Source organism: Notolabrus celidotus, chromosome 7, assembly GCF_009762535.1.
Source record: "Notolabrus celidotus isolate fNotCel1 chromosome 7, fNotCel1.pri, whole genome shotgun sequence".
In the NCBI taxonomy this organism is placed as follows: Eukaryota; Metazoa; Chordata; class Actinopteri; order Labriformes; family Labridae; genus Notolabrus; species Notolabrus celidotus.
The window spans coordinates 14,861,062-14,933,150 of NC_048278.1; the positions used below are offsets into that span (position 1 = coordinate 14,861,062).

General features: G+C 40.4%; 1 protein-coding gene across 2 annotated transcripts; it reads right to left on the minus strand.

Annotated features, from left to right (window-relative positions):
- Nucleotides 1-28,764: 28,764 nt before the first annotated feature.
- Nucleotides 28,765-51,495, minus strand: LOC117815362 (protocadherin-10-like). Of its 2 annotated transcripts, XM_034687022.1 has the most exons (5): nt 47,870-51,495; nt 46,635-46,693; nt 45,994-46,100; nt 32,403-32,786; nt 28,765-30,432 (listed from the first exon to the last, which is right to left on the minus strand). In XM_034687022.1, the coding sequence occupies exons 1-5, from the start codon at nt 50,414-50,416 to the stop codon at nt 30,413-30,415; spliced, it is 3,117 nt and encodes a 1,038-aa protein (XP_034542913.1). In that variant the 5' UTR covers nt 50,417-51,495; the 3' UTR covers nt 28,765-30,412. The 2 variants fall into 2 exon arrangements, with proteins under 2 accessions (XP_034542913.1, XP_034542912.1); XM_034687021.1 differs by lacking the exon at nt 28,765-30,432 and having other exon boundaries at nt 32,051-32,786.
- Nucleotides 51,496-72,089: the final 20,594 nt, after the last annotated feature.

Genomic DNA, 72,089 nt, shown 5'->3' on the forward strand with positions numbered 1-72,089 from the left:
TGTGTTAATCCGTAGTGGTAAATTCCGGTCTCAAAATATGAAGCCCATGCGGAAGTGTTATAAACTGTAGTTCATTGAGTGTCTGCTTGAGACAAAACACTGACAATTAGAGCTCAAACCTACATACATCTTGTGATAGTGAGTGAGAGGGCTGACAATTTTGCAACCAAAGTATCAAAGGAACAGGTTGACAAACTGTAAATTCTGAATGACTTGTCATGATGTAGAGGAACATCTCTCCTCTCAGAAAAACCCAGAAGTTTAAATCAAGCGGCAACCTTCGGTCTCAAAATAGGCTGGCTGGCTGCAGAAACACTGGAAACCACATACACACCAACTCAAAAAGACGATATTTAAAGCAATAATAAACATGTAAACAGCCTGGTTAAAAAAGGGCTTCAGTCTGAATAGCTCATTTCTCTATCGGCGCACACTGTACAGGGGTTGAATTTTTTTAGAATGCAAACGTTCAGAAGATATTAAGATTACGAGTTTTGCCCATTTAAGGACATGACTGACTTGACTAACAGGCGGAAACACTGTAGCTGTTGGCTATGAGGCTCAAAGCCCACCTCTTTACCTCACACTACCTTAACAGAAGTTAGGTTGCGTTCAGCATTTCCAAATGGCTCCCGATGACGATTGGCTTCAAAATAGTGCTTCAGAAAAAGATGGGTGACGTCACGGATACTACCGTCCATTAATTATACAGTCTATGGTTTGTACAGGTCAACAAGACAAACAGATTAACAAGATTCGTCATGTAAAAGTGTGATGATCCGATACAGTCAAGTTAACTTCAGGTGTTGGAATCTTTGAGTTAAACCTTCAGAATAATACTTCAGTGCTGAGAGCTGACAAGAAACAAAGTGAATAAAGTATAAACAAAATGGTATTTAGAAATTCCCTCCTTTGCTCAAAGACACTGGTTCCTACACTACCCACAATCCAACTTGATAACATATTTCCTAATCCATTAATCCCAACATTTCCAAGCTCACTAATAAGCCACTAGTAAGCCTTCCAATCTTGGCTATGTTCAAGTTTCCTAAATAATCAGTCATAAGGTGATGGGCATCTTGCCTAACCCGATCTTCCACTCTTCATTTTTTTTTCTACTCTCTTTTGCTCCAAAGTCACTTAAATACAAATTTTACAACAGATCTGGAATCTTTTTTTAGCCGCACTCCTTACCTTGAAACTCAAAATGTTATTTCTTTTCAGGGTCTCTCAAGCTACAATATAACACTAACCAATGAAAGCATATTTTTTTCCTTTGAACATCCTTTTAAGTTAACCTTGACTACAACCTTCAGAGAACACTCTAAACAAGTGCCTTATCTATCTGTAATATAAATATAAATGTTAATCCAACCTACGTGTTGAATATTAACATCAAAAAAACATTCTGAGAGTCATTTTGAAAGAGTAGTAATGGCAATGACATAGGAATGATATTTTCCTCATAACATCAAAAGTATCTTCTTTTAGTCATACAGTATCTTTTGTTATATTTAGTTTTACATTCTCACTCTGTACTCCTGACTTGATATTTCTCCTCATTATTTCCCTTGATAGCTATCAAATGGGTGTTCTCAACCTCTGTGTGGGATATGTGTCCTAAGACCTGGCAACCCAACTAGGTGGCAACAGGCATGTCCAAACCACTCTATCTTGCATACCAGGAGTAAAGTCATGGACACACAGACACTTACTAACCATAGACCTTTCTGAGCTCCCTTGTCTGGTAGGTTCCTGTGAGTTGCTGCCGCAGACATCCTGCTGCCCTGGACGTTCCAGACACCGGCTGCTACGGACATGCCGGACTCCAGCGGCAACCTCTACTACGACTACTTATATCTATCTCATCACTATCATCTCTCTCTCTCTCTTATTCTCCTCTATCCCTCTTCCCAACCCCAACTTAGTCAAGGCAGATGGCTGTCTAACATGAGTCTGGTTCTGCTCAAGGTTTCTGCCTGTTAAAAAGACGTTTTTCCTTGCTGCTTTAACTAGCTAAATACTGCGAGGTGCAATGCTCATGGTGGATTAAGTTGAGATAAGATCAAGTCCTGTCAGCAAGAGGGGACTGGATTGTATCCTGTCTTGATGGTGGGTCTTTGTTCCTAATTTAACATAGAGTACGGTCTAGACCTGCTCTTTTTGTAAAACCGTCTTGAGATAACGCTTGTTGTGATTTGGCGCTATACAAATAAAGATAGATAGATCGATTACTCTTTCTCTCTCTCTGTCTGTCTCTCTTTCTCTCCCCATCTTTGGCTTCGGAAGATTTTGGACTAAGAAATGTCTGTTGGTCTGCAGACTGAATTAGTTCAATTCTTTCACTCAAAAAAACGCATTATAGCAGCTTCTGTTTGTAACCAAAAATGACCACTCTGTTTTTTCTTACTCATGAATTTCCAAGCTTGTTCAGTTATTTGCCTGTAAGCCTGTCTAGATGCTAAAACACTGCAAGAAGGAGTCACAATAGGCCTGTAATTAATTGTGGTGCTTAATAACTGGCCACTCGACAACACATGCACAATTACACACACACACACACACACACACACACACACACACACACACACACACACACACACACACTCACTTGCTCACTCTCATTTTCTTCTTATGCATTAGCTAACAAAGCTACATCAAATAACAAAATGCAGTATTTCATCATATACAAATATGTCCCATATGCAGGACTCCAGGCTAACATTTTGCATTGGTTTCACTAGTGCGCCTAACTTTTTTTTTTAGGCGCACCAGCACAAAATTTAGGTGCACTCAAATTTTTGTATTGGGTCGCCTTTATCACCATGAAGTCACCTTTTTATCGCTCTCCATAACTTTAATCCCAGGGTTTATTTGTGTATTTGATTTATTTGTAAAGTGACCATGTACAATATTTTACATAAATCAGGCACTGACTATTGAAGGGTTGGCCAGGCATGCCAACATTGGGGGCTTACCCTAAACCTAGGATGGTTACTTCCAATCATCACATCTACTTATTTTTATAAAATAATTTAACAAATTTACATTTTTGTAAATTTCTAACGTTAACATTAAAAATGTAACTCAACAGTGTCAACATTTAAATCTACTGAGCTGAACTCTTTAAGGACTCAAAATGAAGATGATTGTCCAAAGTCAAAGCATCAACAAAAACAATATTAAAATTCTCAGAAACTCTCTGCAGCTTGCTGAAACGCGATAGCTGATTTGAATATAAGTAATGCCTCTGACATGGCAAATAGCCAATCATGTTTAAGAATTTTAGGATGGCCAATCAGTTTTCAGAGTTGGTCACAGTAGTACATAATTAAAATAACATAATTAACTATAGAGGTATCTAGATGAAACTTTCCCCCCCCATTTTATACATTTGAGAGGCATCCAGAGGGCATTTTTTTATGATATATTTGAGGGGCACCTGGAGAGCAATTTTTCATGCATTTTCCACTGAAAGGGCACCGAATAAGGCAATTTTTTGATGTTTTATCTACTACAGTGGAATACAAGAGGGCACTTTAGCTCATTTTCTTTTGGACATGTTGAGACCAGGGGGGGCGTTCCCCTGAGTACACCACTGCTGATACCCCAGAGAATCTCTCTCTTTTCCACAGTCAAATGTTGGCAGGTACGAATAAATGTCGGCTTAAAATAATCGTCCAGGGCTTTGTGCTCTCATCCTGACAGCACTAAATACTAGGGATGTAACAGTATTGTAAATATCGTGGTATTTCGGTATCCAAATTTTCACAATAATGACGTGGCTTGTGACGGTATCAAACAGGAACTCGGAGTACTCCCGCTAGTGTAGTTTTTTTCTGGCGCCATTGAGTGGGCCAGTCTGAGAAGCAAACATTATCTCCCATGATCCCCTGCGCAGTGCAGGAAGAGATGGCGGAAAGCATAGAGGGGGAACAGAGCGGAAAACTTAAACTAGTGGAACCTTCTGAGAAGTTTAAATCAGAAGTATGGACGCATTTTGGTTTTGCAGTAAACAAAAACGATGGAGGAAAAAATATGACGGACATGCAAAAACCTGTTTGCAGACACTGCCAGACTGCGATCATCTACAAGTCGGGGAATAAAAGTAATATGAGAAGCTACTTGATGAATCATCATCCTGCAGCCGTTTTTAGTGGTGGACAATGAGGGATTTAAAAGGTTGGTGAACGCGCTTGAGCAAAGGTGCAAAATTCCAGTCAGTTTAAAGACACTCAACTGAAAGTTTTTTTTATTTGCTTGTTACTTGAAATACTGGATGTGCCTGTACTGTTCTTTGCACTTGGAAATACCTGTTGGTAGTAATAAATGTGATTGGAACAATTGAGCATTATGCTTGTGTTCAATTACAGTAAGTGTGTTTATCCTTATCATTCCTGGCACTTAATTTTCTACACTATGACATTTTTTCAAAGTCATCTTATTTTTTTGACAATACCGCAATAATACCGTACCGTGGCCTTAATACCGTGACAATATCGTACCGTGAGATTTTGATATCATTGCATCCCTACTGAAAACTACCCACATATTCGATGAGCTGCATGGAGAGGGGAAGTCCTTAACTGTCTATACTCAGTTGTGCATAGTGGTACAGCCTGCATGTGCAGGGATGAGCCACCAACTGCCCCAGACTGATTTAATCCCTGATAATTATAGTAACAATACTTTCAAAGTAACATTAACAGACTTTATATGCATATTTATTATTTTTAAAGCCATCCAGAGGTGGAAGTGTTGTCATGATCGTTGAAGAGATTAAGAGGATGATGCTTTTTAATACTCCAGTGCAACCCCTAAAAATGTCATGGAACATTTTGTTGTTGTTACAATTTTTGAAATGAATAACAGGTGAGTCAATAATGAAAAGTATTCTCAGTTGCATCCCTTTAATGAACAGTAATCTAAGAATATAAAGCAGATAAATTAGACTTTCATGCACACTTTGGTTCAGCTTTAGCTGAGAGGTGAAAATGAATAGGCAGATATGCAACAATCAGCTGTTTAAATGCTGTCAAATCATCAGTGACTACTCCTGAATGTGTGCAAATATCTTAAATCAACTCTCTCACCAACCATGCACCAACATAAAATAAGCTGCCAACTGCCAAAACTAAAATTAGTTTATTATTGATTTGATGTTATATATGTATATACTTCAGGTTCAGGACTTCTATAGACATTTTTGTATTCTTCAGTGGAAATACACAGCTATCATAATTTGTACCATCTGTATAGCTGCCTCTTTGAAAACTGCATTGCAGATTATACACAATCCTACTCATCTTTCAAGTTCATGGAGAAATATGCTCAACTTCAGACACATACACACATGCAATAAACCCCTTTCCTCTTTCCCTGAGCCTCTCTTTCTTTATCTAATCTGTGTTTTATTGAATATGGTAATTATAATGAAAGGCCTATCTTGCGCTTGGTTTAATTTGTTTTTGTGCCTTTTTACTGCTCTCTTGCTCTCTCCCTTTGGTGTGTGTGCGCTTGTGCTTGAGAGAGAGACACAGCATGTGTGCTAATGAGTGTGTATGCTTGTGTGTGAGATAGTAGTCCCTACTCTGACACACTGCGTTACAGTGGGACCTTTGTAATAAGGAAATAAGACATGGCTGCTAATGTCACTGAGGTTTAACTGTGGCTCGAGGAAAGAAAATCAACACACATATACCCACACAAACACACACACACGAAATGCCAAAACCCAAGACATCAACAAATTATTCCAGAACCAGGCCAATGGGGGGTTCAGAGGATTAAATACAACAAGTAACCTTGGAGACCTGCCTCTGGTTGGCTAAAACATTTTTGCTCTTGGTGATTATGTGGGGTTGTTTGTGCTTTTGCGTTTTGTCGATACAAGCTAGAAAGCTTCATTATGCTCTAAAGGCTCAACCATGCAGCTCCAATTCTGCCACCCAGGTAAGGACAAATTTGACGTAGCTCATTATTTTATTCTCTCTTCTCCTTATTCAATCATCAGGTCCTCAAAAACAGAGTGAGGTTAGATATACTGAGGAAAAATATGATTTATTTTCAACTCAGTGGCAAAATACATCTGTGCCATTCATATCTATATATATAAGATACTCCAAGAGCCCATCTTCCTAGTTTTCAAAGGAAAACTAACAAAATCAATGCCTTCTTTCTGGCTCTTATTTTTGTGCCAACCAAGGATTCATATAAAAAAGAACATATCATCAAAGAGCTTCTTCAAGAACCAGACACTGCCAAGACTGCAGCCTTCTCACCCCATTCATGCTTGTTTTATATTTTTAAGTGGTGTTATAGCGAGATGACACATTGGGGGATGTATAGTTACTGCAACGGAGTTCTTTTGATATGATGACTCCTTCTGAATGGGGTATTGGGAGCCATGTTTAAAGGCATGAACTTTAATACACAAGTTGCTGATACTCACTTCATCAACTCTGATCCTCGTCAGTGTTAGTAAGTAGTAAAAGCAATCGGAGGGGGAGGGTGCAGGGAGTGTGAGTATGTAGCAGTAGATTGTCTTGGCTTTGGTATGAATCACTACTTTCTGTGTAAACGAAAAAATGCAAATTGTGCTCTCAGAGGTAAACTAACCAGTTGAATATATCCATTTTATGCACCCAAATGTTCTTATCTTGGATTTCTTCTTAGCAAAGAACAAAATCTTAGAACACTCCCAATCAGTCATTTGCACACTAGAGTGCTGATTTGTCAGTGGTTATTGTGTTTTCCTTCATTAAGCAACTTCATGTCATTAATGTAATCAGCTTTTATTTCAATCATGCAATGTTGGTCTAAACTGCAAAACGTTAAATTACGAATATCAATTTAGCACTTTGGTAAGAATTTAGAGATAGAAAAATAGAGTCAGATTAAAATAAACTTCAATGGTCAGGTATGTGGGCCGACAAAGGGGTGGACTTGAGGCAGGTTTTTGGCCTCCTCGCTAACAGCAACAGTGTGCTTTCCTGCAAGTCAAGTCTCGGGATGATTGTAGGATCAGACATTTGTAGCCCTTGAAAGATACACTTATGAAATAATTTCATGTGTACAACACAAAATTCAGGAAAAGCATTAAAATATATATTGTGGTCACACCGTTTGCTTAGCTGTCTATGCACGAGCCCCATATACAGAGGCTGTAGCCCTAGTCTCAGAAGTCACAGGTTCAATTCCAGCCTGACCATTTTCTGCATGTCCATCTCCTTTCTCTGCTCCACACGTTTCCTGCTCCCTTCAGCTGTCCTGTCCATTAAAGTAAAAAAATCCCCAAAATATAACTTTAAAAAACAATATACATATATATACATACATATATATAGAGCAGGCGTGTACTGATGCTACAGTCCTCATTGCACTGGTCGTAAGATCAATTCCTCACTGCATGTGTATCGAGTTGGTGCATGTCAAGTCCCCTCTACCTCCCAATTAAAAAAAACAAATAAACTTGTAACCGTAATGTCTTCAAAACCAATGAGTGGTTAAAAAACATCTCCTTATAAAGTGTGTTCTAATAGAAAAACAAACTATTCAGACCAAATTTATTTTTGTTCAAGGCTGTACATGTGTATTTTTGCTGTGAAGATTGGCTTCTTCGGATGGGTGTTGCTTCCAGCCTCAAATGGACACACAAGGATATGCAGTTTTTAACATTTCCACATTGGCTTCATATTTGCTGCTTGGTGTGCACGTGGCCCAGCAGTCTCATGCCCTTATATGGGCATAAAAGGGAGCATAATCTTTGTTAATTGTGAAAATCAAGGAATGTGTTGGTGGATGAGGCCCATAGAATCGAACTTGAATAGATCCATTTAAGAGCTCTGATAAAATGAAACCTTGGGCTTCATTCATTGTTTGCCAATGTCACTGTATAATAGATAGTCAGGTTCAGGTTGGGTATTGTAAGCAAATGCGTGTATTATGCCAGACACCTGCCCACCTCTGCTTATAGAAGCAGTTAGGCTTTTGTTCTTCTATTCAGATTTTTTATTATTTTCCTTTTTTATCAGATGAATCCTACATTAAAGTCAATGAAACAATGTCATGCAACTGACTGGTGTGTGAACTTCTATTTGTACAAAACTAGTTCCATGTATTCTCATGTGTTGTTATTTTCAGTGTCATTTTCTGTTCAGAAAGGCAGCATCACTTTGCCCACTGGGGACAAGCTGCTTCTCTCTGAGGGCAGATGAGTCTTGTTTTCTCTTGTATCCCAGCGTAGTGACACACAAAGGGATTTCCATTGTGACTGATGGTGTTAGATTTCACTGTCTTCCTCCACTCTTTTCGTGTTTACATTTTCAGTAGATGTACCTTCAGGTGGTATACAAGTGTCTGCTTTTTCACACAAATGTATTTCCTGCCATACATGATGCCTAAGTAAACAAAACCCACATATTCTCTTTAAGCCCTCTTTACACACTTTTTTCAAATAATGGCCCGCCGATGACAAACTGGTGACAAAGAGAGTAAAAGCCCTGAGTTAAAAGGAGTAATAATTGGATTCTAACCCCAGACAGAAATTAATTTAACATGGAGTAACATGCTTATTTCACAGTGACATCTATTTCATTTTTTAGTTTAGAGCTTTGCTGAAAGCATTCTTGAGAATGAAATGCCCTTACAAGAGAGAATTTCCTAAAGATAGTGACACTGAGCTTCTCCAGTGGACAGTTGGCAGGGTTATGATGTCAAGACAACACTATGGTATTTTGGGAAATAGATTATTGGCTTTATTGTCTTGTAGCAGGTTAGGGAATGGACACATTATGTCTGCATTAATTATTGTTAAAGTTACTTATTGCTTATTACACAGTTGTGTTGAGTACTTAATTACTATTGATCAAAACTCAGCAACTATGTATTATTTCTCAATAGCTTCACCTTTGATGGACCTAATCTTATCTTATCATTCCACTAAAATAAGTAATTAATCTGATGTCAGTTTGTGGCAAAACAAAGAACAGAGATGGTAACAGTCCAACTCTGTCAAGGCAAATGGTTGTCTAAAATATGTGGACCATATCCTGTCTGATGTTGGGTCTTTGTTAATTTAAAAGAGTATGGTCTAGGCCTGCTATGTTCGTAAAAGCGTCTTGAGACAATGTTTGTTGTGAATTGGTGCTATACAAATAAAGATTGAATGAATGATTGATTGAGAACAGGGGAGATCACGCAGGAGAGGTTTGAGACACAAAAACTATAGGCTAGACTACTTAATCAAAGATTGGCGCTTGAAGTTATCACTGAAAATAAAGGATACAATAATGTTCAAGTACTGACACATGGAAAAGTCAACCAGGTGTTGAGCTGATCCTCCGGTCCTGTACACTCTGTTTTTCTTCACCGTCTTCAGGAATAATTATTTTTAAGTGACAATAGATAAGTTAGCCTCAATGGAAGAAATGCAATTGTTTGGTTTCTCTGGACATAAAGAGGAATGCGCACATGACAAACTGTGGCTTTGTATTCAGTTTTGAGCAAGAACTCATCCCTTGAGAACTGTAGCCTGCAGTCTTTTCTGTATTATCTGACAACCTCACAGTGACAACAAAACATTTTGCTACACAGGAAATCTGTCACTAATTCATCTAAGTGGAATCTGACTTAACAGGGTTCACTTCCTGAATTATCAAACTGAACTCAATAAGATTTCGCTTCATGGCCCCAACTTTAACAATGTAAATGGTAAATTAGCTGTACTTTACTAATGTAGTGCTTATAGAATTCAGACCACTTAAAGCACTTTTACATTTCATGTCACATTCATCCACTCACTCACACACAAACACATTCATACACTAATGGCTAAGGATGCTATCTAAATTGCCCATCAGTATTAACTAATCACATTCACATGCATTCACAAACTGCTGGGTACCACTCAGGAGCAATTCAGTTCAGTGTCTTGCCCAAGGAGACTTCAACATGTGGGGTCAAACTGCCAACCTGCTGACTGGGGACGACTGACTACCACAAAGCCACATCTTCTTGAGGCATATTTGATGCCTACTGTTCTTTTTGTTTTGTGTTTAACTAAACTGACTGTCATTCTCCATGTGGCTCTGAGCACTGCCGAAATAAAAGTGACCTACATGCAGAACTGTGCCTGAACGCATCATGTGTAGACAGTGATCCAGGGCTTAAGTTGCTGCAGCATCACTAGCCTGTGACTCCAGGAAGCAAATGTACTCGGCTGTTGTTAGCCGAAAAAGTAGCTAAAAAAGTAGCTTAAGGAAATAACTCTTCACCAGACTAAGTTTGTTGTGGACAAATGCTAAAAATTGTTCATGAGTGAGCCTTAGAGATGTTGGTATACTGTGTTTAGTAAAACTTACTGACCACAAGGCTAGCTGCGACCTTAACTTCCAGTTTAATGCACATTTATTACAATGGTCTAGATCTGTACTTGTCTAACCTGGCAAGTTATCTGGCAATTGCACACTGCAGGGTTCCCACGCGTCCTGGAAAACCTGGAAAACCTGGAAAACAGTTGACCAGTTTTCCAGTACTGGAAAATACCTGGAAAATGGGAGAATAAGTAAAATGTCCTGGAAAATCACATATAGTCCTGGAAAATTATTCCAACATGGCTGTATGTGACCTGACCCGATATACAAAACACATCCCCATTCATTGAAAGTTGAGTGCACGCAGTGCTGGAAAAGACAGCAACACTGCACAACTTTTTTCACATATTTTCTCCTTCACTTCATAATTGTGTGATTAGGGTTAGGGTTGTGATTAGGGTTAGGGTTAGGGTTGTGATTAGGGTTAGGGTTAAGGTTAGAGTCATGATTAGGGTTAAGGTTAGGGTTAGGGTTATGATTAGTGTTAGGGTTAGGGTTATGATTAGGGTTAGGGTTATGATTAGGGTTAGGGTTGTGATTAGGGTTAGGGTTAGGATTAGGGTTGTGATTAGGGTTAGGGTTAGGGTTGTGATTAGGGTTAGAGTTAGGACAAGGGTTGTGATTAGGGTTAGGGTTGTGGTTAGGGTTACGATTAGGGTTAGGGTTAGGGTTATGATTAAGGTTAGGGTTAGGGTTGTGATTAGGGTTAGGGTTGTGATTAGGGTTAGGGTTGTGGCTAGGGTTAGGGTTGTGGTTAGGGTTAAGATTAGGGTTGTGATTAGGGTTAGGGTTAGGGTTGTGATTAGGGTTAGGGTTAGGGTTGTGATTAGGGTTGGGGTTAGGGTTGTGATTAGGGTTGTGATTAGGGTTAGGGTTAGGGTTGTGATTAGGGTTAGGGTTGTGATTAGGGTTGTGATTAGGGTTAGGGTTAGGGTTAGGATTAGGGTTAGGGTTGTGATTAGGGTTAGGTTTAGGATTAGGGTTGTGATTAGGGTTAGGGTTGTGATAAGGGTTAGGGTTGTGATTAGGGTTGTGATTAGGGTTAGGGTTGTGATTAGGGTTAGGTTTAGGGTTAGGATTAGGATTAGGGTTGTGATTAGGGTTAGGGTTAGGATTAGGATTAGGGTTGTGATTAGGGTTTGGGTCGTGATTAGGATTAGGGTTAGGGTTGTGATTAGGATTAGGGTTGTGATTAGGGTTAGGGTTGTGATTAGGGTTAGGGTTAGGGTTGTGATTAGGGTTAGGGTTTGGGTTGTGATTAGGGTTAGGGTTGTGATTAGGGTTGTGATTAGGGTTTGGGTTAGGGTTGTGATTAGAGTTAGGGTTAGGATTAGGATTAGGGTTGTGATTAGGGTTAGGGTTAGGGTTGTGATTAGGGTTGTGATTAGGGTTAGGGTTAGGGTTAGGGTTAGGGTTGTGATTAGGGTTAGGGTTAGGATTAGGATTAGGGTTGTGATTAGGGTTAGGGTTAGGATAAGAACCAGAATTTAACTTCAGCATACAGAACCAGAACCAAACTCATGCAAACAGAACCAGAATCAAACTCAACCAGAAACGAACCGGAACCGAACCAGAACCCTACCAGAACCGAACCAAACCAGAATCAAACCCGAACCGAACCCGAACTGAACCCGAACCAGACCCGACCCAGAACCGTATCAGAACCGAACCAGAACCGAACTGAAACCGAACCAGAACCGAACCAGAACCGAACCGAACCAGAACCGTACCAGAACCGAACCAGAACCGAACCAGACTTGAACCAGAACCAAACCAGAACCGAACCAGAACTGAACCAGAACCGGAACCAAACCGGAACCATACCAGAACCAACCAGAACCGAACCAGAACCGAACCAGACTTGAACCAGAACAAAACCGAACCAGAACCATACCAGAACCATACCAGAACCATACCAGAACCATACCAGAACAGAACCAGAACAGATCCAGAACCGAACCAGAACCAAAACAGACTTGAACCAGAATCGAACCAGAACCGAACCAGAACCGAACCAGAATCAAACCGGAACAGAACAGAAGCGAACCAGAACCATACCAGAACCGAACCAGAACCAAACCAGAATCGAACTCAAGCAAACTGAACCAGAACCAAACTCGAGCAAACACAACCAGAACCAGAACCAACTCAGGTAAACAGAAACAGAACCAACTTGAGCAAACAGAACCAAAATCGAGCAAACAGAACCAGAAGCAGAACCAAACTCAAGGAACAGAACCAGAACCATACCAGAAACGAACCAGAACCGAACTAGAACCGAACCAGACTTGAGCCAGTATCGAACCTGAACAGAACCGAACCAGAACAGAACCAGAACAGAACCAGACATGAACCAGAATCGAACCAGAACAGAACCGAACCAGAACCATACCAGAACCGAATCAGAACCGAACTCAAGCAAACTGAACCAAAACCAGAACCAAACTCAAGCAAACAGAACCAGAACCAAACTCGAGCAAACAGAACCAGAACCAACTCAGGTAAACAGAAACAGAACCAACTCAAGCAAACAGAACCAAACTCGAGCAAACAGAACCAGAACCAGAACCAAACTGGATCAAACTTTATTAATGTCCTCAGGTTGGCATTGAGAAAAATCCGATCCCTCAGCTTGGATTGGCTGATCCGGTTTCTCCTCTCAGTGAGTATTTGCCCGGTCTTTGAGAAGAACCCTAACCCTAACCCTCTCGGAAGGAACAGATGAAGCCACGATACACAGCCTCCCCCCCATCACCTGTATCCTATATCCTCACATGTGATTGGCGGCATGGCCGCCATGCTGACCAATCAAAACAAAGTTCTGCTGTGAGCAGAGCTGGGGCTGAGCACTGAGAGAGCTAAGCAGGGAAAGGAACAAACTGGGAGCCGGCTCTCTCTGGATGTGAGCCTCCGTGTAAAAATGGCTTCAGGCACAGAGACCAAGGAGCAGGAGGAGCTGGTTCGGATTTAAAAAGTTGGATAGTGAGCAGGAAAACGTCATTTGCAAGATGTGTCGAGTGATAGTGCCTGCAAGCAAAGGTAACACGAGCAATTTGTTCTACCATCTAAAAACAAAACATGTCCTCAAGTATGAGGAGAGCCAGAGGATGCGCTCCACTCAAACGTCCAGTCAGTCTGAACACAGGAGGGAAGAAAAAAGTTTGCCCTACTACTCAACCGCAGACCTCTATTGCGCTAGCTTTTTCAAAGAGTACTCGTGATAAAAACAGTAAGCGTTGGACTGACATTACAAAAGCCATTACGATATACATGTGCAAAGACATGGTCCAATTCCAAACAGTGGAACGCAGCAGGTTTCAAGACATGATATAAACCCTTGATCCACGATACGTAGTGCCGAGCCGCAAGTATTTTAATGAAACAGAAATGCCCAAACTGTACGGCCAGCTCTGAGAGAAAGTTGAAAAAGACCTCCGTGAGTAGTTGTAATGATTTTATTTAAAATATCAGCAATGTTATTTGTACGTTTGCACTATTTTGCACCATAGAGTGCTGAGTTTTAATTTTGAGTTTTGAGATCTGCACAATAAATGTTCTCAAAATTACATTGTCTGGTTTTTTTTGTTTTGTTATTGTTTTGTACATTTTTTTTTATCAATCTTGTTTTGGTAAGGGACTATATAATCCTTTCAGAACTTCCATCATAATTTTTACACTTAAGTGTATATCTCGATATATACTGTTACTGTGAAGGGATTCAATTTATACAGCGATATGACTTTTAGGTCATATCGCACAGCACTAGCTCAAGCTTTGACTAGCTCTTTGTTATGCTGCTTTTGGTGTAGAATGCCAGGGGAACGGGCACACTGACCCCCCTATCACTTAAGCCTGATTTATACTTCTGCGTCGAAGAGGCCTACACACGTAGCTGATGCGCACCTCCTCCAAAATTTAACTACGCATCAAATCGACAATGACCACAAGCCCTGTGAATGGTCCACTCAGCAGCATTGTATTTGCTGCATTTACAGCTCTATTCTCTATTCTTCCCTTTAATCACGTCTGTCTGTATGTATGTATGATAAACATCAACATGTATCAGCTGTAAATTAACATAACACGGTCTGAATCGCTGTGGAAAAGTAAACAGAGATCGTAGCGGGGCCGGAAACAGGCTGTCAGAGAAACCACACTGTCCTCAAGCATTTTGGCGGAGCATTGCTGTGTGACATGGACACATCGACTCATAAGTATGTGGTGCTCACGTCCGCTTCAGCCCCTGCTGCTAGGGGGGACGCTGAAGTATAAACCAGCCTTTACTTTAACTCTCCCTGTCCCATTGAAAGTGACTAACTATAGACCTTTCTGGAGTCCCTGAGCTCTATTGTCTATCCGTCTCATCACTACCATCACTCTTTTTATTATTCTCCTCTATCCCTCTTTCCATGCCCCAATTCGGTGGCTGTCTCACATGAGTCTGGTCCTGCTCGAGGTTTCTGCCTGTTAAAAGGAATTTTTTCTTTGCTGCTGTAACTACCTAAATACTATGAGGTGCAATGCTCCTGGTGGATTAAGATGAGATAAGATAGAGCCCTGTCAGTAAGAGGGGACTAGATATTTTCCTGTCTTGTGGTTGGGTCTTTATTAATAAATACCTGCTATGTTTGTGAAAGCATCTTGTGATAACATTTATTGTGATTTGACGCTATACAATTAAATTGATTGACTGATTGACTGATTGACTGATTGATTGATTGATTGATTGATTGATTGATTGATTGATTGATTCTTATATACAACATTCAGGTAAATATACAGTACACTTTGAGTGCAATGTTGAAAGAATAGTTTGTAGAGTAGGGGGATACAACTTATACCACTCCTCTGTCATTACACTAAAGGTAAAGTTAGGTCGGCAGGGGCAGGTTCGCTTAACATTAAGATCAAAAGGAAGGAAAAGCTATAGCGACTCTCAGTGAAAAGAGAAAGAAATGAAAGATGTATGATAACCAGCTTTCTGAAGCAGTGATTTGCGACAATCCCCTAGAGTTGCATATAGTCCCACCCAGCCAATAAATAGTTCCAGCATGTAACTCCTTCTAAATGCTAAAACTTTGTGCTTTTAAACTTTGTCTTTGAAAATTTTAAACAAACTAGAAAAAATGTCCTAATCTGTAATATTTAAAGATGCTGGTGGGCATATTATTGACTTTTCCCCCCAGTCTTTGAACTAGGCTAATCTAATTTTCTCAAGCCACCACATTTGCTTTTAGAAGCAGAGATGAGAGAAGTGTTGATCTAACCTTTAACATGAAGTAAATAATCATGTCAGTTTAAACTAGATTTCAGTTTTACCTGAAAAAAATATTGAGAAATGAAAACTGGTAAAATGCATTTATTTATTATTTAATTGATATTTATTATTTAATTGATAGGGACCATGCAGATTACATACAGTACAACTTCTGCCTGTCACACACAGCTGTATTAACTGATCTTACAGAGATTATAGCTATTGCAAGTTTCAACTCCTATCCCTAGTTAGGCTTTTAGTAAGATAGAGAAAGGTAGAAAGATATTAAAATTACAAAGAATAGCATGCATACAATAAAAATTGTGGAAAAAATAAAAGAAGACCAGAGGATGAATATTTATAACATGGTTACATAAAATTACAACAAACTATTATAGATCAGAAGAGAAATGCTCACATCTTAGATTTTGCCTTAGCCACATACCCGATCCATATGTGATTAATGCCTCTCAATTGCCTTGTTTGGTGTCTTTGATGAAGCATACAAGACTGTATCATCAGCATAGAGCTGACAACCTGCCCCTGGACAGCCTTCAGGCAAATCATTAATACACAGACTAAAAATCAGTGGGCCTAATAATGAGCCTTGGGGAATACCCATTAATTTGGACTTCCAATAAATGTATGTAGAAATGTCTTTATATAGCATGTTTACTTAAATAAAATGTCTGCTTTTTTGTTTTTTTCATCCAGCAAAAGAATGTCACTGCAGCACAAAGAATTTGGGTGGCAAACTTTCCTCTGATGTTTCGACCTCATCATCCAGTTGTGATTGCAATCAACATAAAATATCTCTGTAGGATGTTTGTTTTTCTAATGTTTTTGTATACATGCAAATGTTGGGCCTCTGTCTGTAGAAAGAAGTGCTGATTGGCTGTCTTGTCTTATCTTTTCCAATTTGGATAATCTACAATTATCAGTTTCATCCTGTTTGGCCTGTTATGATAAATTGTTTTGCCATTAGTATAATGTCAAATATGTCAATGTTATGCAGTAGGTGCTCAGGCCCGTGTGTGAGAGAGTGTGGGCGAGTGTGGATGTGTTGAACGAGCATGTGTGCCTTTATGTGTATCCGCACTGTGTCTTGAGGCCTCTGTCCTCTCTTGCCTGTCTCCCCAGGCATAAGACCCCTGTCTTGCCTGCCATTTCTCAGTCTGACAGATGAGAGCCAGACAGTGTAACAACAATGGAAAGCAGGAGGAAGGAGAGGAGCAAGGGAAGGAGGGAGGAAGAAGAAGAGGGACAGGGGTTGGTTTAGAGGAATCTGGCAAGTATTGGGAGAGAGGAAGCAATGAGGTGGACAAGCAGAGGGAGTGGCTATTTCTAGAGTCTTACCCCCATGTCTCCCCATCATCCTGGACCAGGTGTTCTGTTTCTGAGGGGGCATGACTAGAAAAAAAAAACCCTGGCCTCATGTTTCATTTGGCATCTCTGCACCTGCATCTATGGGGTCTGGAGGTGGGGAGGTGTGGAGGTGAGGTGTTGGGTAGACATGAGGCTTCAGATAAGGTCAGTCTCTAGAGGCTACTACCTTTGTTGTTACACCACCCTAAAGCAGACCTCCATGCCCCCTCCTGTACTCTCTACCTCTGCCTGACACATATCCTCGAAATGAATGCCAGATTTTGAGTCAGCAACTCAAGCACTTTTCTTTCCTTGGACTAAACTGTCTCTCCTCTTTTCACAGATGGTCAGGTATTTAGAATTCCGCCTTTACTGTTAGCGCTTTAACTGTTTTTGTAGCACACAATCATTCTGTACTGTTTTCCGTGGCCTGCACACTTGAACACTTTGTATTGGTTTTGTTTTATGCAATAATGGGGCGGCCGCTGAGTCACAAACCTTCCTTCTTACCTTACTTTAAATTCAGTATTAACAACCATTGAAATTGAGTCCCCCCTACTACTCATCCCCCTGCACTTCAACAAAGGCTGCTTTCTTTTACTTGTTCTGCTAAACCAGCATTAACCTAACCCTCTTTTTGCTTTGCACGCAGGCAGCTTTTGCTCTCAGTGATGTTTGTTCTTTTATAGTAGTCATCCTTGCTCTGTGGTTAGCCTGTTTGTCTCTGTCAGGCATGTTGTGTTAGCCTAGCGCTGGAGGCAGAGGTCTGTCCTCCACTTGAGGTCAGGGCATGAGTCAGAGGCCTGATTCCGTCACCCCAGGTTACCAGCTCACTACTTCCTGTCCAGAATAGAGAATGAGAGGGGGTGGTGGCTGAGGGCAAGATGTTTCAGGCCCTGTGAGTGAGTGTGCATGATTGTGTGTGCGTGTATATGTGTCTTTGTGTGGCACATTTGAAAAGGAACAGTAGTTGTGATCTGTGCATTTTTGCCTTTGTTTTGCCCTGGTTTGATAGAGCCCAGAAGAATAGTATGTCCCTTATTTGAATTCAGGGTTGTCTGTTAGCATACAATATGTTATTGCACTTTCCTCTGGCCTATCAAATCCAAACAACACATACTTTTTGTTGAGCTACCGCAAACCGAAAGGTTTACAAGACACTGAAGGAAGAGTTTGGAATGGCTGTAGTATGAGGCCCTTGACAGAAGTAAGTGGGCTAAATTATACATCACCTAAATCCCTCCTCCTGCTGTCTAGATATTCTGCCTACAGCTTTTTACAAGAAAGTTTTACAAGTCTTGGCATCAGCGACTGTTGAGGAAGAACAATCTAGACTAGATACAGAGGAAAAATTAAAGGGCTATATCAAGTCCACCATTTTTAAGCAACTGTTTTTCAGCAGCTAAATAACTTTCAAACACTGAGTGGCTGTTTTGATGTCTTACAGTCAGATTTCCTACCTCATCACAGCACTGAGACTGCTATGGTTAAGGTGTTTAATGATTTAAACTTAATGCTGGTTTAAATGTTATTCAAAGTACAGAGACAGCATTGTTTCTCTAGGTAACTTCACATTTGAGAAATCAAAAATCACATGTGAATTCCCCAAAGGCTCCAGGGGCCTTTTCTGTTTCACACCTACAGTTGCAAGAAAAAGTATGTGAACCCTTTGGAATGACCTGGTTTTTTTGCATAAATTAGTCATAAAATGTGTTCTGATCTTCATCTAAGCCACAACAATAGACAAACATAGTCTGCTTAAACTAATACCACAAAATATTATAGGTTTTCATTTTTTAATTGACCATACTATGTAAACATTCACAGTGCAGAGTGGAAAAAGTATGTGAACCACTAGGCTAATGACTTCTCTAAGAGCTAATTTGAGTCTGAGGTCTGCCTACCTTGGGCCTGATCTACTAAGATCCCAAATAACAGGCGCTAAATTGCTAAATAAGCCCTTTACCCTTGCGAGGCTCCTGGAGGGAACATAGGAGTTTGCCCATCCAGTCTACATGTGTTTTGTGGACTTGGAGAAGGCCTACCATCGTGTACCACGGGGGCTCTTGTGGGGGGTACTGCGGGAGTATGGGGTTCGGGGGGCCCTACTGCGAGCTATCTGGTCCCTGTACGACCAAAGTGAGAGTTGTGTCCGCATACTTGGCACAAAGTCGGACGCGTTCTCGGTGCGTGTTGGACTCCGCCCCTTGTCACTGATCCTGTTTGTAATCTTTATGGACAGGATCTCAAGGCGTGCATTGGGGCGGTTTGCAGCTGAGTGCGAAGCGGCTGGGATGAGAGTTAGCACCTCCATGTCTGAGGCCATAGTTCTCTGCCGGAAAACAGTGGATTGCTCTCTCTTGGTGGGGAGTGAGACTTTGCTCCAAGTGGGGGTGTTTAAGTATCTCGGGGTCTTGTTCGCGAGTGAGGGTAAAATGGAGCGTGAGATCCACAGGCGGACTGGTGCAGCGTCAGCAGTGATGCGGAAGTTGTATCGGACCATTGTGGGGAAGAGGGAGCTGAGCCGGGGTCAGGAGCTCGGACATCCGGAGGGAGCTTGGAGTAGAGCAGCTGCTCCTCCGCGTCGAAAGGAGTCAGCTGAGGTGGTTCGGGCATCTGATAAGGATGCCTCCTGGACGCCTCCCTTTAGAGGTGTTCCGGGCACATCCAACTGGGAGAAGGCCCCGGGGTAGACCCAGAACGCGGTGGAGGGATTATATCTCCCGCCTGGTCTTGGAATGCCTCGGGATTGCCCAGGAGGAGCTGGAAAGTGTTGCCGGGGAGAGGGATGTCTGGGTCAATTTGCTTGGACTGCTTCCCCCGCGACCCGACCCCGGATAAGCGGAAGAAATTGGATGGATGGATGGAAATTGCATATGCAAACAAAACAATTGCATGTGTTATTTAGGGGCGTGTTGCGGGCGATCTACTATGATTGCGTGCGCAATTGATAACAGGTGCAAAAGTGGTGCGGACTGCCCTTAAATGAGGATTTTGCATATGCTATGGGCTGTCACCAGATAGTTTGAGAGAGCAGAGTGGCCGTAAACGAAAAATTAAGTTTGAAGTCATGGAGTTGGAGGTCTTGGTGGAGTAGGCAAATATACACACTGGTGAACTCCAGCAGAGACATCTCAGCATTGCCAGAAGAAACGCGATTTTGGAGAATGGAAAAAAAAGTGATTTCATTATTTGAACAGTGTTTTTGTAAGTTGTCCGTCATGACCATAAAAAAATAAAAATCCCTTTTTTCTTAAATGGAGAATCTTCATCAGTTGTCTGACAATCACTGCAGCACTCCTCAAATCAGCTCAGACCAGAAAACACCTCAGTAGAACCCTGCACGCGTCCAGATTGTTATGATGACATTGATCGGGAGTTGCTACAGCAACAAAGAAATCAGACGGATGGGTTACAGGCCATTGCACAGGACTCTCGGACAATCGTTGCGCACATGGGGCAGCTGGTCAATGCTGTGTCTGGGCTGACAATGGCCGTCAATGCCCTTGCAACAGTCGGGTGTTCATATAGTGGCAGTGGTCTTTCAACTGAGCCAGCGGCGAATGAAGAGGGACGGGAGAGCACAGGAGATGAAAGTTCAATACACACGGGTGGACACTGGGAGACGCCGGCACTAACTGCGGGGGTGTGCTGGAATGATCCAGACGCAAGAAAATGCAGTGTTGCAAGGAGCTCAAAAATGGCATTGCGTGATAGATGATATGTCTCTACTATTATTATTTCTGACAGTCCAAATATGTTGACACGCGCACAGAAGACTGGCTGTTTTTGAAACGGCCTGCTACATACTACCTACTAATGTAGTAGGCAGTACTACATACTGCGTCTGAATTTAGAATGTAGTATGACTGTTGTGTTCAATCGGTGTTGCAGTATGCTGGGCCAGACTTCCAATAGCTCAGATAATAGAAAACAATAAAAACATGCACGATAACTATGCAGATGACACACAGTTATACATAACAAAGGAGTCCCATACAAGGTTTTCATAAGTAGCTTCTGCATATCAATTAGAGGATGTGCCTTTAATTTTTTTCAGTTGAACAAACAAACATCTGAGGTTTATAAGAGCCAAGGAGGAGAGATTAAAGGTCAATTAGCAGCTTCAGATTTTACAATTGGACACCCTCACCACCCCAGAAATGTGGTAGTTGTAATGTTTGAAACCTAAAATTTTGAAAACCACATTAAGACCATTACAAAGTCAGCCTATTATTACTTAGAGAATATTTCCAGAATTAATTGTCGTATGTGTCAGTAGGCCCTGGAAAACTGATCCATGCATTTATTTTGAAGTCGACTTTATTGCTGCAGTGTCTTTACAGGTCTCCGACCAAACCAACTGCAGCTCATTCAGAACAGAGTTCTGAATCACTCACAACATCACTCACCTCACATCACTCCAGTTCACAGATCTTTACACTGGCTCCCTGTCCGTCAGAAAATTAATTTTATCTACGAAGCATTGAATGGTTTAGGGCCAAGAGACATTTGTGATCTTCTCATACAGAACTAATCATCCAGACGACTCAGGTCCTCTGGTAAAAATCTGTTTTCTGTTCCCAGAGTCAGAACCAAATGTGGTAAATGGCAAATGGCAAATGGTAAATGGTAAAGGGACTGTACTTATATAAAGCTTTCTTAGTCTGTCTAACTACTCAAAATGCTTTTACACTGCTCGTCACATTCACCCATTAATGCCACATTCACTTACTAATGGTAGAGAATGCTATGTAGTAAGGGACCATCAGTATTAGCTAATCTCATTCGTACACATTCACACACTGCTGATCAACAGCGGGAGCAATTTGGGGTTCAGTGTCTTGCCCAAGGACACTTAAGAGAAGTGGTGGAACCGCCAACCTTCCGATTGACGACTGACTCTACCCACTGAGCCAGAGCCGCCCCATGGAGAAGCAGAGTTCAACTTTTATGCTCCAAACAAAGTCCCAGAAAATGTCAGATCTTTGATCAGATTATTATTATTATTTTTTAAAGTTATAATTTGGGGCTTTTACACCTTTATTGATAGAGGAGAGGACAGTGGATGGAGTAGAAACCCACAAGAGAATGGGGGTGTGACATGCGGGAAGGGGGCCGTGGGCTGGAATCGAACCCATGGCCAATTGCCATATTGGTGGGCAACTTAACCATAAGGCTAAAGCTGCAACCTTATTAGATTATTTTACGAGATTATTGTAATACCTATATTTCTTGCACAACACCACTGTAGCTTTAATGCTAACATTTTAAAGCTGTCTTTTTGTATTTTAACATTTTGTTTTTTGCTGTTTTTAGTTTTAAAAAGTCTTCTTTTGATGACTTATTGGCCTTGTGGCCAAAATGTGCATCATAAATAGACTCTTGCCTTTCCTTACCTGACAGGATCATGAACAGCAATTTGTAATTTCCAAAAAAATGAAAAACATGAGATGCAATCTGTTTTTAGAAACAAAAAAAAAACATGAACTTGCCTCAGACAATAGCCAAAGACAATTAAGATTGCACCACTATGCTCCACTATGCACATGCCTTACACATATTATCTTTCCATATGGGCTGTTGTCCTCGAGGCAGCTGAAGTCCACTGACTTGAAATAAAAAAATACTTGGACGAGAAATGGTAAAGAGAATGTTTATAACACCCGAAACATTTGAATTTGCCTTCATTTTCAGCTTGTATGCAAAACTTCTGAATAGAGATTAAGGACAGACATTCTGAACAACTTTGTCTGAATAGTCAGTCATTGCTGCGGGTTGAAAATACAGTATACTTGTTCCTTCCTGCATTGAGGGGAGATAATTGGAAACATCAAAGGCCACGGTGTAATTGAACACATACTGAAGTTGGCTATGAGGTAATGAATGCTAGACAGAAACATAAACACTTTGTTTTAGCAGTGTCAGACAGGTTTTGAATAAATAAGACAAATGTAGTAGTGCGTTCCATAGTGTGGTGTGTTCTTCCTGTTTTTGTCATTGTAATTGTGGTCTTTAAGACAAATTAGCTGCTCTTTTGTTGTTGTTTTTGACAGGGCCTTGTTTGTAGTTGTACATTTTTCTTAGTTTGTGAATAAATAATTTAACTTCGCTTCAACTTACTTCCCTCTTTTATCATCACTCCTCCTCTAGACATCTTTGGGAAAGTAAGACAGCACCTCAGCAGAAGATCATCCTAGGTAACAGAAAAAAAAAAAACCTGACTCCTCTTGGGAGCAGATAAGAAGAGCAGAGATGAAGGTCATTTTGCCCTGCATGGCTCTGGTACAGTCTGCCCACATTATTGTAGAGTTACCAGACTGTGAAAGATGCTTTCAACAGCATTTTTAATAAGACTGTAGGAAAAAAATATCATACATAACATAAAAGACAGTTGAGTACAGATGTGTTCTCCCTTAACCCTTCAATAGAGTCAAAGTGAATATCAGATAGCTTGTGTTGATTTATTTAATTTATATATAAGTTTAATGAATCATGTTTTGTTTCAGGCTTGAATGGAAAAATCCTATTCAGAAGAATAATATCTGGAAATACAAGTGTAGTTTGTCATGAGTTGATGTTTAGTTTTGTTTTTGCCTTTTTCATGCCTTGGAACTCTCTGTGTTTATTCTGTTATAAGTTAACCTATGTCTTCCTTATGTTTAGGGATCCATGTCTCGTGATGTATTCTTTTGTGTATTTTCTTATGGTTCTTAGTCTTGTCTTGTGTTTCCTGTTTTATTTTGTACTTCTTTATCCCTTTAGTTTTACTTCCTGCCCTTGTGTGTTTCCTGCCCTTTTTGATGAACCTGATTAGTTTCACCTGTGTCTTGTGTTCCACACCAGTGTTGATTTACTCTGTGTAATGAGTCTCTCTGTTCCTCCTGTCCTGTGTTGGATCATTGGACATCTCTCCTGTGTTCTCTGTGTTTCCTTCCTTGTGTTCCCTGTGTTTTATTTTGGACTTTTTTTTAAATTTAGTTTCTTGCTCATGTCAGAAGATTTTGTTTGTACCTTTGGTTCTTTTATTTATCAAAACCTTTAATTTCTCTGGACATGGGTCCTCCCTTTGGTTTTCCCATCGTGACTTGGTTGACTTAAAAGTTATCTTTGGTATATGGTAAATGGACAGTGTTTATATAGCGCTTTCTCTCGTTTTCTGACCACTCAAAGCGCTTTATCATTCCATGTCACATTCATCCATTCACACCATATTGATACACTGATGGCAGAAGCTGCTATGTAACGTGGACATCAATATAAACTAATCCCATTTGCCCAGCGATGTCACAACTACTGGGGGCAATTTAGGGTCAAGTGTCTTGCCCAAAGACCCTATGATTGAGAGACGATGGCCCCCAGTGTTGCCAACTTAGCAACTTTGTCGCTATATATAGCAAGTTTTCAGACCCCTCTAGCGACTCTTTTTCAAAAAAGAGACAAATCTAGCGACTTTTTCTTGTGTTAATGGAGAATTTTTGAGACTGACATTAAAGCATGTATCATTCTTACTCTTCTCAATGAGCAGTGGATGCTGCTGTGAGCCCATCCTAGGCGGCATTCAGAGCAGGAGGCGGTAATCTCTCTGCATCCAGACTACAAATGTATCACGCATGTAGGCTGATCTCGCCTACTGTCTCTTTTTAGTCTATTTAGATTGTTAATGTTGATTGTAAACACTAAAAATGTAGGGAACGGTATGGTTGAAAAATGTCACGTTTTACTTTGATTTGTTGTCTAGGCTCCTAAGTGTAGTTATAAACATATTAAGGGTGTTTTTGAACCTCTTTTAGTCTCTCCCTCAATGTTACACATCTCTCCTGCAACGTCCATTATAATTTAAATTATGCAAATTAAGTGATGACATCATTTAGCGACTTCTAGTTACTTTTAGGACAGCCAATAGCTACTTTCCTCACTGAGGAGTTGGCAACAGTGACTGCCTCTAACACTAAGTGTGTCGTATATGTTCACACTGTGGTGCACTGGGTGTTTGAGAGGCAGGGGCAAAAACCTAAAAGAAAGGGCACCATCATTCAAACCCCTGTTTCTCACATCTTACTTCACTTCACTTTTTGTATTTTATACATTTGAGGGCATCTAGAGGGCACTTTTCATGCATTTCCCACAGAGACGGCACCAGAGAGGGCAATTTGTACAGTGGAATCCAAGAGGGCACTTTAGCATGGTAAACCCCTGTGTTCAAATATTCGTCAAGTAATACATTCATATTCATACTTAATACAGATGTGTGATCTTAATAAGCATTCAATATTATCAATGGGCATTACGTGATTCCAACAAAAGGGACTGAAAGGGATTCATGTTGACAGGTCAGCATGTTCTGTAACGTTGCAACATCATGTCACCATCCAGGGCTGCTGGCTGGATTTCGTCAAAGGGATATCAGGCATTCTGTTAAATGGACACAGAGTAATTCCAGGTCATCGGGACAGTGGGGCTATGTCTCAGGTCAATAGTTTGTTTCAGATTTAACCGGCCAGCAGATAAGAAAAGAGATGGGAGGAAAACGGGCATCCAAGCGCACACTGTAATAGCTGTCTAGTCTGGCCTGATGAGGTGGCTGGGGAGTAGAGCCCAAGGATGTGTGTGTGTGTGTGTGTGTGTGTGTGTGTGTGTGTGTGTGTGTGTGTGTGTGTGTGTGTGTTTGTGTGTGTTTGTGTGTGCATGTAAGTGTGCATGTAAGTGTGCATGTAAGTTTCTGTTTGTTGACTGATGCAAGGGATGGGAAGGGAAGGGAGAAAGCCTAGCAGCGACTTCGTACATGTGTGTCTTGCCATGCCATGTAGCGTGTGAATGGAGGGGTGTGTATGTCTGATGAGGTGTCTGTGATGAAAGGTGATAGGGCCAGACTGTGTAAATGATGTCCGATGGGGTCTCTTGGAAGTCTATTTAGCCAGAGTAATGAAGTGCGTCTGCCAGGGAAAGAATATGAACGACAGTCTCAGAGGCTCAGACAGACAGCTAGGTCACCTCACTCAACCTTGTATAAAGAGGAGAGGTGAGATGGACAAGATGATTCAGGTGTAATGGCTCTTTCTCTCTGTCTGCCATGGAGGCGCCTTGAAGTACAACCAGATCAGGTGAAGTTACAGCAATTGACTGAGTGTCAGTCTCCACATGGAGGTGAGCTGGCTCTTTCAGTGAAGCTTTCGCTTTATTCCCTGGTGGCACTAACACCAAACCTTAAATCTGACTCACAGTTAAAACAAAGAGATTCATTTTTACATTTCACAATGTCCCATGCTTGTTAACTGCATTTTACTCAAAATAAGGCAGGCATGATTTTAGCACTTCCATTATCTTGACTGAAATGTAAGTACTGTATAACATTTTAGCAGTAGATTTAGACAAATTAACTTAAATGGACTTTGCCCTTTTTTTTTCCTTTTCTTTTTTTTTCTTCCCCTATTTTTAATGTACTGGTATAAAAACTCTGCTGACCTCTTTTTGTATGAGCTTGTTATCAGAACCCTAGGCCATTCACTAACATCAGACACCACCAGATCAGTCACATGAGTTAGTCATGTGTGCCCCTTCTTGTTAAGGATGAGTATCTTGTGATAGACAAAAACAGATTGTGTCTGTTTTTAGGCTCTCGGGTGAGAGCAGCTGTGTTTCCCAAATGACCGCAGACTTCATTCGCAGAAGCAGATCCAAACTCCAGCATTCTTCATCTTCTCATGCCTGTGATCTCGTGGCCAGGCCAAGTAAAGATCACACTGTGGTGACAGTCTGGGATTGGGATTTTTAAGAAAATAGTCAGAAGTCTGGAGTGACAGGCACCAGAGAAGTTTGTTTTTCTTTTTTGGTGAGCTATCGAGGTCATCAAATGAGGAAAGTAGAGCAAAACCATGGTGATTACATCTTGAAAGATTATATGGGGACAGCTGACTGTCTCTTCATGAAAATTAATGTACTATGAACAACTGTGAAAGATGGTTACATGCTCTGTGATGATTTTAAATAATAAGCAGGTTCTTTGATCAGACAAAGGGTATAAAGCTTTTGCTTCTGATTGATTTTACAACATGTTTTCTCTGACTGACAAAGGAACTGCTTTAGTCCAATATTATTTCAAGCCAAGCTAACAACAAAGTAGTGCAAATGGCATCACTGTATGTCAAATAGTTGGCCTATAGAACTTGGCAAGACTGACATTTAAGTTAAAAACATAAGATATGGTGGTGTTTTTCTCTGGTTCTATAAGCAAGTTATGATTTGTGGGTTTTTTTCAGTCTTAGAATCAATTGGATTGATTTCCTTCAGATTTGCTAAACTTACTAATGGTCCCAGTGGATGAATAACTACTTTTTTTGATTTCTGAAAACTCAGTTTTGTTGTTTTCGTGTGGACAGCAAAAATAAAAAATTTGGGAAATGCTGATGTGCTTACGTGTTTCAATTGTTGTTTTAAGGTTTTGCCTATATGCCAAGATGGCAGGCTACTATTTTACATCTGTTTGCTTTGTAGTGTTGCCAAATTGCAGGTTTAGAGGAAACCTTGCTGTTCTTTATCTGTATACCACAGGCAAAGAACATATCAAGAGTATTTAAAGCCAAGCATGAAAGTGCAATACAAATGGCATCATTGGTCCGTCTGTCAAATAGTTGGCCTAGAACTCAAGAAAGACTGAAATATAAAGTAAAAAAATAGGACACTGTGGTGTTTTTCTCGGGTTCTATCAGCAAGTTGACATTTGTGGGGGGTTTTCAGTCCTCTTGAAAACTATTGGATGATTTCCTTCAGATTTCATATACTTATTCATGGTCAATGAATACTTCTGGCAGACTTATATACAGACATTGTCATTATATAAACAGGGTTCTACACATGATGGTTTTGGATGACGAAAAACGCAGGTTTACGAAAACCCTGTGCAAGCTGAAGGTTTTTGAAAACTCAGCTTTGTTGTTTTTGTGTGGACTGAAAAAATGAAAGTTTTGGGAAATGCTGATGCGCTTACGTGTTTCAATTGTTGTTTTAAGGTCTTGCGTATATGCCAAGATGTCAGGCTACTTTTGCTTATGTTTGCTTTGTACTGTTACGTTAAATCACTGTGTTTCATCTGTATACCACAAGCGAGTGAATATACCATGCTCAATAGTTTTCAATTCGCCACTCCGTACACTGTTTAAAAATTGATGTTTACAATTACTTCTCATTCAAGAGGTTGCTCAATACACATATGCGAACAATGTTCATCCATGGTGTTTGACATAATAGACTGAATACACATTATCCATATGGACAATGCCTTAGTTCTCTTCTAGCACTAGCATATTATCCTTGTTCTTCACACTAAATCATTATTGAACAGAATGTCTTAATCGGTAGAAACTTTTATATCCACCCAGTCTTTATTTAAATGCTTGTTCTTGTGTTTTCGTAGGGCCACAAACAGGTCAAAGTTTTACATTTGCGGAATACTTTGACTAATGACCAAATACCTGTATACCCTTGACATTCCTGTACACCTCTGTATTTGTTTTTTTGTTTTCAGCTAAATAGAAAATGTTAGCCTGCAAATTCTCCAAACTAATATGATAAACATGGTGAGCATTATCCCTGCCTATAAGCTCCTTTTCAGAATAATGACCTTAGTGTTTTTCATGTTAGAAAACCACACAGCTGGTAGGCTGTAGGCTCTTACTTTTGTTTGCTGATCAGTAAAATGATATCATGACCTTGTAAATGCAACAAAAAACACACTAGAAAGCTTCATTGACACTTTTTTATTCATCACCACTTGACCTGTGTGTGTGAGTGCGCATGTGTGCAACAGTTAGTGCCTCACCATGTACTGCCTGATTATGTCCATAATTATCTGTGTTTAGTCCTCTCTTGTATGATTGTATAACCTTTGATAGCTAGCTCAGTTGTGATAGTCCTCCTTCCTGTACATGAACACATTTTCTGCTTTTAATAATACACAAAAGGCCAAAAAAACAAAACAACGCAACTGGTGTCTTTGCTACACACAACAAGGCCCAGCATCTGTAAACAGTGAAAAGTAACAATCAAATAAGAACATCAACTTAATCCTTGGTGTGTTGCTTGTTTTTCTGATGACTCAGCTCCTCCTCATTTAACAATGTCTTGATATTGTAGCACTTGGTATTATTAGTTTGTATGACATAACGAGGTGTAGAAACTAATCAATGATTACACAGTTTTCAGAAAAAAAGTATATTATATATATATATATTGATATATATAGTTATATATAGATTTATATTTAAACGCTTTAAACGCTTTTAAAATAGCACAGTAAACACTTTGCACACATGATAAAACCACTGAGTGTGTCTGATTGTTTATGTATAGGCCAATGGCGAGAACTACATCCTAGTAAAGGGTCATTTCACTTTCTCTGCAGTCAGCTCAGGAAGGAACTTAGAAAGTGATAGTCACTAGTTTAAAAATGAGAAAAATTCACATTTGTGATACTTTATTGTAAAAACGCAACATTGGTTTTATTTAAGCTTTCTTTTTTTCCACACAGTGTTTGTCAAAATCTCCTTCCTGAAGTGGCTAAACTTGAAAAAGGACTGAACCTGTCTTGAGGACCTCATATTCCTGTCTGTCACGATAAGTTGGAACATGTCAAAGTCTGCACACTTTAACAACACAGAAAGAATAACTGAAACAAAAAATAAGTATTATAAAGACAGTCAAGTAAAAAAAAAAAAAAAAGAAACGGAGTTACGGAATTTATAGTACTGCACATTATCTCTGCTTGTCCCCTTCCACTTCTTTTTTAATGTCATTTTACACCTGTACAAGACCTGCACTGTCTCTCTCTCTTTGTCTAATCCTCTGTCTCCCACTCAGTCCCCTCTTCTATGAGTCTCTGTACAGTTGGCTTAGTGGTGACCATAGAAATACTGTAGCTAAAGGGTTCCGTGTAACATTGGTTGAAGTTTGTACAGAAACATTAGTTTTTTTCTTCATGTAAACAGGCACACACAGATTTCTAGAGGTTAACTCCAAAATGTTCAACCCCACCCCCCAAAAAAAGAATCTCTTTGTAAATCGGTCCCTCCTCTTCTTGTTTTGTATTCCTGTTTGTTTCAGTTCCTCACTTCTGCTGATGACTTAATAATTTCCACATGTCAAGTGCTGTGGCCCTGATCTCAGTCCTGCTGAGAGGAATAAGGCCTTGGATTGCTCCTCGAATATCTAGAGGTTTACAGCTACTCAGTATTTATGTTTTCTCTCCTCCCCTGGCAACCACTGCCAAGGCTTTGTTACAGCTCACCACACCAGATAATGAAGCTTAACCAAGGTTGCTGTGTCCAGGTTGCTGCTTGTTACGTTTTAATTCGCTGTCTATCAGTGTTGGTGGTCTAGTACAGAAATTCACGCTGTCTCCGACAGGTCCACGTGGAAAGAGCTAGCAAATCCTTTTGCGGGCTGCAAAGACAGAGAACACACTCGTTAAGACAAATGGCACCCTGTCCCTTGAGACTTTTCTGTGACACAGTCAGCCCGAAATACCATCACTAGAAGGATACATGCCACAAAGCTCACTGTGAAGTTATTTATAAATCCTTAAGGTTGATGTTGCAATGTAATGGTAAAACCAATTTGGGAATTGGGCAAAAACACGTCTATCAGTGAAGATAAATGTTAAAATTTGGAGGCTACATAATGCATGCGTACACAGACCACTAATTGCTTCATTAATTATCCATAAATGGATCATTAAACATTTATAAACCCTTTATCAAGGCAACCCTGGTGATCAGAGCATTGCCGTAGCCAGCAGTAGCATACGATGCTATTTTAAAGTAGAACATGATGCCTGTTGGTTAATAGAGCCTAAGCCTCTGGGGATTTTTATATCTTTTTTACTTTAGACTGATGAATAACATCTTTGCCATGAAAGCATGGGGTCAGTTCATTTCAACACACCAAGAAAAGCAGGGAAAATCATAAATCAAAAAAGTAAAATGAAATATAAAAAACTTGTGGGTTTTAGACTGAGCTAATATGAAGTGCATTTATTCTAACCCTCTGAGGCAGACAAGATGAGCAGACGTGCAGGCTGCTATATTTGGAGCAAAGCAGGCTCTAGCACCTTAAGGCTAAATACAAATTATTTTTCACACAGACCTGATGTGCAAGAGGAAAATTGCTTGGCTCAGTTTGCCAAGTCGCAAACAAGGAAAAAGTAGGCAGGTTATAGTGCTCATCGTTTACCTGAGAGACAGCTCACAGTCAGCATGCAGTATCATGGAGGATGGTGGTTAACATGGTGGTGACTTGACTGGAAATGACTTCTCTACTGAATGTGTATATCGAATCCATTCCCTACTCTTAGACCTAATAGATTATTCATGTAATGTGGAGCTTGGAAAGCAATTGAAAGAGGCAAGACGTATCCTGCCATCCTTTTGCTGAAGAATCCTGTTCTGCTTCTGAACAGGTGCAAGTTGAACACTCAAAATGTATTCCAATAGGTATCAGTATTTTTCAATTTCCACATTGGAACTTGCTGGTATTGTGTGTTTCTTTTTTTTAACACAAACTCGGGTGCGTTACTTTCCAAATGAAGGATCTCGACCCCAGGGTTGAAGGCCATCTCACCCACCTTTCTTTATATCAGGCATTAATCCACAATCAAGCAGGCCCAGATACTTGAAACTTCTATTTCAGAACCAGTGGACTTCAAATGAAAAACAAAATAAGATATGCAGACTGGGCTAGTGTGTTTCACCTTTCAAACTATGTAGTAGAGAAGTCATCCTGGTTGTTGAGCAAATGGAAACAGATGGCATTTACAGCATGATCCAGTCTTTCTTATATACCCTCTCTGTGCACTCAAAATGTGCCCTAACGTAACAGGAATATAGAAGTAGGTTTGTGAATATGGTGAGAGTAGATTGTGACCGGTGCTTCTGTGGGTGACCTTTACGTGTATGAGCATCAGAAAAAAAGGCTGATTGGGAACTAGTTTGGGGGGGAATTTAGAGACAAGGGATAAAGAAAGAAACAAAGAAACAAAGAAAAAGGGGCAGCTTTCAATGAGTCTAATTCCAATTCTGTTTATTTGATAATAAATCACATGATTACAGACATTTTAGGGTAAGGGTGGGATTAGGTTAGATTTTTCAAAGTTGTTTTTTGGGAAAACCTTAGCAATGATGAATTACATTTTGCATTAAAAAAATATATTATATATATCAACAGAAAAAAAAAAGTCAATAAAACAAAAGCCTTATTGTTTTTACTCCTTATAAATAGAAGAAATAAAAGATAATGAACAACATAAAAAGTCCAGATCAGAATCAAAAGGCAGATTCACCGTCCCCTCCTTTAGTATCTGTACTGGACCAGACCAAAGTCATAGGGTCCCAGGGAACTTTCATACTGATACTCACAGAGAAAGGTGGGTTTGTACGGTAGGGTCCCCCTATCATACTCTTTCCTCTCTAGCGTGCTGGAGCTGTACTGCTGCTGTTGCTGATGAAGGTGATGGTGAAGGCTGTGGTGTGACTGTGACCTTTGACCGTCCTTGCCAAAGGTGGAGAATGACCTATCGGTGGTCGAGACGGTGGACGCGGTCATGGTGAGTTGGTCAGAAAGGTTGACGGAGGAGGGTACCTCAGTGTCGGGCAGTGTGGCGTCCATGCCGGGTACGTGCAGGTTACTGCGGTAGTCCGGACCCTGGCGCCCATCGGATGGCACAAAGGATGGCATCCAGCAGCGGTCAGAATGACCCAGAGCCTTGCACTCCTCCGTGCAGTTTGAGAAAAGGTCAGCACCTACATGGAAAGTACAGATTGAGGTATGGACAGTGGGGGTAAGGAAGAGGGAAAGGCAAAGATAGAAATGTGGATGCAAGATTGCAGTAAAAAAAAAAGGGATGAAAAGTGAAAGGGAGCATGCAGGGAGAGGTGGTATGGGTGTTTGAAGTGGAGAGCCGAGACAGAGAGGAAGATGAGAAAAAGAGACCAGAAGAGAGAACATAAGTTAGCAATCATTTGCCAATGTCGCAAGCAGAAAAAGTGCAGCAAAGCTATTCATCAAAGAGACAAGGCCAACATTGATGAAGTGAATTGTTTGTTTTCCTTCTCACCTTATTCATTTCAAATAAAATGTGCAATCAAAGCGATGTGGTGTTGCAAAAACATTTCAACCCTTCTCCCCATCAACATCCCGAGACTCGCAATTGATTTTCTCACACTAAGAGACAAACTGTGAATCCATATTCCATCATCCTTACCCAAAAAATCTACAATTATCTTAAGAAATGAACAAATACCAAAACAATATTCAGTTGCTGAATAATCATACTCCAATGTCAATCATCCATACACATGTCGACAGAGTAAAATTGGCACAGAGTTACCACCAAAAACAAAAAATCAACATAAAAAACAGATTAAATGAACATCTGAAATGATATAATAGGATAACACACACACACACACACACACACACAACCAGCAGGAAGGAGCTACCAGTTATGTTAATTACACTCTCTTAGAAAGAATAAAGGGATGAGATGGGGGGTAGCAGAAATATTATAAAAGGAGAGAGAAAAGAACATGAGATGTGAACAAAGTCATCATAATAATGAGACTGTGCAACGATTTTCTATTCATGTGCAGAGTGGGATTCGCAGTTCTCTCGGCTTTTCCAGCAAAGCCAATGTGGGGAAGCATTGAGGATGGCGGCATCAAAGCAAGAGATGAGCAGTTAAAGGCGAGAGGAGGAAAAACTGATACAACATATGGAAGACAAAAAAGAAATAACAGAAACCAAGAAAGCTGGCAAAGTGTCAACTGTAATTCCTATAAACTGAGATGTCGGATCAAAGGCTCCACAAAGACAACCTGATCATCAGATGCGTTTAGCTGATGATGCAACTGTTTATCTATAGTAAGAGCAGAAATACACACACAAACAGTGTGATATAAGACTTTACAAGTCATGTTATATTAGGCTGTATCAGAGAAAAACAAGTCTACATCCAGTATAGGACAAAGAAATAGTCCGACCCCAATGAGGTATTGCGATGCTTCATAATTCTTGGCAAAATCAGATCAAAAAGGACAAGTGTCTTTTGAGCCTGGCATTTACCTTCAGCTTCGAGTGTCCCTCCTGTTGCATATTAAGAATAAATCTCCAAACATCAGCCTGTCACAGATTATGGACTATCTTTCCCTCCAGTAAAAAAGGCAACACCAGAGAAAATGTCTTAAAAAAATGGAGGTGCAGTCTGTCATTCAAATTTTTCACTCTGCTTTGTTTGTTTTGTCTGATAGAATACTGCTGCCCTGCTGGTGTGTGCACTTCAGACTGAAATAGGACACATATGTCTTTATCTAAGACTAAAAAACACTGGGGGGAGGGGTTATTAATGAAAACATATTCTGTTGACTCATCATTTTCATGGCAAGAGCATCTTTTCCTATGACAACAAGGCATGAGCAAAGTATACACTCTAAATGAAAGGGAGACATCCTTCAAGTGTAATTGTTTAAGATGATTTCCATAAAAAAAATTTAAACAGTGTCTGCATGCAGTTTGAGAAGCCCCTGAATTACGGTTCAGATAAAAGAAAATAAGGTCAATGAGCAGCAGTGAGTGGTGCGGTGACTAAGTTGCATATTAGCCTCCTGGGTTTTGCCTTTGAGGCTTCTAACATGCCTGCTGACATTTCTGAGCAAAAATAAATAAATCCATATACTCTTCGTGTTGCTTTGAAATATAATGACATTTTATTCAACTTCATTACAGCTATTATTGTCCTAAATATGTATATAAAACATTGTTTAAAAGTTATGAGCAATAAAGCACAATGCTGCTTTATCTGTCTGCTGTCGAGGCGGTTTCAAAGAGGATAAATTGATGTACATCAGAGCAAAGAAAAAACTGTTTTTGGCTTTATTATTTTGTTCCGGTTTTATTCAGGTTATGCTGTCTAGAATATAATTTGATTTTTCTTTTTAAGTGTATAGTTAGAGCTGGCCTACAAAGCTCCTCATGGTCAGACACCTTCGTAGCTTAAAAAGATCATAGTGCCATATAACCCCTCTAGAATGCCACGCTCCCAGCATGCAAGCCTGTTTGTGGTACCTAAAGTCTCTAAAAGTAGCATGGGAGGTAGAACCTTCTGTTATCAGGTCCCTCCTCTTTGGAATCATCTACCAGTCAGGGTCCGGGAGGCAGACACCCTCACTTCTTTAAGATTAGGCTTAAAACTTTCCTTTTTGATAAAGTTTACAGTTAGAGCTGGCTCAGGCTTTGACCAGCTCTTAGTTATGCTACTATAGGCCTAGACTGCCGGGTGACACACTGAGATCCTATCTTACCACCCCTCCACACCCACCACCCACCCCAGCACTTACTTTAACTCTCCCTGTCCCATTGGTCTAACCATAGACCTCTCTGGAGTCCCTGAGCTCCATTGTCTTGTAGGCTCCTCTGAGTCGCTGCTGTGGATGTTCCAGACTCTAGCTACTACGGACGTGCTGGACTCCAGCGGCAACAGCTAATACTACCCGTCTCATCACTATCATCACTCACTCACTCTCTCTCTTATTCTCCTCTGTCCCTTTTTCCAACCCCAACTCGATCCAAGCAGATGGCTGTCTAACATGAGTCTGGTTCTGCTCGAGGATTCTGCCTGTTAAAAGGTAGTTTTTCCTTGCCGCTGTAACTAGCTAAATACTGCGAGGTGCAATGCTCATGGTGGATTAAGATGAAATAAGATGGAGTCCTGTCAGTAAGAGGGGACTCGATCATATCCTGTCTTGGTGTTGGGTCTTCGTTACTAATTTAACATAGAGTACAGTCTAGACCTGCTATGTTTGTAAAAGCGTGTTGAGATAATGTTTGTTGTGATTTGGCGCTTTACAAATAAAGATTGATTGATTGCTACCACTGAGGTATAAAGCTATTTGGTTTTGGACATAGCTGTATTTTTTCCCCATTATGTTTGCCTAGTTGTTGAAACTAAAAGTGCACACTTAAAATGGGGCAGTCAAGACTGAAAAGACATAATGTAAATGAGTGTGTTCAGTTCAGTCTGTTCAAATGTCACATTAGAAAAACTTCCCATATGAGAAGAGCAACAAAACAGTAAATCCAAATACATTTAAAGCTTTGACATAACTAATTACATACTATGAAATATTGTCACAGCAAATGTCATCCAGTGGTCATGTAAATACTGTACATTATTAATAACAGCCTTGTCAACACATTAACCAAAACGTTTTTTTTATGCCTGTGTGCATTGTGTGGATCTAATCGTGTGGCTAATTCAGGGCTCACGGGAAGAGAAACAGGCAACAAAGACTGCACAGCGCCCAGAGAGCCAGAAGAGACTCGAGGCTCACAGACAAGGGACAGCAAGGGCCAAACAGATGGGGGAGTCACAGATTTCACAGACAGAGACAGCAGGCAGGAGAAGCAGCAAGACTGCAGGAACCATAAGGAGGGAGAGGGGAGACCTGGGCACTCACAGATGGAAATAGAAATGGCCAGAAGAGACAGTGGGAGACCCCAGCTTTGCAGATGGAGATGGGAGAGGGCTTACGCAGAGGCAGGCAGAGAGGGAGGCAAATTTGCTAAAAGCATGCATGATGAAAATCTTGTCTTACACATTGGATGTTTTACACTTTGACCCCATCAGATGGGATAAATTTTGTACATTCTCGAATCTAACTATTGAGTAATATGTGGGGCTTGAGACTATGCTAGTTGTAAAAATACGTGAGAAAAATCAAAGATCAAAATGTGTGAACTTTGAATAAGCACTTTCTGTCTTTCTTTTTTTTTAACAAAAGAGGATTAACAGCAGGATCTTATTTTCCTGTGGGATAAATAGAGCCTTCAACCTGCTTTTTAAACTATTCTGAATAAATTGCAGGAGTACCAAAACAATGAGGGATTGAAGGCAATAACTGCAAAATGTCTGACGGCTACTTTTTAAATTGTAGGTATTTTATTTTATTTTATGTATCGATTCAACATGTTTCAGAAAATGTCTGTTTACCCCTGTTTTATCTGCCTGGCCCAGAGATTCAGTACCAATGCTTTTGCAGCCAAAGGGTTTGTTTGTTTTTACCACCACCTAGCACATGTGGGTTGTGGTTCAATGGAAGTTCTGTACTAAAGAAAAACACGATGATGTGGTGGAGAACAAAGCAGAAAGCATTAAAATGCCACTCACTGAGCGAGTGTAGATACTAAGTTGTGTTTTGAGCAGCATTTAGTTGCATGTTCCCTTCTCCTTAAATGAACAAGTATTTATGTTTGTCCTTAAAGTTGGGGTGTACAAACAATGGTCTTTAGAAAACCAAGAAAAATTCCAGGCACAATTGCAATGCCTTTTTAACCTTTCAAAAGAGAGTGACTTGGAATTTTCACTGCATATATCCAAAGGGCAACTCCAAGTTACAGCACTTTTTTTCAGTCCATGAAGTGCTCCTTCCTCCATTTTTCAGCCAATGGCTGTTTTCGAAACAGCTTACTATATTACCAGTACGCACTGATTTGGCCAAAATTCAGTATGTAGTATGCAGTACGTAAACAAAAGCTAAATCTGCAGTATGCCAAAACTCACGGCTGTCGTACTGAATCGGGAACATTTCTCAGTATGCATTGGACCAGTCTTCCTCTCGTACTTTTTCCCACAATGCACAGCGCTTACGTTACGCTTCTTCTTTTTTCCATATATGATGGCGGCACTCACTGTTTGGTGCTGTGAAAATCATTAAATTATATACAAACCACTCCTTAACTTTTTAAATCATAAGTGGGTGCTAAAGAAGCAGTTTCGCTATCAGCTTGTCCATGTTTACTTCTGCTTTCCAAAAACGGAAATCCAGTGACGCCTAACCCAGTGTACTGCAGAACAGATCCAACAGAATGGTCATACTAAATTCAAAGCAGTATGTAGTATGCAGTACGTACTGCATACTTAATTTGTAGTTAGTATGAAGCAGGTGGTTTCAAAGTCAGCCATGGTCTATTTTTGTCAATTCCTGTGTTAGAATTAGTCTATCAGCTTTTAGTGGAATTTTCACAGACACATTGGCTCTTGTAAAACATATGAGTGTTAATTTAATTCCCTACAGTCATCTATGCTTTTTCCACATGTGGTTAAAAATATACAGAAACTGAAGCACAGGTGTAAAACCAAACAAACATGCAGAAAGAACATAGACAAGCATACTGATCAAGATACAGCACTAATATCAAGGGATTCAGAGAAAAGATCTCGTTTTTCTTTCGTTCTCACATCTCATTGTATTATTTAACAGGAACAAGAACACATAGTTCTCTTAATATTATAGGTAAATATAGTCTGCAACAGTCACTCTAATGTCACTTACTTGCAAACTAGGCAGTGATTTTTTCCTGCTGGTTGACTCTTATGCGAACAACATCAACACATATGTTTGCAAACACACATACTTCCTTAACGGGGAGATATGTAAATGAACGCAAGAAAACAGGCAGACAGGCCATGACACCACATGACACCCAGTGGCTGCTGATTCCTGTGAAACACCTTCTTCCTCTGGCAGGAAGCAAAACAACAACCAAAACATAGACTGGCAATGACAGTCCCTGCCAGCAGTCCTCTCTTTCACTCTGACCTCATCAGACTAGAAGAACACATACACACTTACACAGTCGCACACACACACCGCAAACACAATGCAAACACAATCTACTTGCTAATAAGCAATCAGCTCTTCTGGATTATTTTTCACTACTATTTTTTTCATTGCATCTCTGAGTGTTTCCTGAAATCCCATGTTGCTGTGATTTGACTAATTGCAACGCCTGACATACATCCAGCAACAGGGAGCGGAAATGAAGGAAAACAAATCCCCGCAAAACATGAGCCCCATGTTTGAATTCACTTCGTGGGTATATATCTGCTGCTCTCCGGTTTGCCGTTATTCCCTCCCCACACTCATTTGTCTGTCGGTCTACCCCTCTCTCTGTCTCTATTAGTCCCTCTGTGCATCTTTCATGCCTTTTGTGTTCCTGTCTCTTGTTATTTTCCTCAACATTTAATCCTCTCCGCCTGTCTTCCTCTCTCTTAATCCCTTTTTTCTCTCTTTCAAAAAAAAAAGGAAAACTTCTCATCCCCCAGGTAGACGGTGTCCTCCCTCCATACCTCTGTTTTTTCATCTTGTCCTCCAGTGCTCCGGAGAGAATGCAGACACAAAACGTCAATATTTGGACAGCAGCTAGGACAGCAGGGGAGTAACATAGCTCCCTTGCACAAGTTGGCCAGTGAAGCTGTGATGAGTAAACCAGAGACCTCCCAGGACCAAAAACAGACCAGGATGATTCTTGCCACAACCAATAATTCCACACAGAGAAATTGTTCTGAGACTCTGAGAAGCAGCAACCATTTTTGATGTTTGTTACAGGACAAATTGACTGGGAAGGGGAGCCAAGATGTCCTCTTGCCCTGACAGAGTACTTTGATTGATAAAACCCTTCAGATATGGTGGACCAAGGATTCTGGATGACCACTCCTTATTGATCTTATCATTTATTTATAGCCTTGACCAAAGCTGTCTACTCCACAAGCATGTTTAACCAGGGACCTCCCCTCTTCATTATTTATGTGTGATTTTTGTTCTTTAAACACTCATCTTTTCAGGTTATTTTCCCAGTTTTGTCCAAAAAACATTATCATACTGATAGGTTTGCAGGATTATTAAGACGCAAAATATATCGCTTACTTTGCTTCAAAGAGGGGTGGTCAAAGTTAAGGTTCTGCCAGTCCTATGTTGTGATATTAGAGCAGTTATTGCGCGCTTGATTTGTACTTTATCTGCACTTAGCTGATCAGTATTAGCCCAAGTATAAATCCCACAATGCATCTTGTTGGTGATGTTTATTCCCATGAAGTTAAGAGACACAAGATTGCTGCTGGATGCCACTGAATAAATTTCAATTTAAGAAAGATGCTTAAAGATGCTAAACTGGTTACTTTACATTATATCCATATCATAACAATACAGCTGTATGTTTGCTGTGAACAGGTCCACGGCAATTAATAGTGTAACGTTTATTTTATAAAGGGACCTCGAAAGAAACGCTCCAGTTTATCAACTTGAGAGTAAAGAATGATCGCCTTTCTACCTGTTTACTTAGTAGTGTTATCTTTTGTCATTTATTAATTTATTAATTAATCAGATTGTGGCCTCGTTTGTATCAATACTTGCATCTTGGTATGCAAACATGTCGTATTAATAATCATTAGGAGTGTTCTCCAGAGTGTATTCCAGGGGGTGGCAAGTGGGTTCCAACTGCCTTTGAAAAGCCCCGCACACTTGACCACTAAAGATGTGCTTAAACACTGTGCAAATGTTCCTTTTACGTGGCAAAACATCACCAAAGTATGTGCATATCCAAGCGCACTCAGCTAGGTGTGGAGAAATGGCCTGAGTTTCCCTTGTCCTCTTTATGATCTTTGTATATCTTTCCTGTGTTCCCTGTGTTATTTGGACTTTTTGGATTTAGTTTTTTTAGACATTTCAGCAAATATACATTTTTCAAGGAAACTGTGATGCACTAAAACCCACAGGATTTTACTGATTATTTTCTTGCCCACACATCTAAAAAAAAAACAACAATCTAGATTTTTTTTTTTAAATTAGTAGTAAACAGAACTTATTCTTTTAATCTGTTGAATCAATGCAAACACATGCAAAAATAATTTGGCCTAGTTTAGGTTTGGTATCTATTAGTGTGGATCACAGATCAGATTACAAAACTGGAGACGATGATTACAGATATACCAATGCATATCTTAGTATTACATTTATGTCTGCAATGGAATTCAGCATTGCAAAGCATTGCAGCCTGACTAGAGCAGATGTTCCATGACTTAAATCTCTGTCCAGAGAGGATGATATTGTGCAGCTGCATGGCAAAAAGCATGTTTATGACTCTCCAGACTTTGCCGGGGTTTCCATTAGTCTTACTGCCTAATGTTTATCCTTAGTCATAAATGACCATGGCCCTGGTTGGACAAATCTTTTTCACTTCTTGATCTTAGATTTTCAGCAGATATGAGGCATATTTATACATACTATTACTAAAAGTGAACAAGACATGTGTCCTCTTTCATTTTATACATTTCAGGGTTGGTAACACTTCATGTGCTATTCAGCTCATTCAGGGAGCACAGCCCATGCACAACAAGAACACATTCATCACAGCACTCAGCAGAATGTGCAAGTGTATTGGTAATCATTGCGTTACATGCTCTTATTGTAGTTTTGATTCATTTCAAAATGGTACGTTGAATTCAATACATTCCTCAATCGAGATTTACAGTGTTGTCAAAAGGTCATGTGAAATAGACATTTTATTTTTACAGGCTGACTTTTGAGATGAGAAAGGCACTTTGCAGGAACTGAAGTCACCCACTTAATTAGTTAATCAAAATGACTGATCTTTCCCTTTCACTACTTTTATTGACTTTATTGACATTCAACAAGCCAGTCAGGTCTGCTAATGGATTTCAAAGGCTAGAGTGTGAACCTTGATACACTGCATTTTAACCGTGTCACAGAGGTTGCAAATTTTAGGACATTTCCTGGTATCATTGTGTGTTGCTCAGTAATTTTGTCATAATTTAAGGTAAGAAGCTTTCAAACAGCAAATGATACACTTCTCAGTGTCTCAAACAATGATTTTCTGCTCTTGGTGAGACAGGGCCTTCAATTTGAGACTCTGGGAAGAATTTCAAATTATTCATTGATACATAATTGCCAAACAAATCATTAAGAATATGATCAGCAGAAAAGATGATTAAAAAAGGGTTAATTTTGAGGTTTTCCATCTTCTATCTGCTCTATCTCTTTCCTGATGTTGTCGTCGTCGTCCCCCCTATTGGTTCTCTTTTAAAACTTATTCTCCTTCACTCTAAGCAAGGTCAGGTCAATGTTTTATTTTTTATTCTGTGCGCTTTTGAAATAAACAAGGCATTCGTTTTACTTTCATGGATCATAGAGTCAGGGATCACAGCTTCCTGTTTTGCCAGTTTCTAGGGCCTGGGAGAAGGGCGTTTCAAAACCCAGTGCGCTAAATTCCTCTGACAGCTCACTGACATGGGAAACAGCAACACGGTGCCCGCCACTAATTCGTAATCAGCCATCTAATACACCGTTGCCAAAGTGATTTAATTGTCCCATTTGTCACGGCTGTTGTTCTCCCCAAAACAAACGTCATGATGATGATGATTTCCCGTCTCCTGCCCGTCACGCAGCCTTCCACAGCTGATCGAAGGCTTCTGCATTTTTCCACTGATGGATATCACACCTTCTCTTATCTGTCATCTTATTTAGGTTTCTTTTGTTTGTTCCCTCGTCTAGTATCAGTATAAGGAGGGATATATTCAGGAAAAAAAGGTCTAATCCTAAACCCAATGAGGTAAAGAAAAGGGTTGTGAGGTGATGAAAGGTGTGATAGTCAATCAATACTGCTTTGGGCAGTGCCTTACTCCAGACATACTGCTCTCAGAGAAGCCATTTTCCCACTTTTTAAAGGTACTTGCTGATATCCCAGCCTCACAGGCAGTGTCCCTTTGATTTAAAAGCACGTCAGGAGACTTATTTTCTAAAGTGTCAGCCGAGCGGCCGAGCGGGAAGCAACGGCAGGTGTAGTTGATGATATGCCAAGTGGAAATGGTTTTCCCTTGATTTGAAATATTCTGAGTTGCACCAAAGGGAAAATATGCCTGGCACAGTCCCGTGAGGAAACCTTGCCTTTAACCCTCCTTTGATAATTGCTATGTAAAGGTTCTAGAAATGAATTACTGATCAGCCAAGTGTTGCGGAGAGCCAACGTGTGAGGGAGACAGAATGAAGGATGAGACCCTACGTACCCTTGAAAGAAAATATATGTGTGAAATGTGTGTCCGAAAATATACACTTACAGAATGCAAATACTCTTCATGTATGTTAAACCATAATTTTTTTAAGCATCTGCACACATACATTTGCCTGTACATTCAGATACCGCTAAAAAAACACAAAATCTACGTGGAATAAATCAGGGGTTCCCAAAGTGTGGGTTGGGACCCCCTGGGGGGTCGTGAGATGTCTTCCAGAATGCTTTTTTTCCTTATCTAAAGATAATACATTTTACCCATTATAGTACAAAATATATCCGTCGAAGCAGATGGCTGTCTAACACGAGTCTGGTTCTGCTCAAGGTTTCTGCCTGTTAAAAGGAATTTTTTCCTCACCGCTGTAACTAGCTAAATACTGCGAGGTGCAATGCTCATGGTGGATTAAGGTGGGGTAAGACTGAGTCTTACCCTGTCTTGTAGTTGGGTCTTTGATAATAAATTAACATAGAGTACAGTCTAGACCTGCCATGTTTGTAAAAGCGTCTTGAGATAATGTTTCTTGTGATTTTGCGCTATACAAATAAAGATTGATTAATTGATGGAATATATCAACAAAAATACTAGCCACATTTCAAATAAAACCTTGAAAATATAAAATGTAATGGGTTTTCTGCCTTTCTTTGTTGCCAGATGACTCCAAGTTTAGGGATAGTGAGCAGTTAATTATCAAAGCATCAGTAGCAGTGGGTTAATTCATAACAGCACAGCAACATGCTCATATGGGTAGGCTAATTTTCTGCATACCAGCTAAATGAAGCCACATTAAATCACTTTGAGAGACAGTGGGGGTCGCAATTCTTTGGTACCTATATTTTGGGAGCTGAAATGTTTGGGAAAACCCTGGTTTAAACACAGGCCTGGCTTGTTTGGTTCAGCTTTATCTCTTTTTTCATGCAAAACTGAAGAACATGCTCTCTGCATTTAACACTTCTAGACAAGAACACACAATAACACAGTCCAGCATAATATTCAACCTACATAAGTGCCTTACAGTACTCTCATACGATATATTTATTCAGTAAAGTAAGTCTCACATATACATGGAAAGAGACAAATGAGCAGTGGATAAGCCTATATAGAGGCAATATATACCTGGCAGAGGGCCAAGCACTAGCTTCCACTCTCTCTTCTCAAACGGAATCTCATTTAAGCTTCCCAGAGCAACATCTCAGAGGAAAACTCCTTTTCAATACAGACATCATCACCTCGCCTTGTTTTCTCCTACACAAAACACACACACAAGCGGATCACAAACAGGTACAAACACCTACATATTGAATCAGACAGTGGTATACCTGAACACCCACAACACACACACATACACATGCACGCACAGACATGCTGTCTGTTTTTTTTGTTTCCAGAGACTGTGAAACTCAAGTGTCCCTCTGTCCAAAGAACCAGCCGTGTGATATTACCTCCCATGGAGTGGTAAGCTGTTGCCTTATAAATCCAACATGAGGAACAAATGTTCATTTCCACATATGAAATACAAAGTACAGCACCAACTGGGCACACTCCCAGGCCTGTGCCAAATGAGCATGTGCAGAGCCAAACTAAAACAGAGCCAACATGTTACTGGTCAATAAATGTGGGCTTGTTACGAGTAGAGAGATATTTGATGCAGTACACCACCAAGAATACATTTTTAAAATACATGGCATGGGGTGAGAACATAATGTCAGGGCTGATTACTTTTAAGTCTGCAGTTACCTGCTAGATCTGTTGGTTTACATGCACATCACGTCATTTACACATCTATATTCCTTTTGAGTACCGCTGCAAAATGTTAAAGAAGAGTCTAAGTCTGCTTTGCTGTGCTGTTCCAGACTTTTCAAGATCACATTTTTGTTCTGTTCTAGATTTTTCTTAATCACATTCTAAGATAAAATAGCCAATTCGGAAAGCACGTCTCAACATCAATGCTAATATTAATTTAGCCAATGGTTTTATTATTGAGGAAAAGATGAGAAAGTGATGATTTTATTTAAACTCTGCATTTCAGTCTTGCACACTCCTGACCTTCCCAGCCAGTTTCATCAGCGAGGGCAAGGTGTGACACTACCACTGCTGCATATTGGCTCTCAATTTGCGCTTTGTTCATTAATGATGTCAAACACAGTGGAGCCTGATGAGGACCATTCACTCTCCTACAACACCTATCTAATCTGCTCTATTTGTATTCCCAGCACTGATATGATATTTGGCAGGCTCTGGCCTAGACAGGGGTCTTACGTGAGCCCAGTACAACAGTCCCTCAGATGAAAAGGGCAATTCAATATGAAATGAGATTTTGTACTGTTCTACTTTTTGTCTGACTCCAATTTGATCAATAAACAGGTTCTAACCTAATAGAATTTTAGGGGAAACAAGGGGCTAGTGAGGGCTTATGGCAAGATCAAAAGCCTGTAAAAAAAACAAAACTGAAGTGAAACACTAAAGGGGCCGTTTCCCTTAACTCCAACATTTTATTTTTGCTTAAACTTATAGATAAAAAGACAAAAAAGTGAAGTTATAAGCCTAAATCTATATCCAAAAACGCTGTATAATATACAGCTACCAGGCTGATTAAAATGTATCTCATTATATCAGTTTAGCTTCTATGCCTTTTCTTTTCACCGAGTACACCTATCGATTTGTGCCACTGAGGTGCTACAGGCCTCACACTGCTGCGCTACAAGTCGCTGTCCTTTCAGCACCACTCAGGAAAACAGCGGGCAGGGTTAGAGAGAGAGGGGGGGGAGAGAGGGGGGGGGGGGGGTAACAGAAAGGGAGCAGAGAGAGAGGAAAAGATTCCCCAAAATTTCCCTCTTTTTCACCGGGGTGTGAAATACAATCAACACCTCCAGGGCCTGTTCGTGCAAGCCAGCCAACCAGCAACACCGGGGCCTTCGCCTTCGCACACTCTCAAATTAAGGAAATTAAAAGTCACCGATCCGCACCAACAATTCACCACTATACCATTCACAATTGCAAAACACTCACAATATGGAAACAGTAGGGAGTTGAGGGTCGTGTGAGAGCTGAGAGGACAGTGTAATAACATGATGTGGGGGGTAACTCACCAGCCGAATGACCCCGGTTAGTGGCATCGTGATCACTGTCACCTTGTTCGCTGTCGCCATGACCACTGTCTTTGGAGCTGACTATATCCGCCTCTTGGAATGCTGAACTGCACGGGGTAGGAAGGAGATGGGAAGAGTGCAGAGGAAGAGAGAAGCAAGGGGCAGAAAGAGAGGTCGAGGTGTAATGTTGGGTAAGGGAAGACGAAGGGAGAGGAGGGGGGATAATATTAGGGGCAGAGAGAAAGAGAGGGAGTCAGAAATCACCCTCGCTCTAATACAGTCACGGTGGCCGTCAAGAGTCTAAATTGGATGTTACACATGGCATGTAATGAAATCCAGCATTAGAGCTTTAATGGGCACTGGTCTGTCAGTTGTGGGAATGATGCCAAATTGAAGATGAACGTTATGGATACATTGGGACCCATGTTTCCTCTCAAAGCCACAATTAACATTGCAGAATATACAGGATTCACTCTGATGGGTGTAATATTCTATTTTATTGATACGTGAACAGCCTGTGGTTCCATGGGGCCTATTGAATGTTACAGGTCCTCTGGTAGGGAATGGTTTGTAGTGCACTAGATTTTGCACATTATTAATAATAAGGTGTGTGTTTGTGTGCTTGTCTGAGCTGCTTTTACCTGTTGACACGTCTGGGTCTGTCCACCAGGTAGCTGAGTTCTGCGCGTTGGTGTTTTGTCTAAAAGAAACATAAACACATTGAGATACTGTATATAAGGACCTAAATAAACCTTTGAATACATGCAAGATTATAGAAAATGACATTCACTAACCACGGACACATGGAGTCATAAATATATTAGACAAAACTGTGGCAACACAAGGCATTGTGCCGACAGTGCGCGCATCCACTCCGTGAGTGAGTGGGCGAGAGGAGACGAGAGCCAGGGAGAGTGGGTTAGGGCGGCAATTGAATGCGTAAATGATTGAGCCGCCCGATGCTGAAACTGAACAACCTTTGTTCATGGTGCTGCCATGCTGGGTCGTGCACAGAATATTTAACACATAGGAAAGGCAAGGCTGTGACTGGCTGTCTGGCTCGACTCCAGCCACACCGCAATCAACAAAAAGCCCCAACTCTGAGCTCCCAGAGCTGAGTCCACTGACTGCACAGACAACAAGGCCGTCAAGTCACTCGTCTCCACACATCTCTTTTAACATTATTTTATTACAACAGCAGAAACGGGCTTAAGGTGGGCAGATTAATCACGCCTGTTGATGTAACCAGTTGATCTTACAAGTACAGAAATGCTCTCGTTTGGGGTTCCAGGTAAATTAATGCATATATGTATTGCATCCCCCCCTTCTTGCACTTAATCTACATTATTAAGACTCAAGATGATTAGAGCCACACCCTCCTTCATGGGTGACCCGAATTGCAGCTTTGAGTGCTTACGAGAGTGCATTACATTCCAGAACAGTGAGATATATATTTATATAAAAAAAACTACACATTGAATAAATTAGGGAAAAGTGGATTTCTAACTTCATGATCTTGAAAATGAAACACAGTATGTTTAAATTCGGTTACGCTCAGCTTTTTGCGCACCATACACAGGTTGATCTGACAGCATCAAGTTGATAAGGGCACCTTAGATTTAACAACTCCATTGTTCAGTCATTAAGCATGACTTTGATTAAAGGCCACTATACAGAACAACCAATCTATCAGATTCAACTTAGTCCTCATGGGGACTGTGGGCTGCCCGGCTTTTAGGAGAACATGCTTTGGCATGAAACAAGCACAGCAGTGTATAGCTGAAGGCTCTTTAAAAATTAGGTAATACTTTTAATACATCTGGTAGGAAATTAAGTGTAGCCCTTGGCGACAAAAGCTGATTCAGGCTTCTCTTACCTCATTAGACAGAATGCTGCCATTGGATATGATGTCCGGTTGTTGGTCACTATAACCTGTGACTATGGCGCCGCAGGGGTTAGTGTGATCCGTGTCAGTGCTGCGAGAGGGGCTGCATGGTTTGAGGAACATGAGATCCGTTTTGGCGGACTCCGGTGTCAGACACACCTGGTAGCAGTAGGAGTTCTGGTTTTGGTGATGGTGGGAGCCAAAACCCCCTCCCACGCTGCCCACACCAGACTCCTCCACGGGCACCTGCCCCACAGGGCCGACCCCTGACGTCACGTTAGTGCTTTGAACTAACATTATGTCAGATTTGCTCAGCTTCTTCTGTTTCCGGCCTCGAGCCCCTCTGCTACAGCAGGAGCCGCAGCACAGGCAACAGTCACCGGCCAGAAGGCACGTGTACAGGTTTAGCTTCTTGTCCTTTTGGCAGCGCACGGCCAGCACGATCATAGCTAGGAGGAATATGAAGGACACAGAGCCCAAGGCGATGATGAGAATAAGGGTGAGGTCAAGGGAGGTCTCCTTTGCCCTGGAGGCCGACCCACGATCCCCGCTGCGGCCTTCGACCACACTGTCCACTAATATTACACTCACACTAGCCGATGAGGAAAGAGGGGGCTGACCGTGGTCCCTCACTTCAATCAGCAGGTCGTAGTAGCCCTGCGGGTCCCGCTTTGGAGAGATCCTGCGGGCTGTCCTCAGCTCCCCTGTCCTCCAGTCCATGCGGAACATCCCCATCTCGTTGCCTCGAAGGATACTGTAGGACAGCCGTGCGTTCTCACCATCATCAGCATCCATGGCCACAATGCGCGTCACAAGGTAGCCGGGCTCCGCAGAGCGCGGCAGGTGTTCTTTGGCTGTGCCATTTTTCCCGATGGGGGCTATTACAGTGGGAGCGTTGTCATTTTGGTCAACGATGATTACATTTACTGTGGCATTAGAGAAGAGCTCAGCCGCACCGGAGTCTTTAGCTTGGACCATGAAGCTGAACTCTTTCAGCTGCTCATAGTCAAAAGAGCGCAGCGCGTAAAGGTAGCCCGTGTCCTGATTTATGGACACATAGGTGTCAACAGACATGCCTTGTATGTCACACTCCAATATGGAGTAAGTTATGAGAGCGTTCTGTCCTATATCAGGGTCCAAAGCACTCACGGCGTGAATGAAAGCACCAGGCACATTATTCTCAGTCACATACACATCGTAAACAGCCTGCGTAAAACGGGGCGCATTGTCGTTCTCGTCGGAGACATGCACTTTAATGGACTTGCTGGTAGCGAGGGAAGGCGTACCCTTATCTTTGGCCACCACAGTGATAGTGTAAGAATCTGTGTTCTCTCTGTCCAACGGTCCGTCCGTTACAATGGTGTAATAGTTTTTAAAAGATGACTTCAGCTTGAAAGGAACATCTCCTAATATCTCACAGCTCATGTGTCCATTCTCACCTGAGTCCCGGTCTGAGACGCTGAAAAGTGCAATCACGGTGCCCGGTGCGTCCTGCTCGCTCACGGATTCAGTCACAGTGCTGAAACCGATTTCTGGTGTGTTGTCGTTCACGTCTATGAGTTTGACCAGCACTTTGCAATGAGCGGGGACCGCATTGGCCCCTAGATCTTTAGCCTGTACATAAATCTGATGCGTGTTACTCTCTTCAAAGTCCACCTCACCTGCGACCTCTATCCTACCTGTTCTTGCATCAATATTAAATAAGTCCTTTATCCGCGGGGTGTTATGACTACTGAAAGAATAAACGACTTCCCCGTTTTGTCCCTCGTCAACATCAGTGGCGTTTAGCTGTATGACCAAAGTGCCAACAGGAGAGTTTTCCCGCAGGTTGACAGAGTACACAGACTGGTCAAAAGTGGGCGCGTTATCATTAGAGTCCAGAACTTTAACGACCAGAAGAGCCGTCCCGGTCCGCTGTGGGATGCCCCCGTCCACAGCCGTCAGCACGTAGCGATGCACCGCCTGCTGCTCTCGATCCAGCGACTTTTCCAACACCAGCTCTGCGAACTTGTTCCCGTCACTCTGTGTCTGCACGTCTAGGTAAAAATAGTTATTGTTCGTTATGGCATATGTGCTGAGCGCATTTGTGCCCACGTCAGGATCGAAGGCATTTTCCACCGGGAAACGGGTCCCGGGGATTGCGCTCTCCGATATTTCCACGGAAATGTCTGTCTCGGGAAAGCTTGGCGGATTGTCGTTGATATCCATCACCTCAATCTCTACGCGAAAGAGCTCCAGTGGATTCTCCAGAAACACCTCCAGGTGTAAGAGGCACGGGATGGTCTGCTTACAGATTTCTTCCCGGTCAATTTTCTCCTTCACCACTAGCGCACCATTCTCTAAGTTCACCTCCAGATAAGGTGTTCTCGAACTAGGCACCGTCTGAAAGCGGCGAGCGGAAAGTTTGGTGATGTCCAGACCCAAATCCTCTGCAATATTCCCAACCACAGAGCCAGTCTCCTGTTCCTCTGGCACAGAGTAATGCAGCTGAGAGGCAGCTCCATTCAGGATGGAGAGCAGGAATATAAACCAAATCATCTTTTCACCCTTTAACAAAGTGCACTTAAAGACAAAACCAAAAAAGTGTTATTCCTTTTTCTTACAAGCAATGAGCATTTCCAATTTCCTCTGTCCACAAAAAGGCAGTAAAACAAACAGCAACAGGGCTGTCCGATTGTGAAATTATTCTCCTTTGCCTCGGGTCAGTGGAACATTGCGTCGTTTCAGCTGTGAGAAGCACAGCCATTTGATCCGAGCTTCGCTGTTTTAATCAATTCAGCACCGGTCTGTGAGTTTTGGCGTCAGCGCAAACATTGCAGGCTGGAGCCAGGACGCATAGCCGACACTCTCTGTGCCTCTTCTTTACTTCAGGTCTAACACATACATATTCCACACGAGCAGTGAAGAAAAAAAAGGAAAACTACACCATGCGCAGCGCCGAAACCTTAACAAATTCAACTCCTGATTAAAGACTGGCGAAAAACAGGACTTTCTCTCTATCTCTCTCTGATAGGATGTAATCACTGCGCCTAAGCGCTCAAAGCGGATGATGTTCTCAGCTCGGCTTCTGAAAGGCGAGTGGGAGCAGCGGGGTTGGTTTTGCGCACAGCTCCTTTCCCCACCAGCCAATGGTGTTCTCAAACACCGGGTGTAATGGCACCTGATTGGGGCTCTGCAACGCCAGCCAGAGCACACACCGGGCCCTCATAACAAAACCAGTTAAGTGCCACTGCGCTCCTCTCCTCCCCTCTCTCATACTGGCCCTACCTTAGTTGTAGCAGGGAAATTAAATGCAATACACATCCAGTGAATTAAAAGAAAATAGTATAATAATTGTTTGTGAAAGTTAGCATTAGCGTTCTGTGGGCTTTGTAGCTGCAACTGAGGTGTTATTTCTAAGATATTTCACAGAAAAACGACTTTTATTATGATCAGGTTCCTTTTTTTGAACTGTGACAAATGGCTCCCACTTCGCTGAATATAGAACCACATCCAGCCCGAGTTTGCCCTTGACGCAATAATTTCAACAGTTTGGTAATAAAGCTCTTCTCTGATATCAATGGATGAGTCAGGGTGTAGTAAAGGATACTCACAGCAAAGACCACCATGTAAAGAGCCTGCGCATGTAAAGACAGCTAGTGACGCAATACCCCACAGTGCCACGGCCATCCCCCGTCTCTCTCTCTCTCTCCCCCCCCTCTCTCTCTCTCGCCCTCTCTCTCTCTCTCTCTCTCTCTCTCTCTCTCTCTCTCTCTCTCTCTCTCTCTCTCTCTCTCTGAGATAAACACACATCTAGAAAACATTTTAAATAAAGCAAAATCTTCAGTGTTGCGTTGTAAAGAGCAACAGTATGATACAGAGTCCTATCAGAGCAGGATCACACATGACTTACTTTAATTCAGTGTAATGAAGCGTCATACTTTAGTCCTACCGTGCTGCTAATAGCTTGAAGCCTATTAGTTCTCCTATCTTCACATTCTTATCATTAACCCCCTCACATGCTGGCCTTAACTGGAATGCTGTTGCATCATGTGCTAATTTAATTCATAAAGCATAAATTAAATATGCAAATGGATTTGTTGTGAGGGAGACACAAATAGTGGGGGTCTAACTACTTGCACACCATTTGGAGGATGATGACAAAAAGATGAAAAAGAGCGTAATTGAAGCTAATTAGCATAAGTCTGTAATTCCAAATGTAATAGACGGAGCGCAACAATATCGGCCATAATGCAATGCGACGTGCCCATTGTGCACTGGATTAAACAGCGAGTGATACGCGATTCTGCATCTCGCCATACAAGTCAGAAGAAACAAAGGGGAGACGTTAGATGAATTTCCAGCCATGTCTGAGCCGGAGCTGTGTGACTGAATCGAGCTGACACCGGAGTTGGGTATGTGAGCGGAGCGCACAGCAAGCCCCTCTCTCTCTCTCTCATCTCTGTCTGTCTGTTTCAGAGAACAACGTCGCCCCCTCGCGTCGGAGTCTTTCTCTTTTACGTTGCTTGAAAATGAAGAGGGAGCCATGCAACTTATTTCCCTTTATTCGTCTATTTTTTATGCTTGTTTACACCACTGCGTATCTAAGTCAACATGATCTATATAAAAAGACACTAATATACATTTCGAAAAATAAAAAGTTGCTTACCATATTAAATAAAGTATCCAGGGAAAAAAGGATATTACTTAGAATTCCATGTGTATTCTGTGCTGATGTTTTATTTATTTACAATGGAATATATATGTATATTTTTCTATATTTTCAAAAGTGATTTATTTAGACATGTCATGCAGATTGGTTTAAAAAGAATAGTTGTCTAATCATTTTAATTATCCAAAAGTGTCAGAACCCCAAAAAACATTTTTTAAATCTCATTATTACACTATTATAACCATTTAAATCAATAATTGGTGCAATGGTGTTCTTTAGTTCTCACGGATCATAGTTTTATTTAATAAAGTGATGTTGATAAATTAACACGAGACACCTCTTCTGTCACATGCTGCCCAGATTTTTATGTTGTATTTAGCTGGACTAGAAGGCATATATTACCTAAAATGGAAGGACCCTCTGAATGCCACTAGCCTTTCATCCACTGGGACATTAGGGCCTGGGTTATAGGTTATAGATAGGTTATAGTGGAAGCTGCTCACTAGTCCCTCACTGTCCTAATGCCTGCCATCTTGTCTCTATTCGATCCCAGCCTCTGCAGTCACATGCCGAAGTGTCCTTGGGCAAGACACTGAACTCAAAATTGCTCCCTCTGTTGTTCAGTGGTGTGTGAATGTGTATGAATGAGATTAGATAACACTGATGGTCCCTTACTATAGCAGCCTCTACTATCAGTGAGTGAATGTGGTGTGAATGGGTGAATGTGATGAGTAGTGGGAAAGAGCTTTGAGTGGTCAGAAGACTAGAAAAGTGATATATAAGTAAAACACCATTTACCATTTACCATGACCATGACCAGCTCAAAAGCTGACTTGATGTCTGTTACATGAGACATTGCCATTCTAGTGGCTCTGTCTTTATAGTGTTTTCTGCAGACAGTTTTGCCTGACATATATTTGGGGATGAATATCACTGTATCTCACCCTTTTTTGATGTGAATTTCTTGCTTGCAGGAATATGAATAGCTGTTTCCTAATTTGATTCATAATCAGAATCATCAGACTCTGAATTGACCACAAGATGATCTTCATCTTCAGACACACCTTCCTCTCTTGATCAAAGAGGAGTGCCAGTGCTTTTATCTGTTTACTTCTGCTGCCCATTGTGGATTCAATGCACCGGTTACAGTCCGGTTCATCGTTGATCCTCCTCCCGCCTGTACGAGAGTCTCCTTATTTACCGTCTTTCTCAGACAGAAGTTGAAGTTGGACTATGTCTCTGCTCATTCTTTTATAATCAACAGAGAAGCGTGTCCCTGCTGTTTTGTTGAGCAGTCAGGTCCTTTGTTTCCCTCGGCAGCTGTCAATCAAACGAGGCGTTTGGTCAAAAGCAAAAAAATCTGTTACTTCACTGCACGGTCGTGAACAAATGTTGGTATGGAAAAGTGTAGACCAATATGAATATCTCTATGTGGTTTTTTTTCCAATGGACATTTTGCTGATTGTTTCTCAATATGCCAGACAACTTTGTGAGTGAATTCTGCATTTACATCTGACTCTGGTTCAAACATAAGTCAAACAGTGCTGTCTCCTGCAGCCATTAATTTGCACACGCTCATGAGTTGCTTTGGTAACATGCCGCTCTTCTCAAGTTGGCACACCTCGCGGAAGAGAAAAGGAGCTCATGGGGATTTCAAAAAGACACACCAAAAACGTAGCGATTATAGAAAGAGTGTTTAGAGGTGGTCCAAAACCTCTTCTAGAGCTTGATTTATGAAATACTTCGATTGACACATGGCAAGGATGTTACATTTAGACATCAGGGGACTGTATTAACTGGTTGAAAAAGGGAATGATATGTCCCCTTTAATTATTTCCTCTTAGACATCACAGTTTTGAAGAATAGTCTTTTTCACTAATTAAAAGTTCATAGTTTTTAAAAATTCACTGCATTCTTCTAAAAAAGAGAGATTAATAGGTGCACTTTAATGTTCTGGTGGTATATATATACTACCACCAAAATATCCACAAAAATAATAGGGATGTTACTTTTTAAATACTTCTCTGTTCATTGGACACTACTCACCTATGCAGAAATGGTTGCACTGTGGTGTCCATTGGGCCTACACACTGTTAGGTGTGGGCTCAAACATTTATGCCTGCACATTAAATCTTCAAAAGAGTACCTCAGACCTTGAATTGCAGCCTAATATTATTTGTATCTGAGCTATCTATTTTTTTTGTTTGTTTGTTACTTTGCCATCAACCTGTGGCAATAAGCTTGCAGGTGTTCTTAGTCCCTGTTACTGACCAGACCTCTGCTCAGATGGAACTTAGCTGTTAATTACTTGGAGTGAGATCAAAAAAAACTTCACCAGTAAGATGGAAGTTTAGATTTAGATTTAACTTTTAGATTTAGATCTAACATTTAGATCTGACATTTAACATTTAGATTTAGATTGAAGTATTTGATTTAGATTTCACAATTGGATTTAGATTTAATGTTTAGCTTAAGATATAATATTTAGATTTACATACATTTAGATTTAGATTTCACATTCAACATGTAAATCCAACAATTGATGTCCACTCACAAACAGCTAATTTTCATTTTTTTTGTCTCTTTTTTGTGGAAAATGCGCGAAACAAAGGGAAAGCGTGTTAATGTTTTTTTCAGGATGACAACTCCAAAATGTACTAATTAAACTGACAACAACAACAACAACAACAACAACAACAACAACAACAATAATAATAATAATAATAATAATAATAATAATGCTAATAATACTCTGGATTTTTTAGTGTCTGCTGAGGGACAGTTAGCCTTAGCTGTCACAATAATTTTGTAGTTCAGTTTCTTTGTGGATAAGGTTTTCAAGGATGTAAAAAATTGGTTGTTTATTTCTGTTACTAACAAAATTTTGACAAAAGTGCTCCCGGCCTGTAGGGGCACAAAGTCAAGCAGTTTTTATATTGACGGGACATTGAGGAAGACCAAACTCCGCATTTATTTTTCAGATTGGAAACTGGGGTTTAACTGTTAGAAATACCTGTAGCAAGGAGATATAAAGAGAGTATGACCTGGACTTTGTCACCAGTAAAGTGGAAGAGACAGTGCCTGCTTTTTAAACGGCATGTAGGTATTGCCTACTACATACTGCATTTGAATTTAGTATGTAGTGTGACTGTTCTGCTCGATCTGTGTTTCAGTACGCTGGGCCAGACGTCACTGAATTTCCGGTTTCGGAATGCGGAAGTAAACATCAGACAAGCTGATAGCGAAACTGCTTCTTTAGCATCCAATTATGAAAAGTTAGGAAGTGGTTTATATGGAATTTAATAATTTTCACAGCACCTTAAAACTGAGTTCCCTCTGTCAAGAAAAGTAGAGAAAAGAAAAAGCGAAACGAGCGCTGTGCATTGTGGCAAAGAGGCAGACTGGTCTGATGCATACTGTGAAATTTTCCCGGATCAGTAAACATCCGGGGAGTTTTGGCATACTGCAGATTTTGCTCTTATTCACATACTTCTTACTACATACTGGATTTTGGACGAATCAGTACGTACTGCTAGTATAGTAGGCGGTTTCGAAAACAGCCAGTGTGGATGGGAGAAAAGTGAGAAGTATGTCTTTTTTTTTTTTTACTTGTTCCTGGAGACCTAAGCAGTAGTTTTGTTTGGTTGCTGCAGGATGCCTGGAACTGGCGCTAAACGCTAACCATGACTGTGATCTCAAAGCCTGACAAATAGCAAATTGCACTGCTAGCTCTGCAGCAAACCGGCTAGCTGGAGGAAGCTGCACTCAGCAGGGTTTGGCACCAAGCATCCCAGAGCTGCTCCCACAGACAGTCTCTGAAGATTTAGATATTTTTGCCTTGTATCCCTCTGACTCCTCTTCCACCTCCACATTGCATTCTTCATCCATGGTGTCAGAGTCCAGAGTGGACTCCCTGTAAATCTCTTGGCTACAGAAACTCTAACTTTACTTTGTGCTATCAAACTACGCCACTTTCCCAACTAACAAACTATGTCCTCGGGGCCTGAAAACTTTAGTTTCCTGGCAGTCTGAAGCTCTTGTGGTTGTTGGAGAGGAAAAAACACACACCCAGAACCTTTTTCCAGGAGCCCGTTTTAGAAAGGAGGTTCACCAAACTTTGAGTCCAACCGTGAACTCTGTTGAATGACCCTCAGATAGGAAATCCTGAGTTTTTGGTTTCAGAACAGCTAACCCGACCAGGTTAGTTCCTCTCTTTCTGGAACGGGCATCACTTACCCTCCTTTCTCAGGTTTGAGTTACCACCCTCTCTGAAACAGAAAACCCAGATTTTCCCTCATTTTACGGTAAACGAACTCACGCTTTTACCTAAACCTGCTTTGTGAAATGGGCCCCTGATAATATGGCTAACTGCCCAGCTATGTGTGGGTTTTATTTACATGTTTACAAAGTTGTTTTTTGTCATGATAGACATCCAGGAATAGTCATCGACCACAGCGTATGGTGTCATTCTCTGTCCCATCTATAATAAAGCTTCACTTAAGTGCCTTCACAGGTCTTTGTTGTTTGGATTCAGTCACATAACTACTACTCAGGAGACCTTATAAGCCTTGTTTATATGCGCTCTCGGTGATCAGAATCAAAAGAAAAGATCTAACTTAATTTATGTGATATTACCTCAGTCAATAGCCCACAGAAGCCCCAGGGTTGTGAATGTTGAGCTAAGTGTAAAAGAGAAGAGGTCAATAAATAAACAATTCTAGGTGAACATTGGACTCGGTACCTCTTATTCTTGAAATAATCAGAGCTGAAAAGAAAATAGATCGATACACAACAAGTACAGTTTGTTGCTTAAGTGTCCCTTTCAATTCCACCAGCTCATAGAAACACCAGAGCAAAACATACAAACAGCTAGATTACAGTTGTTTAAAGCGCATACATTCACCCAATATCAGTGTAATAAGCCTAATCTTCTTCATTTGGGGCTCCTTTAATGGCTTGAGCCTCAATGTCCAGTGATCTGTGAGCTAAATAAGACAATGTAGGATATGTATGTCTGTGCCCTCAGCCTAAAGTGACAGTGTGATCAGTGGCTGTCCGAGGCAGCTGCAGGGTGACTCCCTGCCCTGATGGCCAATACTCAGTTTGATGGATGGAGGGATGGCAGAAAGAGAAAAAGAATGGAAAAGTAGGAAGGAATGATGGGGTTCAAAGGAAGCAGTGGTCAGTAGATTAGGGTGGGATGAGCGAGGCGTGAGAATGTGGGCATGGATGGAGGAACAGGGGCCTTGAGAGGTTGAGGTGTTAAAGTGAGATTAGTGGAGGTGAGGAAACATGATGGCGATCTGGGATCTGGGTGTGACAGCAGAGAATGGTGCTAATAAGAAATGGAAGGGGAGGAAGAGGGAGAAAAGAAGATGAAAATGATACTACTTTAGTTAATTGGTTGATTTTCACACAGAGAATCCATCACTGTTTCTGTAAATACATCACTTGCTGTCAGGGAGATAATTTTTTAACTCTTGCATCTTGGCAGGATGCTAAAAAAACAACCATGAAAAGTCTGGTGTCATTTAGAAATATGAAGAGCTGAAAGAGAGAAAGCAGGTGCAGCTAACAAATTAAACAAGCAGAATGACATGTGACTAAAGACATGGTTTTCCTGACAAGTTACATGATTTTATATAGCTTTGTTTTTCCCTCCACATCCACACTAGGCACAATATTTGGTTCTCTTTGAACAATCAGAAGCTTTAGCTACTAACCTGTCTGCAGTTTGCTGATGTGCTGGTTGCAGGTAACAATGAGTGTAACAGACATTTTAAACTGACAACAAGTTTAGGCTCCAGGTGAAATTAAGTTGATGGGAGCAGTGGAAGTGGCCCAAAACACTGATGCTGTAAAACCAGAACAATACCCTGTAGGACAATGAAACACTTTCTAAAGCAGGGGACTGCAGATATCAGACGAGACCTGAGCTACTGTACCTCTCATTTTTGCATACGATCATGATCTATTGTAGTTAGGAAAAATATTGGTTTGTGCAGGTCAGAATTTTCATTTGAGGAGATATGAATTCTACTGGTGCATATTTTCTGCCATTTATTTTGCTCTTGGTATGAAAAATGTTGTCTTTTAAAGAAGAGCTGATTGTTAGGCAATGTCTAGAGCAAAGATGTCTCTCAAAACGCATTAAAACACAAACAAGTGATGGTAATCTTGAAGATGACGATCATGATGACATGGGAGTTGCAACCATTAGTATACAGATATAGAGCTGGGTGATATTGAAAAAGATGTTATCACAATGAAATTATTTCATATCACTCAATATCCATAATTATCGGGATAAATATCAAATCATTATTTCATTTAAATTTAAAGGCAGATTTTTGGTCCTGAGTGAAAGTTAAAGAAACCAGTTAGCTTGTATCGGGATTTATTTATCTTATTTAACACCGCCCGCTATCTGTTTCAGGTTTGATAAATCACATTGCGTGTGCTGAATGATTATATTTGCATCTCCTCCTCCCAGTATTTTGTGCGTACTGATAATCTGCATATATTCTGCATATTCATGAAGGCAAACAAGCTAAATGGATTGCGAAGGCAATTTGCTAATTTGACAGACGCAGTCCTCGGTACATGCGCACGCTATCAAGTTTGCACGTGTTTTTACACACGCAAACCTTTAGTAGATCGGGCCCTATGTATCAGTTTGATAGAAAAATTGTTTAGAGTAGTGCAATCACCTTTAAGGTTACTTAAGTTAAGGAGTGATACTGTTTCCCACAGTGCAGTTAATGCATCACAGTTATTCAGTGTTCAGTTGTATTACGGTCAAGGTCGACATTCAATGTGTTTAAAATGCAGAGCGTAAGTTGTCTCTGTGCTCTTCCTTTACTTACCATCCTGAAAGTTTATTTAATTAAGTGTATAAAGTTAAAAGCTAATGCCAAATTAACACAGTGTTAGACTATTGACTCTGCTTTGAGCTGGTAGGTTTAGCATTTTCTTCACAATCACAATGCCGTCTTTTTCTTCTGTTTAATGTTTGGTGGTAACTAGTGTTTAATACGGGGGCCCTGAAGGCAAATAGTAATAAATATTTCAAAAGAACAAAAATAAATTTCAGAGTCACAAAATACATTTCAGAGATCACAAAATACATTTCAAGAAACCGGAAAGGGTAGGACCATGGACCAATTGGCTAAACCCAAATCTGTCTGGCATCAGACATTTATAATGTTTCTGTTAGTAGATACATAGCAGAGCCAGTACAACATTTCAAATGTTTACCAAGATGGAAGAGGAGCTTGAGTTGATAGCACAATACTTCAACAAGGTACATACATATAGTGTGATTCTTTAAATGTTCTCCTCACATCATGAATTACACATATCAATTGGTACCCTTAAATCATGTTTAAAAGACCTCGGACTGCAGAGAAGGGCCGATATTCTTCATTGAATGTCGTTAGGGGGCAATATTGTAACATCCGTCCGGATGCTGCAAGGATGACGAGCCGATTCGTGAATACAAGAGCTTTATTACCGGTCACTGTCGGCCGTGACCATGCCAACAAACAAAGGAAACAAGAAACTTTGAACTTTGAAACCAACTCTTTTGACTCCCGAATGGCTCTTAATTTAGGATCTTTTGTAGCTGTATATTTTACCTTAACTTTGCAAAAACTAATGGTTTGTCTGTTGAGAACCCTTTTACTTCAGGTGTTTTTATCAGAAGCCTTATAATTGCATAATTTTGTGCATTTATTCTTACAAAACCATTCTTACTTTTGTTTAGTAATTTAATCAAACTTTTTTATTGCACAAATCAACAAAAAACGGCACAGAAAAAAATAGAACCAAACTCAAGCAAACAGAACCAGAACCAAGTCAAGCAAACATTATTAATGTCCTCAGGTTCGCATTGAGAAAAATCAGATACCTCAGCTTGGATGGTCTGATCCGATTTCTCCTCTCAGTGAGTATTTGCCCGGTCTTCAAGAAGACTCTCTCTGAAGGAACAGATGTAGCCAGGATACACAGCCTCCCCTCCATCACCGATATACTATATCCCCACATGTGATTGGCCGCATGGCCGCCATGCTGACCAATCAAAACAAAGTTCTGCTGTGAGCAGAGCTGGGGCTGAGCACTGTGAGAGCTAAGCAGTGAAAGGAAAAGAGAAAAAACTGGAAGCCGGCTTTCTCTCGTTGCAAGCCGGCTCTTCTGATTCACTATTGAGCATCGTCTCTCAGAGCCGCAGCTTTTGATCATGACACATCACAAGTAGGAATTATGAACATCTACACTGAACTAGGATGGATGAGGTGCTTGAGTTGAAAGCGCAATACTTCAACAAGGGACATACATATAGTGTGATCCAAACAGTTGTCCAGGTCCCAGCAGCTCTAATGATATTGTAACAGCTCTACTTGTTTGTTAAATGTGTTCAATGTATGTCCCTTGTTGAAGTATTGTGCTATCAACTCAAGCTCCTCTTCCATCCTGCCATGTATCCACTGTAAATGGGAAATGATAAATATCTGATGCCGGACAGACTTGGGTTTAGCCAATCACAAAGAAGTACCATGGTCCTACCCTTTCCGGTTTCTTGAAATGTATTTTGTGATCTTTGAAATGTATTTGTGATCTCTGAAATTTATTTTGTGATCTCTGAAATTTATTTTGGGATTTTGTGATCTCTGAAATTTATTTTGGGATATCTGAAATGTATTTTTGTTCTGTGAAATTTATTTTGTTAAGTGAAATTTTTTTTGCGATTTTGAAATATTTATTACTTTTGGCCTTCAGGGCCACCGCAGTTTAAGGCACATTAGCGCCCCCTCCTTTACTAATGGCTTGGGGGGTGTAATTACAGGTTTAAATAAATGAAATCTTATTAAACTTTTTTTTTTTTAAATTACATCATAATAATAATAATCGTTTTCGATTTATCGCCCAGCCCTAATAACACCTAATTTTTCACACACTGATAGTCCTGATAACAAGGGGCGATGGAAAGTAAGTTGTTACAACAGCAATGAAAAAATATGAATACAATACTACTTTATACCATCAACTCCTCTCTGTGGCATATCCTCCACTAATTCCACAGACTGACAAGGCCCAAGAGCATAAACTATCCTCAGTAATGCACTTCTTCTCAGCCATATGCTGTTAATACCGTCACTCTAAAAACAGCTCAATAAGCAATCTGTATCTGTCTCAGCTTGGCCCTTGGCTCTGATGTGCTCCGCTCGGGGTCTGTTTGGTTATGCAGTGATTGCCTCCTTCCTTGCCCTCCTCACTCGCTGCCTCCGAGCATCACAGCTTTGGCGTACACAAAACTGCATTTCTGAGTCTCTCCAGACAGTAGACCAATCTATGTGCTCATATTCATCTTAGCTGGAACTGATCTGTTCTCTGTCTAATGCACTGGCCTTTCCCCAGAGGTTAGGTGAGGCCCCCATCATATTCCTCCTACTCTCACTTTCTCTCTGTCTCTCTTTCTCGCTCTCTAAGAGAATAAAAGATTGGATGCAGTGAGAACAGCACTGACACTTAGACAAATATAATGGTAAGGATTCATGCTGGTGTACTGCACACGTGCATGTTGCACTGCTAGGTTCAAAGTGACATGTGAGCTTTGCTTAGGGAATGACTGACAGTAAGACTCTCTTGTTGTCAGAATCAGGGGGAAATGCTTGAAAGACTCAGACAGGAGGATTGGTTTCCATCAAATCCCTTTTAAAAATGGATGATTCGTCTAAATGACTCAAGAGGCCATCTGTCCCACCTCAAACCCCCATCAGAAAATAGATGTTTATGTTCAATATCCTTGCTTTTCTCTTCCTATAACTCCACTCATCCCCTCCCCAGCCTCATCCAATTCTAAATTGTTTTGTTATGTGGTTGGCATAATAAGTTAATATCGATCTCGAGTGAGTGTTCTGTGTGTGTGTGTGTGTGTGTGTGTGTGTGTGTGTGTGTGTGTGTGTGTGTGTGTGTGTGTGTTTGTGTGTGTGTTTGTGAGTGTGTGTGTGTTTGTGTGGCCAAGAGGCCTATGCCTTGAGGCTGTCTATATAATGTCTACTAAGCACTCCATTTTAGCTGAAAGACAAGAAGATAGAGCATTAAATGTATAACCTGTTACTTCTGCTGCTGTGATAATTGAAGGATTCATGGTCTAATGGATGTGCAATCTAGTGATAGAAAGCAGAACTTTTTTTTTCTTTTTCCTTTTTTTTTTCAATGTATTCAGAGCACAAGCCAAAATACAAATGCCTACAGTTTCAAAGTGCTGTGTTTTCTCTTTCCTTTGGGTTTTTCTGAATGTTTGAGCACGTCTTTGTTTATTCAAGCAGTGTTGCATTCGAAGTTCGTGACATTGGATTGGTTCTGCAAGAATGTGCTGTATGTAATGCAGTATATCCCCAAACCTCATAATCATCAAGGTACAGCTTGCTTCTTTGCTGCATTTAAGCCTCAAAACTCCTGGCAGTCAATTAGAGGCTGTTGTGTGTGTCAACGAAGCGAAGAGAGTTTGCTTGCTGATATTATGGCTAATTAGCTTAACTCAGCTCCCCCAAGACTGAGAGGGAGACACTGAGGTATTGTTGTGGTTTCACTGGTGTTCCAGGCAGAATCTCTTAAGTCTTCACTGCATAATCTTCTCCTTAACATTTCTTCAACTGAAAGATATGATTTGAAGAGTTGAGATTTGGATGTCTTTTAACAGACAAAGGCAAGCTGAGTTGACTGGAATATAAGAGTGTACCATCTACATTCCAGGACTTGTAAGAAACAGCTAATACAGAATACTGGAATTTAACATCTAATTTGCTGGAGCTACAAATTGGAGAAATAAAAAGTTTATTAATGTCAAGTCTTCTTCTTAAACCCAGTCAGTGCATTAAAGATGCAGTGGGTAGTTTTTATTGACATTTAGCATAGCACACTCGGCAGAAATGGAATTTAATAAGGTATGTTTAAATTATTGTATAACCAACTGAACACAATAGTTTTTTTGCTTTTCTTAACTTTTCTGTTTTTTTTTTAGAAACATCCGTATACGGAAAGAGTTGTGGTTATTGTGCCCAAAAGAATTAGTATAGATATTATACGTATATATAGATTTTTTTATGGTAAAAACCTGACAAATGGAAGCCTCTGTCACTTCACTACTTGGAAGGGTGAGAATGGGAGCGTTTCAATCTAGAATAAGATTGCTACATATTCCTTAATATTCACAATTCTGCGCACCGTACCTTTAAATGTTTCTGAATGCAGTCTGGTTACGACAGCAAAATAATTTTTCTGGTGTGGTCTTAATGAGAAATGTCTTTTTTCCTCAAAGCAATCAGGATAAAATAGACACAAATGAGGATTATGTACAGTGAGCAGGTTATGATAATAATTTAAATTCCAACAGGGTGGGGTCTTGTCTCACCCAGAAATGATTCTAATGATCATGATCACCTGGTAACTATACATTCATTGTCCAGCTGCCAACTAAAGCTATGAACAAGTTGATACAAAATATTTACAAAATTGTTTTAACAATGATATACAGGAAAGTATTCATACCCCTTCACTTTTTCTACATTTTGTTGTGTTACAGCTTTATTCCAAAATGGATTAAATAATTTTTCCCCTCAAAATTATACACACAATACCCCATAATGACCAAGTGAAAAATGTTTTGTAGAAATTTTTGTTAATTAATTAAAAATAAAACACTCAAATATTGCATGCACATAAGTATTCACACTCTTTACTCAATACTTTGTTGAAGCACTTTTGGCAGTTATTACAGACTCCAGTCTTCTCAGGTATGATGCTGCAAGCTTAGCACACCTAGATTTGGGGAGTTTCTCCCATTCTTCTTTGCACATCCTCTAAAGCTCGATGAGCTTCGATTGGGAGCGTCAGTGCACAGCTATTTTCAGGTGTTTCCAGAGATGTTCAATCGGGTTTAAGTCCGGGGCTCTGGCTGGGCCACTCAAGGACATTCAGAGACTTGTCCTGAAGCCACTCCTTTGTTATCTTGGCTGTGTGCTGAGGATCGTTGTCCTGTTGGAAGGTGAACCTTCGCTGCAGTCTGAGGTCCAGAGTGCTCTGGAGCAGGTTTTCGTCAATAATCTCTCTGTACTTTGCTGCGCTCATCTTTCCCTCAATCCTGACTAGTCTCCCAGTTCCTGCCACTGAAAAACATCCCTACAGCATGATGCTGCCACCACCATGCTTCCCTGTAGGGATGGTATTGGCCAGGTGATGAGCGGTGCCTAGTTTCCTCCAGACATTCAGGCCGAAGAGTTCATTCTTGGTTTCATCAGACCAGAGAATGTTGTTTCTCATGGTCTGAGAGTCCTTAAGGTGCCTATTGGCAAACTTTCATGTGCTTTATACCGAGGTTCTCCCATCTCCACAGAGGAACGCTAGAGCTCTGTCAGACCGTCGGGTTATGGTAACCTCCCTGACCAAGGCCCTTCTCCCCCGATCGCTTAATTTGGCCAGGCAGCCAGCTCTAGGGAGAGTCCTGGTGGTTGAAAACTTCTTCCATGTACATATGATGGACACCACTGTGCTCTGAGGGACCTTCAATGCAGCAGAACATTTTCTGTACCCTTCCGCAGATCTGCGCCTCGATACAATCCTGTCTTGGAGGTCTATAGACAATTCCTTTGACTTCATGGCTTGGTTTGTGCTCCGACATGCACTGACAACTGTGAGATCTTATATAGACAGGTGTGTCCCTTTCCTTATCATGTCCAATCAATTGAATTTACCACAGGTGGACTCCAATCAAGTTGTAGAAACATTTCAAGAATGGTCAGAGGAAACGGGATGCATCTGAGCCCAATTTTGAATTGCAAAGCAAAGGGTGTGAATACTTACGTACATGTGATATTTGAGTGTTTTATTTTTATTTAATTTGCAAAATTTTCTAGAAAACATTTTTCACTTTGTCATTACGGGGTATTGTGTTTAGATTGCTGAGGGAAAAAATGTTTTAATCAATTTGGAATAAGGCTGTAACATAACAAAATGTAGAATAAGTGAAGGGGTATGAATACTTTCTGTACCCACTGTATGTATGTATGTATGTATGTATGTATGTATGTATGTATGTATGTATGTATGTATGTATGTATGTATGTATGTATGTATGTATGTATGTATGTATGTATGTATGTATAAGCTGAGGAGAACACTCCTATCACTCACTATTTGTGGGACAGATTTACATTAAATTGAACGTTTCCAATGAACTGGACTTCTACAGGAACATTAATATTGACTTTTGTTCTCATTCAGCTCTCATACTTCACAGGGCTTCTCAGTGTGCAAGTCTATAAATGAGCGAGAGAAATATTACAACTTTTAACAATGTTGCTGCTATCACTTCTGGTTGAATTTTCTCACCAGCTCTGCTGCCATTGCCTGGATTGACAATCAGAATCAAGTATCCAGCCCAGCTGGGTAATAAGCTGGGGTAACTTGAGGTTTTGTGTAAGCATACCAAATTTTGCAGCAAAGGATTTGAAATGTGAGTTACAAAAAAAGGTAAGACAAACTATTTGGCACACTCTAGTTAGATTAAGGATCTGCCATCTGATTGTGACTGTGTGTTCTTGCATGAAAAATAATCTGTAGTCTAAAGCTCTATTAGTGTTATCTTGGGACCTCTAATAATTTGTAATAATTACAGGGGTGCTTTGTGTTTTGGATCTTGTGTGAATTGACCATGTCTCTAATTTGTGAAAAAATCCAAATTACCAACCATAGTTTGGGACACTCAGAGGTCCTCTGATAATATTAATTCAGTCTGAACCAGTAATTTTGGGTGGATTTTATTTTCCATTTTTTCCAAATTAGAATTAGAATTAGAATTTTTGATAAGGTCCCAGCAGCATTTTTTCTCCCCATTTCCATTTGAAATTGGACATTGGAAATGGAGGTTTTGGCAGCATTTTTGGTGCATATTCACTTCATTTAGCTTAAAAGTACCTTTGTAGAAAGATCAAACTAAAGTCCACCAAAGATGTCGCAGTGATTGCATGGATGACATGCTTTGCAATAACACATGATGCATCTAGTTTTCTTTTTGTATGGAATAAAAAAAGAGTATTCATTATTGCTTGGCAACCACAAAATCACTCATGCAAACATTTTCAAATCATAACCTCTGATACAACAAATTTGTTTTTTGCATGGTAGCTTACGGAATGTATACCACATTAACTTTGCATGTTTTAAGTGAATGGTCTTAAAGTGTACTGGATGTGGAGGTCTTCTTTTTATTCATTTCAGCAGGCTGTACACTGTAGAATATGATGCTGCCTCAAGGTGAATGTCGTGCAGCACCTCATTGATTTCTATCACAAGTGTCACTAAGTTTGAGTAAATTACAGACATTGCTTGTCCAGTGCAAATGTGCCACACCAAAAACTGATTGCCTGTGGTCCCCAGGTAATACTAGTCTTGTGCGAACAGTGCTTGAGCTAAAATCTGAATGTATTTATGTATCTGTAAATATGTTGATCTATCCCCCAGCCAATTTACACAGAAACAAGTTCACAGAGGAAAAAGTGTGCGCTCTCGAATGCAAGAATGTCAGCCCACCAACAAGATTGATTCTCTACAAGCTGCAGTGTCACATATCACTTAAGTGTTTCTTTACCTTCAATCTATTCCAAGTGCCAATCTTGTTTTCAAATGTGGGTGTAGTGAAGATAACTTAAATCCACCACATGTATATTAAGTTTTGTGTCAACAGATCAGAGTGTTGAAATACATGTAAAAAGTTTCAAGATTTCCTTTCTTAGGCTTATTTCTCCCACATCATTTCTGTAACAATCTTATCAAGTGGGAAAAGATGTTGCCTCCAATTAAATGGCTAAATCTAAGTTTCAATTTATTAAAAAGTATATTTATAAATAACCAGATGCTTAAGTTAATTGAAACTATCCATTATGTTACTATGTTAGCAAGCTGATAGTAAAATGTCTCATTCACCAACATCTTCTTAAGATTTGTCTTAAATGTATTCTTCGGAAGGTTTCTCGATTTCCCCATTTAGCATAGGTTTATGCCCCTTACATGCCCATATAAGGGCTGCAGTGCCACACAGGATCCAGAGGAGAAGTGGAGAGACATGGGGAATGTACAAATTAAATTATAATTAAGGTGGATTTATTAATTTATTCTATTGTATAGCCACAGTAGCTCACAAATGTATTCAATGACATCACTGTTTCAGAATATGGCATCATCAGCAACATGGCGCTTTCACCCAAAGAGTGCACACCAGATGAAGTGAAATAAAAATAGTTCTTGAGAAGAAGAGACTTTCCTAAAAATATTTTTCTATTATTACTACGATTTGATTGTGATGTAATTCTAAAAACCATCTGAGTAAAATGATTAGATATGTGACAGATCAGTCATGAAATACGTGTGTAAAGGTAAGTTACTGCTGTGAATACGTTTTGATATTGTCTTATTTCACATTCATATCTGGCCAAAAAAGGTAATTTTGATCTGATTTTGATATTTTCAAAAACTCTTATCTAATAGTCATAATTCAACATTTTGCAGTTTAAACCAAACATTACGCAAATACATAAATAAAATGTGACTCCTTTAAACCATACACACTACCAGTCAAAAGTTTGGACACTATGAAGTGATATTGGTTTGTCATATGGATTACAACAGTAGTCAAATAGGGCTATCCATTATATGCTAACCCTACCTCTGAACAATACAACTGATGGTCTCAAACACATTAAGAAGGAAAGTAATTCTACAAATTAACTCTTGACAAGGCTCATGTTAATTAGAAGCCATTCAAGGAGACCACCTCATCTGGTAGATTGAGAGAATACCAGGAGTGTGCAAAGCTGTCATCAAGGCAAAAAGGGGACCACTTTAAACAATCTAAAATATAAAACATATTCTGGTTTGTTTAACACTTTTTTTTGTTAATTCAATAATTCCATATATGTTCTTTCATGGTTTTGATGTCTTAATCTATAATGTTTAAAATAATTAAAATAAATACCAACCCTTGAATGAGAAGTTGTTTCCAAACTTTGACTGGTAGTGTATTCATACAGTTGTATAAAATATTATAATATAAAGGAGCAAAATGAAGAAAAATAGATAGTCAGTTCAGATTTAGAGTCAGTTTGTTGTAAAACAGCTGCCCTCCTTGTTATAAATAATAATAATAATTGAACACTGAGGACTTCAGACTTAGCTGGAGGTTTAGTAACTTCACTACAACACTGAAACACAATCATAGTCAAGATAATGTATTCAGTTTTACTTTACCAAAACTAAAGCTACAATTTTTGGGGCTTTTACACTTTTATTCATAGTAGATAGGAATGTCAATAGAGCAGCAAATTAAAAGAGATTATGGGGATTGACATGAATATTACAATCTCTATACGTGGGGCACACTCGAGCAGCAACCTCCGCCCACGAGAATTAAAGCCAATCTGGAAGTGTTTAAAACTGCAGTTTCTCAAGTGTCTGTGTGAGGCTGGCTGGCTCCGGAAGTACCAGAAACCACATACACACAAATTTTAAAAAGCCAATCTTTACAACAGAAAAAAAAACATGTTTATAGCCTATTACAAAAAAATTAGTTTAGTCTGAATAGCTAATTTTTCGATCAGCACACTGTATGGGGGGGAATATTTTCATCACGCGGCAAAGATATTAATATTAGGAGTTTTCCATTATGAGATCCATATCTGATTTGATTGACAGGCAGGAACACTCTAGTGGTTGGCAAGGAGGCTCAAAGCCCGCCTCATTACCTCACACTAGCTTGACAGCAGTTAGGTTGAGTTCAGCATTTCCATTACGGCTCCTGCAGACAGTTGGCTTAAAATCAGTGCTTCAGAAGCAGATGGGTGATGTCACTGGTACTAAGTCTATTATTCATACAGTCTATGGGCACGCTAAGGCCAAAACGACACCCAAAAACTGCAACAATTACAAATTCACTACAAAAACTTTGTTCTAAATTTCAACCCATGGCACTTGTTAAAAAGTTGACGGTTGACTTGAAATGCATTGTCGTCTATCTATAAGAAATGGAGGCATTTCGTTTATACCTGCATTCATCAACCCTACATTGTTGCCATGAAATATTCATGTCAAGTAAGTAGGATTCCTTCTCTGAGGACCATTAAGGCCATTGCAAAATTTCTTTACAAGTGATGGACAAATTGTCATGACCAATAAAAACTTGGAACATAATGTGTTTCCCACCCCTCACCACGAGAGAACACTGCGAGAGAAATTATGAAGAAGGAAATTGCAGATTTCTTTCTTATTGCATCTAAGAAAAGTACAAGGCAGAGAAAAACAAAAATCACAGGAAGGGCTCTCTGAACTGATATCGGAAGTCACTGCCCTTTTCAAACCAAGTAGCTGCAGACACATGATTGTCTAAGAGTTATGTTAAATACGTTGTCTGCAGTACTATTCTAGACGCTCAAACTTTCTGTGAACTGATTCAACAGTGCTCATACAAATGGCCACAGTGCATCTGAGAGAGAGGAGTGTGAGCAGGAGGGTGAAAAATAATTTTTGAAAGAGTGAACAGAAAATGATGAAACGAGGTTGACACACTGTAGTTTTGGTTGGCTGAGTCGGATGAAAGGAGGGTGAGGGATAGAGTACAAAGATACAGGTAGGCAGGGGCTGTTATGTGAAGGATAAGCAGCTGAAGACACAAATGCACACATTTGGTGGCTATCCCTTATAACAACCCTGTGGAAGGAATGGTATTTAGAACAAGTAAGCATCTTTTTGAGTTAAACACGAGCATGCACTTGAATATAGCACCCATCATTCTGCACCGCTGCATGGTGCCATCATTATCAAACCTCTGTAATCCTCTTTTTTTTACTTCTCCTGTGCCCTCGACTCCTTCTCCACAATGTGTGTATACACACCTCAGTGTGCCTTTGTGTGTGTGTGTGTGTGTGTGTCTGTGTGTGTGTGTGTGTGTGTGTGTGTGTGTGTGTGTGTGTGTGTGTGTGTGTGTGTGTGTGTGTGTGTGTGTGTGTGTGTGTGTGATTACAACAATAGTAACAATCAACAAGAGGGCAATCCATCAGTTGTCAGTCCTGCTGTGAAGTTTTAATTAATTACGTGGAGGGAGACAAGGTCAGCGCTGCACACTACACTGGACTGCTAGCCTTGCCTCTCCACAGGGGATCAATGGGGCTTTACATGCGCCTGTAGACTTCTATACACAGAGTTATTAAGGAAGTGGGACCTGGCCTATTGTATCACCAGCAGTCTTGTCAGAGTGAACGGGTGTAAAGGATGTCGGCATGGTTTAAGTTCACAGTGGGGGAAATGGTGAATGGGACTTAATGGACCTAATGGGTTTGCAGAGTTGGTAGTGTTGAAGAGGGGACACACACGAGACAGATAGGTAAAATAAGGGAGCTTATGTAGTGTGGCACATGCAGAGAGGCAGTTTGTTTCAGAGGAGTTGCTGAGAATCAACTTCAGTGCCAGCATATTATTGTGTGCAGCTGCACATGAACCTCTGTAATTTTATTTATATTTTTTTACACAATAGTCAAGAAACATTTTAGAGTTAAGAATGGATATTTGTTTAGTATTTATCTCCAGGCTGTTTATCATGTCAAAGTGCAGATCCCAGCACAATAAAAAAGGTCTAGTAGACATATCTGGTACATGCCCCTGCCATCCCCATCAGTCAACCTGGGAGGATCGTTAAGCGAAAATGAAGCACTCACGGAAAGAGATTAAGACCTTCACTTTATTATGAAGAGCAAAGGTATGAAACACTTGAGAGACTGCAACACAGCAAGCACCACAACATAAAGTGATGGGGAGGGTGAGAAAGGACTGGAGTAAGGGAAGCAGGTTTGAGAGAGCGATGCATTATTCATCGCAGTAAAGCACACAGCTCATTGATTTAATGGAAATACGATTCTTATCTTTAGATCTCCCAAGACAAAGCCCTTATTTCTCACCATATGTCACTGTCTGATTGGATAATGCGCTGACCGACAGGCAGACAGTAAATGTCATGCCATGTATACAGCCTTGGCCTGTAACTGGATAGCTACCTTTTAGCTGTAAAGTGAACACGGGTGCTTAGGGGGTTTACAAGTAACCCTATCTCCTGTTAGTCCAAGGTTTGCACTTGGAAAATATGAAATTATACACATCAAATACACAAACCCATTGTCTCCATCCTACAAATAATTTATAAATCTGCATTTAAGCATTCAGTGATTTTACTATACACTACCAATCAAAAGTTTGGACACACCTTTTCATTCAATGTTTTTTATTTATTTTGATTATTTTCGACATTGTAGATTAATACTGAAGACATTAAAACTATGAAATAATATGGGTTTGTCATTATATGGATTACAACAGTAGTCAAATACAGCTATCCATTGTGTACTAACCCTACCTCTGAACAACACAACTGATGGTCTCAAACACATTAAGAAGGAAAGTAATTCTACAAATGAACTCTTGACAAGGCTCATGTTAATTAGAAACCATTCCAGGAGA

Excerpts from the sequence above, each read along its gene's own strand:
- LOC117815362 (XM_034687021.1), bottom strand. The coding sequence starts at position 50,416 with ATGATTTGGTTTATATTCCTGCTCTCCATCCTGAATGGAGCTGCCTCT. Across the intron at positions 46,694-47,869 it reads GCAGCATTCTGTCTAATGAG|ACAAAACACCAACGCGCAGA; the intron begins GTAAGAGAAGCC and ends TGTTTCTTTTAG. Across the intron at positions 46,101-46,634 it reads AGACCCAGACGTGTCAACAG|TTCAGCATTCCAAGAGGCGG; the intron begins GTAAAAGCAGCT and ends TACCCCGTGCAG.